This window comes from Aegilops tauschii, chromosome 1, assembly GCF_002575655.3.
Source record: "Aegilops tauschii subsp. strangulata cultivar AL8/78 chromosome 1, Aet v6.0, whole genome shotgun sequence".
Taxonomy (NCBI): domain Eukaryota; kingdom Viridiplantae; phylum Streptophyta; class Magnoliopsida; order Poales; family Poaceae; genus Aegilops; species Aegilops tauschii.
In genome coordinates, this window is record NC_053035.3 from 404,968,921 (window position 1) to 405,040,581 (window position 71,661).

General features: G+C 48.3%; 3 protein-coding genes across 4 annotated transcripts; all 3 read left to right on the top strand.

Moving 5' to 3' along the window:
- The first annotated feature begins 37,041 nt into the window (after nucleotides 1-37,041).
- On the top strand, nucleotides 37,042-40,892 carry LOC120968233 (uncharacterized). Of its 2 annotated transcripts, XR_006669005.2 has the most exons (4): nucleotides 37,042-38,300; nucleotides 39,349-39,416; nucleotides 40,392-40,581; nucleotides 40,672-40,892. XR_006669005.2 is itself a non-coding variant. In XM_045232333.2 (3 exons), the coding sequence occupies exons 1-2, from the start codon at nucleotides 37,547-37,549 to the stop codon at nucleotides 39,411-39,413; spliced, it is 819 nt and encodes a 272-aa protein (XP_045088268.1). In that variant the 5' UTR covers nucleotides 37,042-37,546; the 3' UTR covers nucleotides 39,414-39,416; nucleotides 40,392-40,892. The 2 variants fall into 2 exon arrangements, 1 of the variants encoding a protein (XP_045088268.1); XM_045232333.2 differs by having other exon boundaries at nucleotides 40,392-40,892.
- A 705-nt stretch (nucleotides 40,893-41,597) lies between these two features.
- Nucleotides 41,598-45,405, top strand: LOC120968236 (uncharacterized). Its single transcript, XM_040394819.2, has 3 exons — nucleotides 41,598-42,848; nucleotides 43,768-43,843; nucleotides 45,325-45,405. The coding sequence occupies exons 1-2, from the start codon at nucleotides 41,660-41,662 to the stop codon at nucleotides 43,839-43,841; spliced, it is 1,263 nt and encodes a 420-aa protein (XP_040250753.1). The 5' UTR covers nucleotides 41,598-41,659; the 3' UTR covers nucleotides 43,842-43,843; nucleotides 45,325-45,405.
- A 945-nt stretch (nucleotides 45,406-46,350) lies between these two features.
- Nucleotides 46,351-52,882, top strand: LOC120972740 (uncharacterized). Its single transcript, XM_040398242.1, has 3 exons — nucleotides 46,351-47,620; nucleotides 48,802-48,877; nucleotides 52,509-52,882. The coding sequence occupies exons 1-2, from the start codon at nucleotides 46,351-46,353 to the stop codon at nucleotides 48,873-48,875; spliced, it is 1,344 nt and encodes a 447-aa protein (XP_040254176.1). The 3' UTR covers nucleotides 48,876-48,877; nucleotides 52,509-52,882.
- The last annotated feature ends 18,779 nt before the right edge of the window (nucleotides 52,883-71,661 follow it).

The following is a 71,661-nucleotide window of genomic DNA, read 5'->3' on the forward strand; positions in this document are numbered from 1 at the left end:
TTGGATGACAAAAAATAAATGTGGCTTGATGACGTTTTATATTTAATTTGATACGGCTCTAGCAGAACATTCAATCGATCAAACCATACATTTTGTTCAGTCTGACTCCGACTTTAAATTATACGACGATCGATATAAAATAAACGGAAATGATAAACGTTTGGATTTTAAGCATGGCAATCAGAACGTTTTTCATGGCAAATTTAGATTATGCGGCGGCGGTGGGGGCGTCTCGCGGTGGGAAGCGGCTCCTCTGCCGTGCTCTGTGTGTCGTCAGGCCACTGACCGACGGCGACGGCGGCGTCTTGCGCCGTTGTTGGCGTACTCCTGAACGTTGGCCTGGCTTCAAGGAAGGCCAAAATGTTCTGGACTTCGGAGCGAGTCAACTGGCGGGAGGAGGCGACTGGCGTTGGTGCAAGGAAGCGGTCGACGGCGGCCATCCATGCCGCTGAGGGGGGCACTGGCACCCGCGCGGGGACAGGCGCTGTCAATGACGCGGCGAAGACATTCGTGTGCACGGGCACCGGCACGGGCGCGCACGTCAGTGCACGCGCAGGCGCATGCGCTGGCAGGTGCACGGGCACCGGCACGGGCGTGCGCGTCAGTGCACGCGCAGGCGCATGCGCTGGCAGGTGCACGGGCGCGTGAAAGTCGGCTGGGACCTCGTGGAACCCCGTGGGATCAAGCTCGGCGACAATGTGCGGCTCCCAGCCCATCAATGCCACGGGGATGGGCGCTGGCGCAGTCGGGGCGACGGGAGCCGGAACAGGAGCGGGGACAGGCGCGGCGTCTTCCCGCAAGGCCAGTTCAAGCTCGTCCAAAAGCGCCTTATGTTCTTGAGACTCCGGCTGGGTGTCTTCCTCAGGAAACTGGAACACTAAGGGCAGACCATCGTGATGCGGAATGGCGTACGTTTAGGTCAGGCTAGTTGGAGGTAGACGACAAGAGAATCGGAGAGGAAGAGAGAGGATTGTAGCGATACTGGGTAGTGCGGGGTTGATTTTAAACTGCGGCGCCGGCGACATTAAAAGTGGGAGCAGTTGGGACGACGGTGGGCGGCGGAGCCTGGTCAAAGGGCTTGCCTCCCGGTGAGCCTGCAGAGCGGTCTGCTCGCACGCCTCCCTGACAGCCGGCGCAGCGGTCTGCTCGCACGCCTCCCGTCGACTCACACGCTTGCTCGGACGGCACCTGCCGATGAGAAGCGGGGACTCGTGGCGGCACGTAAACGCCCACGGTTTCAATAGTGAAAGCGTTCGCCTTAACGTGACAGGTCTTTGTTCCAAAATACCTTGGCTCTTCATTTGTGCAACTTGTCATAAGCAGCTTGTCTCAAATTGAAGAAAAAACTTACGAAGTAATATTTGTGCCATATCATGTGACCATGCTTAGTTTCAAGAATTTATGCTCACTTTTGGATTTTCTAAAATTTAAGATCCAGGATTCGAAACAATATGATAACCTGCATCATGCAACAAATTTTCAAGCCGTACATCTGTCCTGTTGTATTTCTTAAGAAAGGATTTGGTCAAACATTTTGCTTAGTTAGACTTCAGACAAGTTATATATGCAGAGTAAAAGGATAATCCCTCCGTACCAGTACATTGCCTGATATATTAACTCAAGTACTAGGCACGAACAAACGGGCTCAATTCTGTGCTCATCCTGGTGTAGTAGTAGTAGTGCTAGGCAATGCAGTTGACGGGTGACCTTGACGAGCGGCGACCGAGGGAATTGAACCGTGCTCGGCACGGTAGGTAACGTTGTCTAGTTACTAAAGCATCCCTCCGTAGTTCATCGGTAGTCATTATGGACCGGGGACATGAGGGGAATTTCCTAGGGCTAGAATTCTGGCCGCCAGATATTTCGACTTGAAACGCTGAGGCTCGACTGGTTGGGGTTGCCTAATGTGCGTACCACGCACGCCACCGAAGGACACGAGCCCGGTTTTTTTAGGATCAACACGAGCCAAGGTCTGGCTGGTACGCCGTTGGGTCCTACCATTCGAGAATACGAAAGGAACCTTTTAAATTGCCGAACGAATCTATGTGTATTACAATACCCGTATTTTCCTTGCAAATACTAATCTCAACGTGGTAATTGATTTATGACGAGTTGTTGAATTAGAGTGAGTTTGTGATATAGTGATCTCAACGTGGATTTCACATTTCATGGTATCCCTAGTAAGTTTTCCAATGCAAATTCAAATTTAAAAGATGAACAATATGGAGGTGAGAAAACTTTGTATGTATCAAGCATATGACCACACACACACACACACACAGAGACACACACGCACGAACACAACAACAATCCAATAAGTATAGTGCATCTATTTTTCCAAACCATGCATGTATGACACGAATTCAAAAATACTCCTTCTATTCCTAAATATTAGTCTTTTAGAGAGTTCAACAAGTGACTACATACGAAGCAAAATGAGTGAATCTAGACTCTAAAATATGTCTATATACATCCGTATGTGTCAGTCCATTTGAAGCCTCTAAAAAGACTAATATTTAGGAACGAAGGGAGTAAAATGTAAGACATCCATGGTCCTCAGTTCAATATTTAAAATGAACATGAAACTGAAACATGAATATTAAGTCTAGTACTACAGTACATGCAAATTTTGTGTTTAGGCGGAGCTATGATTGTCGGGGGTCAACCCCTCGACCTTAGATAAAATTGTGGAGCTCTGTTTAGGGTTGTTTAGATTATATTTGTCCCCACCCTCCCAACCACCGATTGGTTGTGCACCCCCACCCCTCCTCCTCAGGAGAATATCATGTGCCCCCATACCTTAGATGCTATATGCCGATACGAGTTGCTTGGAGCTTGTAGATCTGAGATATAGCAGCTCACATATGTGTCTTAATATTTTTGCAGGAAACCTTGATGAGTTTGAGAATTGCACACAATTTGTACAAAAACTACTTAGATGCCCTTTGATCCCATATCCAACGACCTCGAAGCTCGTATCACCGTAGCATCTAAGATGAAGGAGGACATCATATTCTCCTGTATGTAAGAATATCATGTGCTACCACACCTTAGATGCTTTGGTGATACAAGCTCTTCGGAGGCGTTGGATTTGTGACCCAACACCTCCTCGGTGGTTCGAATGGTTTTTTGCAGAAAAGCCCCAAAAGAGTTCGGCCACTGCTTACAAGCACAAAGACTGCTCAGATGCCATTGGATCTTAGATCAAACGACCTCCAAGCTCGTATCACCGTAGCATCCAAGCTGCGATAGCACCTTATGTTTTCTCGCACGGGAGAGTATGAGGTGCTCCCGCACCGTAGATTCTATGGTGATACGAGTTCACTGAGATCTAACGGCCCACAGTAGGAGGTTTGAATGTTTTTGCAATATACGGCTGATAGAGTTTGGGAAATGCGCAGAAAGTACAAGTACTACGCATGTGCCATCTGATCACTGATCGTACGACCTAGATGCTCATATCACCGTAGCGGGTAATTAAGCTACGGGGAGCACCTAATATGAGCACCGGGGAGCTGTTGGATCGAAGATGCAGCGGCACACACGAGGCCTGAATGTTTTATTTGCAAAAAAACCTTTGGAGAGTTTGGAAATTGCGCATAATTACAAAGACTACTCCCAAGCCATTGGATCTCACTTCCAACGGTGTAAAAACTCGTATCACCATAGTATCTAAGCTGCGGGGTGGATGTGATATTCTATGCCGCTGTCATTTTTGTTCGTAAACTTGCAAAATACATGTAACTCATGCCGTTACTTGTCTAACCGCGCAAAGTGTTTGTTCAAAAAAACCATCCTACACTAAAATATCGGAACAACACACGGGGGTCCCACTTGTCATTAATCAAATTTGGACCTAAAACTAACAAATCTGAAAGACGAGATTCGAACTAGCAACCTGGACTACAAAGCGTAAGTCGATAGCCTGAAAAAACGAATGGTTGTTGGCTTTGTCCCATAACTTGATTTTATACAGTACTTGCGTTGAGTAGAGTAGAGGGAGTGCCTCGTCAACACGTGCATGACCATTGTCTCACTTACTGGTGGGTCCCAGGTCTGCGATCTCAATCTCTCTTCTCTCCATCGTCTAACCTTTGCACGGGCACACACAAAGAGCGGCGTTAGCTTGCCGTGGTGTTATTACAACTAAAAAAAGCTTGGAAAATAGAAGAATCGCCTAGAACAAGAGACGTTGTGGCTGGTCGAGACGGAGCTAACCACATCTATCCTCCATGCCACATTTGCATGATGAAGTTGTGTGGCTAGTGGGGTGTTTTCGACCGACTGGCTGGGTCCCGAGGTCGAACCATAGGTACTACGTCTGATACAGTATATTTTTACACGCACATTTTTCCTCCGTGCCGAGACATGGCACACCCTACCGCGCAGTTTCGGGGTCCTCCTGGGTGGTGCACGCATATATTCTTCCTGACGTGGGACGCCCTACCGCGCGTTTTCTGGGTCCTCCTTGGTCATAGCGCCGAAGCAAGTAAATGAGTCGTCAAATCACGAAAGACCACCTTTCCTGCCGAGTACATTAGTGAAGCACGGTAGCTAGCTAGTTGGGCTAGTTCGACCGATTAGCTAGGCCGCCGCCACATTTGTTTTTTCACCCCTTTTTTTACCTACTTGCCGGCAGGTAAATTTAAATATCCACCGCGGCGTTGCTCTGGTGTTTGGGTGCGGCAGGATTTTTAATTTTTTGATTGACGGGAGCAGGCGCGGCAGCAATTAGTCACGATGACTCCGCATGTAAAAACCCACTGCTCCCTGATGTGAGAAGTCGTCGACTGGTGTTTTACCGTCGTGAAAACCAAAAGATTCCCCGCTCCCTCCGCCTCCCCGTAGATTGCATTGCCTTTCAGCTGTTTCTCCCCCTTTGCTTCCTCTCCCCATTGCTTCTACCTGGTGCCATGGTGGCGCAGCAGATCACGGAGTCCGAGGTGAGGTGCCTGACACGGGAGCTCCATGCCAAGGATGCGGAGCTCAGGGCCAAGGACGTGGAGCTCCATGAGCTCAAGGAGGAGAGGAGTGCCATGCTCCTCCGTTATGTGCGGGAGTTCACGGAGCTTCAAAAGCGGCAGGCGTCCCCCACAAAGATGCTTGAGGTGTCGGCGGCATTGCTGTAGAAAGCGGGAGATACGATAGGCCGTCAGGGGAGCCAGCTGGAGCGCGAGTGGGCCGATCGTGACGAGGTCCAAGATCGCCTTAGCCACTTGGTGAACCAAGTTGCCACGCACGTGTTGCGGCTGCGTGATGCCTACCGTCGTGCCAGCGCGACGATGCCGGCCGTCAGGCTAAACCCGTTCGACCACCTGGTTGACTTCAACGAGCTGCGGCTTCCTGACCTGGTCTCTTTCTTCACCTATATCTCCGAGGAGCTGAGTCGTCTCCGCGCGATGGTGGGGGCTGAGCTGGACAAGGAGGGGTTGCGGGTTGCCGTCGCCGTTGCCGGGCGAATCCTTTCAGGGCTCCGTCACCGGAATCCATTCGTGCCATTGGACGCCGTCTTTGACGAGCTGGCTCCCGTCGACCGGGAGCGGGTGGTTGCACCCTGCATCACCAACGTCGTGCACCTCGAGAAGCAGAGGGACTTCGGTGGTGTTTAGGCGCCCTCTGCATGGGCATGTCCATGTCTCGGCGCAACATGACCGTTGGATCAAACTTAGACGGTGCAGATCAGTCACTGTAGCACAAAGCGTGTGGGTGTGTTTGGTTGCATTCTCATCTCAATATAATTGTTTCCTCTTCGTGTATTTTTGTCAACCTACTAGTGTGGACTCATGCACCCTTCATGCACTCTGCCAAACACCCAAAAGTGGGTCGAGAAGGGAACTTTTGCTCCCATCCCGTGCACCCTTCATACACCCTGCCTAACACTATTCGTGCTTCATATGGTTCATGTTTCGTGGAGTACTGTAGCACCGTACTCTCCATGCGCTATGGACCTAGTTCTATTAACATTGATCTCACCGTTCATTCTCGACTGTACAGTCGAAAAAGCGGTACTATGTTACATATAGGAGTAGTTGACATGCGCACAACATCATTTGTTATTGTCATATCTTACTACACTAGCAACAAGATTGTGTAGTACTGACGTATGAACCACTGCACATTCCTAGTAGTAGGAGCACTGTGTATGTTCAAGTGGCTGCCGTGTTTCGCACTCCTCCGTCGTAAGAGTGGAAACGCTTGCTGTAATAAAAAATTTCTTCAGAAAAACAGTGGACACGCTCTACCGTGCGGATCCTCCTCCAGCCATGCACTAAATTACTCACTTTCGCCGACGTGTGGGACAACCAGCACCTGGGTCCACCAGCCATGCACTAAATTACTCCGTAGTAGAGTGACGGTAGACTATCCCGATCGAACCGCCGCAGTAATGCCCAATGAGCCGTCAAATCACAAAACCCCCTCCTTTCCAGCAGTAAGTTGGACGGACGAAGCAACCATCATTTCACTCTTCTCTCTCAGCTTCCTCTCTTGAAGAAAACCCCCACTCGCTTCGCTTCTCCCTCATCTCGTTCCTCCTTTCACTCTTCTCTCTCAGCTTCCTCTCTTGGATGGATGCCGGAGCACCGGCCGATGTGATGTCTATGGCTCTGGCCAAAACCGTCGAGGCTCATGGTACGAAGAAGCGCAAGCACCCCGCCGAGACTACCGCAGACAAGCTCAAAGCCATCGCCCTGTCCAAGCCCCCCTCTCCGGGACCCCTCATTAAGCAAGTCCAGGTAATGTCTCTTGTTGACGATCTTTTTCTCGATCTTGGTTGTGTTTTTTCATCTAACACGCAGTACTAGTACTGGTAGTACAACTTTTTGGGTGATCTTGCATGTGATTTTAGTGTGCCAAATGACGGTTCTAAATTCCTCTTTTGACCAAAACATGCGAGAGGTTGACACTGATTTCTTATAGATTACTTTCAACTACTCCCTCTGTCCCAAATTTCTTGTCTTAGATTTGTCTAGATACGGATGCATCTAATACTAAAATGTGACTTGATACATCCGTATCTAGAAAAATCTAAGACAAGAATTTTGGGACGGAGGGAGTACTTTATGAGCATCAATGCTACCTTTTAAGAGGGTATATTTGCCTCAGTAACTTGTGTTATGGATATTGCATGTAATCCCTCTGCTCTCATGCCTTTGAAGACATGTTCTGGTGTCTTTGTTCACTCATTTCTGTGCGTATATGTAGTCATATATGGAGTATAATATCAAAAATCATCTTATATTTGTGAACGGAGGTAGTAATAAAATATGGTTTCTGTTTGAATTAGAACCAGGTCCGCGGTGGAGATGAAGTTCTCAAAGTCATGCCGTGTGAACTGGAAGACCTGATGATGAGTTCTACTGCTGAACTATCCAGCTGTTGTGTCCTTGTCGCCATGTGTCCTGAACTAGTGTTTTCATGTAGCATTGTTGTCAGGCGTGTTCTCGAGGCTGTACTTGACCACAACAATTTCCTGGTTGTGCCTTCGATTACGAAGGGTGTGGTTCTTGTAAAGCTTCCCAACAAATCTGATGCGGCTTGTCTTCATCATCATGTTTATGAGTGGAAAGACCACTCTGTTAGGTTCTCCAAGGTTGACAAGATGGTGATGGTGCATGTAGAAATCTCACACGAAGTCCATGGCCTAGTTAGTTATGCGGGGTTCATCCCGTAGGTCGGTGGCAAGAAATAGTCTGCAGAGTTTAGTTAGTGCAACTTTGCTTGTCTGTAGTAAGTACTATTGTTCAGTACTTGATTTGTGTTTGTGAACCCTGTATTGTTTATTAGTACTGCCGCTTTTGGTGTGTGAACGGTCTATGTTAATGTCTATGTTAATGTCTGTCCACTCAATTCAGTCTGTATAGTTTGAAGTATCCAGATCATATTTTTTGTGAGGACGGTTTATCAATTATGGTTACACTCCAATATCTGTATGCATTGCAGGGTTTATCGCACCCACCAGGATTTTCGGTCCCATGGATGTTCGGTCCATACGATTTGTCACGACCTTTGGACTGTCCTGCTTGTGGGAGTAGGCGGGGCCCCTGCATGCCACGCTTAGTTGGATGATCAATCTTCTGTTTAGTACTTCAACATAGTGATTTCCTGGTAAGTATTCACTCGTGTCACATCAAGTAAATCTTATTGATTTACTGTCTAAATCTTATTGATTTAATGTCATGTTTTCTTTCTTTTCCTGCAATTTTATGATGCAGGTTTTGCCATGTGACATTCATCACAGAATAAACCGTTTGGTTTGCTCTACGATGGCTATTTTTGCAGGTTTCACTTCTTATCTCGTGTCAGTAACGAAGGCACTGTCCATCACTTATATTACTGGAAAAGTTTGGATCAGTCTGTTGTCTGAGTACAAGCTGAATCCCTATGATGAACTGCAGTTTGGTTTAACAAAAACGCCACAATTAGTCCTTCTCGCGTTTAAAAGAAATGAAGAAAAAAACTGGATCACGGTCACGGATCCTAGTCAAGTTAGAAAGCTGATCATAGCAGACCAAACACGATCGCCGCTGTCTCGCACAGATCGAGCACCGGCAGTTGCTCTAGCACTGACAGCGGCAACAGCTCAGTCTGATCCAGCTGAGGATTGGGCACCGACCGCGTCAGCGGATCAGTCTGATCTACCGGAGGATCGGGCATCGACACCGGCACCTGCTCCGACACCAGCACCAGCTCTACAAGGAGCACCATCTCTGGCAGCAGCAGCGGCTTCGGCACCTGCACCAACACTTGCACTTGCATCTGCTCCGGCCCGTGCAGTTGCACCGGCAACAGACTGGGCTGCAGTTCGCACTTCATATACCAAAGTCCTTACAAAAACCGACATGTCCACCTTCTTGGTAAGCATTGGCCGCCCAAGTGCTTCATTCTTTTTTCTTTCCATGTTGTTTCGCATGATTCATTGTGTTGATCTAACTGTTTTGGTATGTCTTCTTGTTTGCAAACAAAGAATTCCTAGAGCAACGAGGGAGTCGTTCAACAATCTGGGCGACCGTGGCCAAGTTTCTCTTACCATGCGCAGCCTTGGTGTGAATGAACCTACTCAATATACCGTAAGTACAAAGGATGGTCGCATGATGATTGATGCTAAAGGATGGTCAAGGTTCAAATCTAAATCATATCTTGCGGTAGGGGATGATGTCAAAATCGAACTTTCTCGGCAAGGAGAGCTGGTCCAAATCAACTTTGAAATTCTTCAGTAGCAGCACGCAACTGCCGAACTGATCTATCCTCCGAGAGATTTTGATGTACTCCCTCCGTTCCTAAATATAAGTCTTTCTAGAGATTTCACTAAGAGACTACATACGGATGTATATAGACATATTTTGGAATGTAGATTCACTCATTTTGCTCCGTATGTAGTCCCTTATTGGAATCTCTTAAAAGACTTATATTTTGGAACGGAGGGAGTAATAATCTAGCATGGTGAAACAAGTGTCCTGTGTGTATAAGTAGTACGACAGTATTATTTATCACATGGTATATCGTTGATAGAATTGCAACTCTGATTGCTGGTTAGGAACTGTCGTTCGATTTCATTCCAACAGCTGTCGTGCTTTATTCAATTTTGTGTATTCGCCTTGCGACAACATCTAAAACCAGCGCCGTACCGATCGCTTGCAATATGAAAAGCGCTGAGGTAGAACACATGGGCCCCCAAACATGCAGGGTCGGCCTGCGGCCCAAAGTCCAGAACCGTGAGCCTATCTGAGTATTATATTCTCAGTTGAACCCCCATAAAAAAAGCTGAACCACCATAATGCCCGTGCGTTACAGAGGGAGTATATTTCTCAGCAAGGTGAGCCTGTGATATAAAAGATTTGTATATTTCTTTACAAAGGGAGTATCTCTCTGTCGTAAAATATATTTATGTGTAACTAGTTACTCCTGTCTTTCAACTTCCTTTCGCTGATATGTGGGGCAACCGGCAATGGGGTCCACGTGCCATATGCACAAATTAGAGTGCACAACTTCACGGTAGACACACCCCGGTCGTAGCGCCGCAGTAATGCCCAATGAGCCATCAAATCACAACCCCCCCTTTCCAGCTTTATCAGTAAGCTGGACGGACGAAGCGGCAATATTTCACTGGGCCTGAATCCCCTTCTCCCTCGTCTGCTTGTTCAGAGAAAACCCCCTCTCGTCGATTGCATAGGGTTTTCTCATGGAGAACCAGGTACGAACTCTTCATCCATCCCCGATAAATCCAAGTCCCTTGGTCGCAGGTAATCCTAGGACGGCAGCCGCCGCCGTTGATGCATTTTTCTTCCTACTGAATCTAGTGTGTTTCATTTGCAGTGCCCAAAGTGCGAGTACCCTACAGGTTTCTGCACCCTCGGCGAGATGCCACACTTGTTCCTTCTCATCCTAACACAGCATTTTGAAACGCGCACAGTATGTTCCTAGAATCCTCTTTTCTATCCGGGAGGGTGGGGGTTTTTTGAACATGTTGTGTTCTCATATTATTTTTCCTGCAGTGTATTATTTGCTCTGCCAGAACACGTGTACTCAAGATGCTCGGCCTTGCCGTAACTGAATACACTAGTTTAATGGTCACAGTGAAGACAAGCCATGGATATAAGTTCCGAGTTGGGTTCATGAACCAAGAAGATCGCTGCTTTTTTTATGGCCGAACTTGGATAAACTTTCTCAAGTGTTACGGCCTGAAAGTTGGCGCACGAATGTTGATGGAAATAGCAGAACCTGGTCTCATCTTCACTGCGATCTTCCACCCCGACGTCGTTCCAATTGTTCATCCATGTTAGTTTTGTATCTCATTCTTGCTTGTTGCCTCGATTACTTCTTAATCCACCTATTCTGTCTAACTAATCACAATTTAACTTTAGAAGTAGCAACGAATCTCTCACGAAGATGCTACTTCTAACTAATATTTTTTTATAATTGGTGGCACGTGTAGGTTTTTTCAGAGTTAAGCAGTCTGCTCGTTTGTTACTCTGTAATAACTCGGCTGTTACTAATGGCACTGAAGTTGACTGGATCGACATCCACAAGTTCCTACACTTTATTGATCGTCTTGAGGTCCTTGTGGGGCGTTTCAATGGTGGAAGGCCACGTGGGATATGTGTGCCACTGCTGCACTCGTTGAACAGGTCCAACTGTGTCGAGAAACTTATGGTACGAGCTGTTTTCTGTTATATATGTTGTTCATAAACTATTGCTTATACACAGTTTTACAGCTGTGATCTTCTTGAAACAGGAACTGCCGAGTTCTATTGTTCCTATACAGATGCCTGACCATGGTCGGTTCAGACTTGCGCTTGGTCACAACATGATGTTTATGTCGACCTACTCAATTCCCCTTGGAGGTGAAAAGATACTTATTCATGGGTGGTCTCAAATAATGAAGGCCCGTCCATCTTGGAGAATAGGACAGAAGATTATGTTCATGCTTTTCCATGGCTCTAAAGCGAATATCCTGTTTATTGACCACGTTGCGAAATGAAGCCGCTTTCAGAAGGTTGTGGATGCGCGGGGTGGCGCCTGGGCCTTGTCCTGGGGCTTGGCGGCCTCACCCTTGGTTAACTGTAGGCCAAGTAGCACTGTTCGAGGCGTGCTTTGTACGGTTGAACCTTTATAAGTACTCATACTACTTTCAGCTTTGGTTGTTAAGTGCCCCTACTGGTTTCAGTTAAGGTTGTTAAGTACTCCTGCTGCTTTTACAGTCTGTCGTGTTTCTTCAGTCCTGTCTTCCTCCAGCCGCCAAAACCAAACCAGCGCCGGCGGGGCCGCCTGCTTCCGCCTCCCACGGCTGGCTGCGCCTCAGCGCACGCATCGCCGCCCCACCGTCTCCTAAATCGTTAATGCCGACGTCCTCCGCGCGCTTTGGTGCGCTCGCCGCGGCGCCGCCCTCTCGCGTTGTCAACATGGTCAACAAACAACAGGAATCGGCAGAAGTACGTGGAGAGGATGACAGTAGGGGCCCACCACGTCAGCGTATGGAAAAATAAAATGCTTCCTCCTAGTGTTTTCCTGACATCTGGGACCCACGACATTGTGAGCGTATATAGTCAATAGACAAGAGAAAAACAAAAGATCGGCTGACACCTCGGACGTAGCTACTCGAGCAGTATTTTTTTGTTTGTTATTGTTGAGACGGAGCAGGGTTTGAACTGGGCTGTGGCCCATCTAGCCCAGGCTTATATTTTATGTTCACCATGTGACCAGCCCAGCTATTTTTTCTTTGTGAAAATGAGCCCAGTTTATTTTTTCTGAAGAATACCCAATCCAGGCCTACTTATTTTTCTACGCCCTGATGGGCTGCAACTCTTTCAAGACGCCTGCAAATCTTGAAAGTAATATGAAATGGGTTGTAAATATAAAAACAGATGACAAATTGGCAATTACTTTATAATTTCTGAACTTTTTCACATTTTCAGATTCCAATTTCACTGGGCATTAACCTAATTTAAATATATCTTCAAAGTACTTTAAATCTGGCTCGACATTTCGGTATTAAAAATAGTTTGGAACCCAAAGAAATATGTGAAATTGGCCCTGGCCAACCAAAAAAAGACTACAATAAATTGCATAAGAAGTTGCCATGAGCTATATATAAATTATTAAAAAAAGAGGGAGTGGTCTGACTTGTGGGCCTGTTTAGTTGACGCGTATGCAAGATTTTTTTTGTTATTATATACGTCAACAAACGATTCTAGCAGACGTAACCATTGGATGTCAATCCAACGGCCGTCGTGTTTCTTCAATCTCTGATCTTCTTGCTCCAGCCGCCAAAGCAGCGCCGGCGGGACCGCCTACTCCCGCCTCCCGTGGCCGGCTGTGCTGCCGCGCAGGCCTCAGCGCCCCCTACTACTCCCACCGCTGGCCAGGGCATCCCTCTACTCACCCACACCCCTTGTTATTCTGCGGTGATGGCAGCCTCACACCGCAGCCGAACCGGTGAACCCACGTACTCCTCTCCGCGCGGGCTTCCACTGTCGCGTCTTCCCCGGCTCTGCGTCGTCCCCTTCCTAGCCTCGCCGTCGTCCACTGCCGTGGTGCTCTCTGCGCGGCGTGGTCAACGTGGTCAAGGAACGACTTCCATCGGAAGAGTACTGTACGTGGAGAGGCTGACAGCTGGGTCCACGGCCACAGCCCAGTTTTTTGTGATTTGCCAAGTAAGTCGCTTTGTCAGGCCTGTTGGGCTGCAAATCTTTCAAGACAAGGAGAGCTTTCATTCGGCTGGCCGAGAAAATGGCCCATCACTAATGAGAAATGGGTTGTACATTTTTAAAACACATCAAACCGGCAATTAGTTTCAAATATCTTTTCTTTCATTTCAAGATTTTAAATTACATTAATTTTTATGCGTGGAGAATTTTTTGGATTTTATATTGATATACATTTATTTTTAAAATCAGTTGGAATGTGAGTCGAAATTTCGGGATTAAAAACAGTTCGGACCGCACCGAAATATGCAAATATTCGTATAATTTTTTAACCGTGGCCACAATATGGGCTGTAATGCTAACAAAAAGAATATGGGCTCCAAAAAAACCTTAAGAATTAGGAAATGAGTTGTAAATTATTAGAAATAATGGCAGATGGGTTGTATGCTGTTTTCCACAGATTTGAGGCTTTCCTAAAAAAAGGTTGACACACAAGCACTGACTATTGGATGTCCATCCAACGGCCGTCGTGCTTCTTCAATCTCTGCTCTTCCTGCTCCAGCCGCTCAAACAAGCGCCGGTGGGACTGCCTGCTCCCTCCTCCCCGCGGTCGGCTGTGCTGCCGCGCAGGCCTCACTGCCCCATCGTACTCCCATCGCTGGCCTAGCCATCCCTCTACTCACCCACACCTGCTGTTATTCTCCGGCGATGGCAGACGAACCAGTAAACCCTCGTACAGTCGTACTCGCCTCCCCGTGGGAAACAACTGCCGAGTCTTCCCTGCCTCCGTGTCGTCCCCTTCCTAGGCCTCGCCGTCGTCCATCGCCGTGGTGCTCTCGGCGCGGCGTGGTCAATGTGGTCAATGACCGACTTCCATCGGAAGAGTACTGTGCGTGGAGACGCTGACTGCTGGGTCCACGGCCGCAGCAAGGAAGTGCCTCCTTATTACGCGCAAAATAATTATTCCTCCACCTGACAGCGGGGACCCACCGGACGGGCCACCGTATTTCACGAAAAAAATGTTTCCCCCCTGACTGCTGGGACCCACCAGCTACACCTTCGCATGCAAGGAAGTGCGTCCGGGCAAAAAAAACAAAAAGATTCGCCCCCTGACTGCTGGGACCCACCAGCTACATCTTCGCACGCAAGGAAGTGCCTGACAGTCGGGACCCACCTGGTCGAAGCGTATGTAGCGTTGTCATTCTGGTCACGAACGTGTACGTACATATATATTGGTGGATGTAGAGGCGCGCACGTGTCGTAGTAGAGGCGCGCACGTAGCATGTACACGTACGTACAGCGGCCAGGGTGCAAGAAAGAAAATACGGCCACGTATGTGTACATACGGGCGGGGTCTCGAACGCCTACTCGTGCATACGTACGGCGAGGGCTCGTTGACATGGCTGGGTCGGAACGGAGAAACATCGTCGTCGTCGTGTTCATGGGGAGGCAACGGAATGCGTCGTGTTCATGGGAAGGCAACGGAATGCGTCGTGTTCATCGGGAGGCAACGGAACGCGTGGGAGCCAACCGGCTGGGTCGGAACGGAATGCGTGGTCGTGTTCATCGGGAGGGCTTGGACGGAACAGGCGATGGAAACGAGGCCTGGCGTACCACAGAACGGAGGAAACAGCCTTGTGTTCGACCGGCCACGTTCGAAACGGGATCTTGTTCATCGGGAGGGGTCTGGCATACCGCAAAACGGAATAAACGGGCCTCCTACGGTCGAAACGGGGGTCCTGTTGATCGGGAGGGGTGTGGCGTACCGCAAAACGGACGAAACGGACCTCCTACGGTCGAAACGGGGGTCCTGTTGATCGGGAGGGGTGTGGCGTACCGCAAAACGGACGAAACAGACCTCCTACGGTCGAAACGGGGGTCCTGTTCATCGGCAGGGGTGTGGCGTACTGCAAAACGGGACTCCACGAGATACTGTTCATCTCCACCGTCGACCTCCTCCAGCCTCCACGGGCTCCTGTTCATCCAGCCTCCACCGCGCGCTACTCCACCCGCTACTGTTCAACCACCCCTCCACGGGCACCCCTCCACCGTCTACTGTTCATCCAACCCTCCACACCACGGGGTCCTGCTCAACCACCCCTCCACGGGCACCCCTCCACCGTCTACTATTCATCCAGCCCTCCACACCACGGGGTCATGTTCATCCAGAGGCAACGCCACCGCTCACTGTTCATCCCAGAGGCAGCATCGATCGGCTTCAGTTAGGAGCAGTAGCGAAGGAATCGCTCGATCGGGTTCAGTTAACAGCCATCGATCGATCGCTCAGGTTCAGTAACGCGTAGCCTGCAGTGCAATCGCTCGGGTTCAGTTAGAGCCCAACGCCTCGCTTGGGTTCAGTTAGAGCCAATGCCTCGCGCACACACACGCGTACGTGTACGAGAGAAACGTGCATCGCTCGGCCCCCGACCTCCCACCGTAAACGGGAACTCCCCAAAATTTTCCTCGCCCTCGCTTCTACCACGGTTTTTCCGTCATGGACGGCCCAAAGAATGTCATGCAGCTACGTCTCGGGCCCGCCCAGGACGAAAAGCCCATTTTCTTTCATGATTTTTTGTCATAAAAGTAGGAGCCCACCACATCTATGATGATACCGGGTTTTGTCACAATTATCGTCATAGAAGTGTCATATGTACTACAAAAAAAAATTCGTTCGGCCCAAAATGTCACGGATGTGTCTTTTTTTGTAGTGTTGGTCTATACGCACTAACCAACTACGTGGGAAAGATATGGGCACTCGACGTCGTGGTATCAGCCGAAGCCTTCGTGACGTCAGCGACTGACTGGCGCGCGCCAGATTGGACCGCGTAACGTAACTTCCTTTGTAATGGAGGTTGCTAGGTCTGCTTCCGACCGCCCTCACAACGTGCATGTGTGCAATGGGCAATGGGCCCAGACCCCTGCGCCATACGATTTAGACCGGCGTGCTGACCTCTCTGTTGTGCCTAGGTAGGGCTGCGACGTGTTGATCTTCCGAGGCCGGGCATGACCAAGGAAAGTGTGTCCGGCCAAATGGGATCGAGCGTGTTGGGTTATGTGGTGCACCCCTGCAGGGAAGTTTATCTATTCGAATAGCCGTCTCCCTCGGTAAAAGGATGACCCGGAGTTGTACCTTGACCTTATGACAACTAGAACCGGATACTTAATAAAACACACCCTTCCAAGTGCCAGATACAACCCGGTGATCGCTCTCTCACAGGTACACGAGGAGAGGATCGTCGGGTAGGATTATGCTATGCGATGATACTTGGTGAACTTACCAATCTACTCTCCTCTACATGATGCAAGATGGAGGCTGCCAGAAGCGTAGTCTTCGATAGGACTAGCTATCCCCCTCTTATTCTGGCATTCTGCAGTTCAGTCCATCTATATTGCCTCTTTACACACATACCCATGCATATGTAGTGTAGATCCTTGCTTGCGAGTACTTTGCATGAGTACTCACGGTTGCTTTTCTCCCTCTTTTCCCCCTTTCCCTTCTACCTGGTTGTCGCAACCAGATGCTGAAGCCCAGGAGCGAGACGCCACCGTCGACGATGACTCCTACTACACCGCGGGTGCCTACTACTACGTGCAGGCCGCCGACGACGACCAGGAGTAGTTTAGGAGGATCCCAGGCAGGAGGCATGCGCCTCTTTCGATCTGTATCCCAGTTTGTGCTAGCCTTCTTAAGGCAAACTTGTTTACTTATGTCTGTACTCAGATATTGTTGCTTCCGCTGACTCGTCTATGATCGAGCACTTGTATTCGAGCCCTCGAGGCCCCTGGCTTGTATTATGATGCTGGTATGACTTATTTATGTTTTTAGAGTTGTGTTGTGATATCTTCCCGTGAGTCCCTGATCTTGATCGTACATGTTTGATTAAATCGGGGGCGTCACAAGTTGGTATCAGAGCCGACTGCCTGTAGGAATCCCCCTTCCACACTCCTTGGCCGAAGTCGAGTCTAGTCATTGAAAAACTTTTACTAACATGGCTGTGCGGCTTACGGGCCCACGTCGCCATTGGGTGGTATTAGGATCTTTTACTCTTCGTCTATACTCTGGGACTCTGATCTCCCTTCTATTCGGGTTAAATGAATTTGCTAACTCTAACATTAGGATCTCGTGATCACTTCCACCCGGAGAGCCCCGTGTTACCGATGACCGCCTGCTGCATCAGAAGATTCCGAAGATACTCTCTGATGTTCTCTCGAGACTTTGTGTCTGTCGCTTTTGCAATTCCCTTCCAACGATAAACCCCTATGGATGACCACATACATTTTTCATTCATACAATCATCCCCCGATGATCATCTTATTACCAGATACCCCGAAATACTCTCTATTGTTCCGAGAATACTTGGTGCCTACCGACTTGCAGTTCTTTGTCACGTGAATGCCCCTACGGATAAATCCTCGCACTTGTCGAGTGCCCGCTCATCCCCAGTTGTTCATGTATTTTACAAAAGTCTTCAAAATACCATTCGATCTTCCGAAAATCCTCAGGGGCCTTTTGCTCTTGATTTCTTGCTTACTTGCATTATGGTTAATCCCATAAGTCTAGTAATCTTATTGACATCCTTTTGTCATTATCATTTTGAGTCTGTTGATTCAATATGTTGCGGTTGCTTGCAATCCTCAACCGAATCATAGAATTCACCCTTCCGGCTCAGACATCATTTTAAACATGAGTTGGATCTCGACCAATCAAATTGCCATCGATTGCACCCCTAGGCCTACTCAACTTATCCATCCTTAATTAGAGCGTTTGCTCCTGATCCCTTCATTTGGAAATCATAATTCCTTTGCAATTGAGCTTTAAACTAGTCAGTTGTTTCTATAATCCAATGTCTTGGCATTGTTTTCTTCCTCTGTTGTGTGCCGATACTCACATCAGCTCTATTATGGAACGTCAGATCCTTTGTTGAATTATCCTCTGACAGTGTCCTTTTTATACAAAAACCTTGAGAAGTTCTTTCCCTGATATATAATGCGGTTGGTAAATCCTATTCTATGATTTGGCCAACCATGCTCTATTTTTGAGCTGGTGATATTTACTCTTGAAGCTTGTGGTATATGTTTCTAAGATGCCCCGATGGGTTGAACCTATACCTTCCCTAAAATCGCATGAACCTGAAAGTTTACACAAGTCGTATCATTCTGGAGTTTTACCAGATAATTTTGTGCTCTACAACTTCTTCGAAGACGAGAAGTAAATGAAAGGTTAGGCATTGAAGAAGTGGGAGTCGACCCTGAACCTTTGTGTTCATGCCCATGGACCCAATGTGGAACTTATCATGGAAGCTTCTTGCAAAAGTATTGAATCATTTGAATAATTCTTCTGGAGTCATTATATTGGATCCCTTGCAGCTATGGTTCCGACCATGCTAACTTTATTTAATATATTCCTGAAAGGAAACCATTCTAGTGCCTCATCTATTTTGACAAGGTTAAAGTATCTGCTATCGTTACTCAACAATCCAGTTCAGTTTCTATCCTGATCTACTTTCGAGTATTACCCCCTCGTATCTCGAGGATACCAACCCATTGCACTTCATCTTATGAATTTCTGATGAAGTAATACCTTTCACTGTCATAGTCACTCCACGAGTTCTAGGTTGTCGTCAACCGAGAACACCAAATAGTGAATCGAGTCTGCACTGCGATTCGACAACTCTTAGTAATCGTCATTGCTTACGAGTTTTGTACTCGATCATTTCATTCCCAACTGGTTGACTACATCATCATCGTCAGGCTGACTGCTTGACCATTCTACCTATGTCCTTCATCCCCGGGACACAATCCCGACAGTGCTCTAAGCTTACATCGAACTTTCCGCATCATATTGTTTGTCTTGAGAGACAACTCTGTATTATGAGATGGCATCTTATCTATGGTTATAGTAACCTTTCGCTTCATCATTCCTTTGACTTGATGTCATCGCCGATCGATTACATCTTCAGGTAATCTCTCGACAAATGTGTCGTGATCATCATCAACATTCTGAGCTCTTCCAGAATATCAATCAAATTCATGATGAGAATTACCATCCTTGCCCCTCGATGATTGTATTATCATCGACAACATTCTTGCCTTCCCACAACACAAACTTGTTCATGTTATGAATGCAACTTGCTATCCAGCTTGTATGATATTCCACCTTGAAGTATTAATGTCCTTTATGACAAGGATGTTGTGAGGATTGCTCCACCTCTTAAGAATTCTTGGTATATTGATGCTTCTCACCATCACCATTCTTTCTTGGTCCTCGTGTTGATTCCAACCGGTGTACCAATAAGTGAACGGTGTTGTTTGGATTCTGCCCTTCTAGCAACCCTATTGCTTTGAAGTTAATGGTCGGCCGTTCATTCTTAGACTATTCATTATTGAATCACCATTCTGACATTGGTCGTGCAAGCCAACCCATATTTCGGGCGCACCTTTCAACCATGTTTAAATTGTGTATGTTTTCCTTGAGCATACATCATTATATCACTTGATCCGACAAATGTTATCTCCTTGTTCACATAATTGTGGAAATCCATCCTTTGGAAATCTCGATGATTTGTCGCTGAGTCCATCAGCCACCTCCTCATCCTCTCCTTGGGTTACTGATGAACTCTTGTTTCGGAACTCACTTCCATAGTTCATTTCCCGAGAATCTTATGACAACTTCTCGTCAATTCGTGTCGCACCTTTTTATCTCAGGATCCTGAGTCTGAGGTATCCTGACACCAATCAGATCTGAATCTCGGTCAGATATGATGGTTGGAACATATTTCCAAGAGTTATAACATTGGTCTTTATATGACCCGGTAAGATGATGTCATGCCTAGCACACCTGGCCGGAGGACCTATTGTTATAGTTTCCTTTTGGCAAGGTTAGCCATTCTTCCATGAGGAAATTGTAAGACTTATTCTATAAGTTGTTCCTGATGGATCCTTTTTGTTTCCAAAGTCTGATATTCACCTGTTGACCATGTCAATGCTATCTCGAAGCATGTCTATGGTACTCTGATTTTCAACAGGAACATTTGAAGCCCAATGTTAAATGTTTCCTGCTCAATTATCCAAACACCGTTGTATGGGTAATGTCATGAAAATTCTCTCCCGTACCTAAAGAGTTTTCTACATTATATCCTGTCATGGATATCATGCTCTACTTGTCCTTGGGAAGGATATACCCTTGAAATATGTGTTTAAACACATTTTCCTTTCCATTGTTCTGTTTAATCTGATAATCGTATTTTCCTTTCCATTGGTTGGTTTAACGTGTCTTATGATCTATATGATCTAAGCAGTAATATTCTCCTGCTTATGTAAACACCTCGGTGTACAATTCTGTCAGCAAGACCCTGTTACTATTGTTGATGACATTTCGGTAGCCACCGATGGACGAGAACCTTGCCTATTGGCCCGCCTCGTTCAACGAGCAGGAAAATGGTTCTCTTTGTCCCTCGCCCTTGGTATCGATGTTGTTGCCGACATAACTGACAGGCTACCCTCTGACACGCCTTACTATCGTGACCGTGCAAGATGTCGGTCCCCTTCCTACTTTCAACCACATGGTGGGCCCATAACCCACAGTTCCACAAGATCGAAACCTGACTCTCCTATACACCCCCTGTTCCCAAAGTTATTCCTCGCGCATGGCCTTGTATGTAATTCACGGGCCACCGTCCCAAGTGATCTATTCTTGTAACAGACGCAATACTCAATCTCGTTGCTCTGGACCCCTTTCGCATGTTGTTTCAGACATCGAACGATTGCCTATCCGTTTGAAACTTCTCATGGTACCTTCTTACTTTGCTCTCGATAACTTCTTAAGTTCCAATTCGAGAGATACTTATGCTTCTCCCCCTGAGTTAACCGTCCGATGATCAATTTTGTTAGAATCCGGCCTTATAGAGTTTTCCCCCCTCTTATCCTATCGTAAGTCCGGTGAAGATCCTGAAGGAAGGACGATAATTTCATCATGATGCATTGAGGCATAGGAGTGAAGACATCAATTCTATGGATCGACCTCTTCAAGGAGAGCAACCAAAGACGAGAAGATCCGTTAGACTTTCGTAACCAGAACTTCCCCCCATACACCCCTCTTAAATCTCGGGACGAGATTTCTTGTAGTGGAGGAGAATTGTGACGCCCGGGTAATAAGGCTACAGAAACCCCCTCGTAATGATGCCACATCACCTCGGTTACTATTGTTAAACTCGCGTCGATTAGGAACCGATTCAAATTCAAATTCAAAATCAAGGCAAACAACAAAAGTTTTCAAATGTTAAAACTAAAATGTCCGGGTTGTGACAAATGTTGCATAGGTAGTTATGGTGAAGAACCCATATTTAAATAAAATGTTTAAATGCACTCTAGTAAATAAAACAGTGGCTAAAACAAATATTTAAATGATTTTACAATATTAAACAAATACAGACTAACTTATTTGCCTATCAAACTAAAGGTGATAGTAGCCTAAATTACAATAGGATTTTTAGGCGCAATTCTTGTATTTTAAAACTAGTTTTGTTTTGAAATGAATTAAAACAGAAAAGAAAATAAGTAAAGAAAATAAAACACAAAAAACAGAAAACAAAAGAACAAAAAGATAAAAAGAGAACCCCCCCCCCCGGGCCAGTCGGCCCAGCTGCTAGCCAGGCCGGCCCCAAACCGACCAGCCCACCCCCACTCCTCCATAACCCCCCCCCCCCCCCACGACACCAAAACCCTAATCCAACCACCCCACACTCCTCTCCCACGTCTCTCTCCCAGATCCAGATCGGGATCGGGGGAACGAACCCCACATCGCCCCCGACGCTAGCGCCACCTCGCCGGACGCCATCGACGGACTACCTCCTCGTCGTCCTCTCCGTCGCCTACTCGTCCCCCTCGTCGCTCGCGTCGTCCCCGTCGTCCTCCCCACGTCCCGTTGCCCCGAACCCTATGAACCCGTCGTGAGCACCGCACCTCCCTCCCTCTTCCCCTCTACCCTCGCGCGTCACTAGCCGCGTCGCGGCCCCGCTCGCCCCCCCCCACTCTCACGCGCCCCACACTCGTCGCCGAGGCCATCGCACGCGTGCGCCCCGTGCACACCCGTCCCGCTCAAGCCATCCAGCGCCTCCCCGCACTCACCCGTGCCGGCCGCCCCTGACGCCCCCGCCCATCGCTATGCGGTGCCCGCAACAACTACCGCTGCTGCTGCCTTCCCCCTGTAGCCGCACACCACCGCGCCCACCCATGCGCGTGCCGCCCCCCTGCTGCTTCGTGCCGCGGTCGCGGCTCGCCTCGCCCGCATCCGCCTGCCCGCGCTCGCCCAGCTGGCCGCGCCCGGCTGCGCCTGCTGTCTGCCCTGCCGCGGCTACCGCTCCGCTCCGGCTGTGCGCCCCGCCTCCACTGCTGCTTGCCGCCGCACTCCGCCTCGCAGCCCCCCCCCCCCGTGATGTCCGCGACCCGCGCGCCCGGCTCCTCCTTCGCCGCCCTAACCCCACCGTTGCATCGCTCCGCCGCGTCCACGGCCACCTCGCGTTGGGCCACCGCCTCCCCTACTCCGGCCACCTCGGCCATGGCCTCGCCCCTCTCCTGGCGTCGCCGCTGGCCGTTGGCCGCGCATGCCCCGCGACCTCCACCGGCCGCCCGTGCGCCTGCTGGCCTCGCCGGGTCCATCCGCCGGCGCCGGCGTGCGTCGTGCGCGCCCCGCTGCTCCTTCGCCGCTCGGCGCCCGCTGCCGCATCGACGCCCGTCCAGGCTGGGCGCCAGCGCCCGCGCGCCCGCTTAGGCCCCAAGGGCCACAGACAGCTGGGCCCGTTCCCCCTGTACCTATGACAAAGGGGCCCCAGCCCGAGAACGTTTTAATAAAAAAACAAAAATTAAATAAATAAATAAAATTAAATATTAATTAATCAATTAATTAACTAAATAATTAACTTAATTAATTCTGTTTAAATTAACTAATTAAGATTAATTAACCTAATAACTAATTAACCTAACTAACTACTGTTAATTAGCTAACAGTCCTTGATAGGTGGGACCCACCTTTCAGGTTGACTAGGTCAACGATCAACGTTTACTGCTGATGTCATGCTGACGTCATGCTAATGCAGTAATGCTAATTTCGAATTAATTTAGTAATAATAATTTAGAAAATGATTTAAAACTTTAAAAATTAATAGAAAATAAACCGTAGCTCAGATGAAATGTTTTCTACATGAAAGTTGCTCATAACGACGAGACAGATCCGGATACGCAGCCAGTTCGTCCGCCACACACCCCTAGCATATCGAACACGCAACTTTCCCCCTCCGGTACATCTGTCCGAAAACGCGAAACACCGGGGATACTTTCCCGGATGTTTCCCCCCTTCGCCGGTATCACCTCTTACCGCGTTAGGGCACACCTAACACCGATGTTTGCTTTGTCATGCATCGTTATGCATCTGTTTGCATTGTACTCATTGTTTCTTCCCCCTCTTCTCTCCGATAGACTACGAGACCGACGCCGCTGCTGGTGCCCCATCTGACTACGCTGTTGACGACCCCTCCTTCTTGCCAGAGCAACCAGGCAAGCCCCCCCCCCCTTGATCACCAGATATCGCCTATTCTTCTCTATACTGCTTGCATTAGAATAGTGTAGCATGTTACTGCTTTCTGTTAATCCTATTCTGCTGCATAGCCTGTCTTTGCCACTACTGTTGTTACCTTTACCTGCAATCCTAAATACTTAGTATAGGATGCTAGTATTCCATCAGTGGCCCTACATTCTTGTCTGTCTGCCATGCTATACTATCGGGCCGTGATCACTAGGGAGGTGATCACGGGTATATATTATATATTATATACATGATACATGTGGTGACTAAAGTCGGGTCGGCTCGTGGAGCACCCGTGAGTGATTCACGGATTGGGGGTTGAAAGGACCTTTGTCCCGACGGCCCTCTGGGTGGATCTTTGTGGCGGAGCGACAGGGCAGGTTGAGACCGCCTAGGTGAGAGGTGGGCCTAGCCCTGGTCGGTGTCCACGATTACATCAATTAACACGCTTAACGAGATCTTGGTATTTGATCTGAGTCCGGCCATTTGGTCTATATGCACTAACCAACTACGTGGGAAAGATATGGGCACTCGACGTCGTGGTATCAGCCGAAGCCATCGTGACGTCAGCGACTGAGTGGCGCGCGCCAGATTGGACCGCGTAACGTAACTTCCTTTGTAATGGAGGTTGCTAGGTCTGCTTCCGGCCGCCCTCGCAACGTGCAGGTGTGCAATGGGCGATGGGCCCTGACCCCTGCGCCATAGGATTTAGACCGGCGTGCTGACCTCTCTGTTGTGCCTAGGTAGGGCTGCGACGTGTTGATCTTCCGAGGCCGGGCATGACCCAGGAAATTGTGTCCGGCCAAATGGGATCGAGCGTGTTGGGTTATGTGGTGCACCCCTGCAGGGAAGTTTATCTATTCGAATAGCCGTGTCCCTCGGTAAAAGGATGACCCGGAGTTGTACCTTGACCTTATGACAACTAGAACCGGATACTTAATAAAACACACCCTTCCAAGTGCCAGATACAACCCGGTGATCGCTCTCTCACTGGTACACGAGGAGAGGATCGTCAGGTAGGATTATGCTATGCGATGATACTTGGTGAACTTACCAATCTACTCTCTTCTACATGCTGCAAGATGGAGGCTGCCAGAAGCATAGTCTTCGACAGGACTAGCTATCCCCCTCTTATTCTGGCATTCTGCAGTTCAGTCCACCGATATTGCCTCTTTACACACATACCCATGCATATGTAGTGTAGATCCTTGCTTGCGAGTACTTTGGATGAGTACTCACGGTTGCTTTTCTCCCTCTTTTCCCCCTTTCCCTTCTACCTGGTTGTCGCAACCAGATGCTAAAGCCCAGGAGCCAGACGCCACCGTCGATGACGACTCCTACTACACCACGGGTGCCTACTACTACGTGCAGGCCGCCGCCGACGACCAGGAGTAGTTTAGGAGGATCCCAGGCAGGAGGCCTGCGCCTCTTTCGATCTGTATCCCAGTTTGTGCTAGCCTTCTTAAGGCAAACTTGTTTACTTATGTCTGTACTCAGATATTATTGCTTCTGCTGACTCGTCTATGATCGAGCACTTGTATTCGAGCCCTCGAGGCCCCTGGCTTGTATTATGATGCTTGTATGACTTATTTATGTTTTTAGAGTTGTGTTGTGATATCTTCCCATGAGTCCCTGATATTGATCGTACACGTTTGCGTGCATGATTAGTGTACGATTAAATCGGGGGCGTCACAGGGGCATCCCCAAGCTTACTTGTTTGCTCATTCTTGGATAATAGCTTGGGATGCTGGGGCATCCCCAAGCTTAGGCTCTTCTGTCATTCTTTCATCCATCGTAAGATAACCCAAAACTTGAAAACTTCAATCACACAAAACTCAACAAAACCTTCGTGAGATCCGTTAGTGTAAGAAAAATAAATCACTACTATAATTGTTGTATCGAACCAATTTTTTTGTATTGTATCTACTGTATTACAACTTTTCTATGGCAAAAACTCATCAAAGAAAACCATAGAGCCATCAAAATAAGCACACAACACAAAGAAAACAGAATCTGTCAAAACAGAACAGTGTGTAGAAATCTGATTTGTTCGAACACTTCTGGAACTCCAAAAATTCTGAAAAACTAGGACGACCTAGATAATTTGTATATTAATCTTCTGCAAAACAAAATAGGTCAAAAGCTCTTTCTGGTAAAAAATGAGAATTTTTTTGTGAGCACAAAGTTTCTGTCTTTTTCAGCAAGATCAAACAACTATCACCCAAGAAGATCCTATTGGTTCTACTTGGCACAAACACTAATTAAAACACAAAAAACACAATCATAACAGTAGCATAATTGTGCAAACACTCAAGACCAGAAAGCAAAAAGAAAAAATAAAATTTATTCATTGGGTTGCCTCCCAACAAGCGCTATAGTTTTACGCCCTTAGCTAGGCATAAAGCAAGGATCTAAGTTTTGTCATCTTTGGTTCGAGATCCATAAGATGCCCTCATGATTGATTCATAAGGTGGCTTAATTCTTGTTCTAGGAAAGTGTTCCATACCCTTCCTCAAGGGAAATTGGAATTTAATATTGCCTTCTTTCATATCAATCACGGCACCAATAGTGCGTAAAAACGGTCTACCAAGAATAATTGGACAAGACGGATTGCAATTAATATCAAGAACAATAAAATTTATGGGCACATAATTCCTATTTGCAAGAATAAGAACATCATTAATTCTTCCCATAGGCTTTTTAATAGTAGAATCCGCCAAGTGTAAATTTAAAGAGCATTCTTCAAGATTAGTAAGATCAAGCACATCACATAAAGATTTCGGAATTGTAGAAACACTAGAACCCAAGTCACACAAAGCAAAACACTCATAACTTTTAATCTTGACTTTGATAGTAGGTTCCCATTCATCATGCGATTTTCTAGGAATTGATACTTCTAATTCCAATTTTTCTTCAAAAGCTTTCATCATAGCATCAACAATATGTTTAGTAAAACCTTTATTTTGTTCATAAGCATGGGTGAATTTAGCATGGATTGCAACAAATAAATACAATCAATCAAAGAGCAAATATCGTAATTAAAGTCTTTATAATCCAAAAGAGTGGGTGCATCACTAGTTAAAGTTTTGACCTCTCCAAACCCACTTTCATCAATTTTCTCAACAAGATTTTCACCCTACGAAATATTGGGACACCTTCTACCTAAAGTTGAATCTTCTCCAGTCCCTTTTTCATCAATCTTATCTTTACTAAACAAAGAATCAATAGAAGAAACACCAATCATTATAAGATCTTCATCACTTTTATCCTCTAACGAGATTGGTTTAGCGGCCATTTGATTTACTAAGGTAGGTTGTGCATCGGATATTTTTCCTAGCAAACTTTCAGCAAAAGCATACTTAGATTGGAGATTGCAAACTTCTCTACTAATATCATCAAGTTGTTTTGTAATAGCATCTAGCACAACGGAGTGTTCCTTAAGTTCTTCGGTAAAATACTTATTGTGCTCAAATTGTGTAGTCATATATTCCTTAGTACTTATCTCAATTTCAAGCAAAATATTTGGGTAAGGAACATCATAATATTTTCTTTGAGGCATCATGACTACGCAAACAAGAACGCACACAAAAACACATCTGGCAAGAAAACGGCGAACGGAAAAGCGAGGCGAATAAAACGGCAAATTTTTGTGAAGTGGGGGAGAGGAAACGAGAGGCAAATGGCAAATAATGTAAATTGCAAGGAGATGAGATTTGTGATTAGGAACCTGGTTATGTTGAAGATCCTCCCTGGCAACGGCGCCAGAAATTCCTTTTGATTGCTCTCTGACTATAGCGCCAGAAAAGCTCCTGTCTGCTAGGACTATGTCGGTATTTCCCCAAAGGGGAAGGGATGATGTAGCACAGCGAAGGTAGGTATTTCCCTCAGTGAAGAAACCAAGGTTATCGAACCAGTAGGAGAACCAAGCAACACAACGTAAACAGCACCTGCACACAAATAACAACACCTCGCAACCCGACGTGTTAAAGGGGTTGTCAATCCATTTCAGGTAACGATGCCAGAAATTGGTAATAGATTGAAATAATAGATCGCAAATTAAATAAAGTGCAGCAAAGAATTTTTGTATTTTTGGTTTAATAGATCTGAATAAAAATGCAAAGGAAAAGTAGATCGCAAGTAAATATATGAGAAAGAAGACCCGGGGGCCGTAGGTTTCACTAGTGACATTTCTCGAGAAAGATAGCAAACGGTGGGTAAACAAATTACTATTGGGCAATTGATAGAACCTCAAATAATTATGACGATATCCAGGCAATGATCATTACATAGGCATCACATCCAAGATTAGTAGACCGACTCCTGCCTGCATCTACTACTATTACTCCACACATCGACCGCTATCCAGCATGCATCTAGTGTATTAAGTTCATGGAAAAACAGAGTAATGCAATAAGAACGATGACATGATGTAGACAAGATCCGTTTATCTATTGCATAGATATAGATCCCATCTTTTTATCCTTAGTAGCAACGATACATACGTGTTGTTTCCCTTTTTGTCACTGGGATCAAGCACCGTAAGATCAAACCCACTACCGGGCACCTCTTCCCGTTGCAAGATAAATAGATCAAGTTGGCCAAACAAAACCCAAATATCGGAGAAGAAATACGATGCTGTAAGATATCATGCATATAAGAGATCAAAGAAACTCAAATAACTTTCATGGATATAAAAAGATATGACTGATCATAAACTCAAAGTTCATCAGATCCCAACAAACACACCGCAAAAAGAGTTACATCATATGGATCTCCAAGATACCATTGTATTGAGAATTCAGCGAGAGAGAGAGAGAGAAAGCCATCTAGCTACTAACTACGGACCCGAAGGTCTACAAAGAACTACTCACGCATCATTGGAGAGGCACCAATGGAGGTGGTGAACCCCATCCGAGATGGTGTCTAGATTGGATCTGGTGGTTCTGGACTCTGTGGTGGCTGGATGAATATTTCGTCGATTCCCCTTGGGTTTCTGGAATATTGGGGTATTTATAGAGCAAAGAGGCGGTCCAGGGGGCACCCGAGGTGGGCACAACCCACCAGGGCGGGCCTGGGCCTCCTGGCACGCCCTGGTGGGTTGTCCCCTCCTCGGGACCCCCCCCCCCCAGGTGCAACCAGGGCCCGTTCTGTTCCTTCTGGCCCATAAAGATTCTCCGTGGAGTTTCGTGGCATTTGGACTTCGTCTGATATTGATTTCCCGCGATGTAAAAAACATGGAAAAAACAGCAACTAACACTTGGCACTATGTCAATAGGTTAGTACCAAAAAATGATATAAAATGACTATAAAATGATTATAAAACATCCAAGATTGATAATATAACAACATGGAACAATCAAAATTTATAGATACGTTGGAGACGTATCAACCACCTTAGCTTTAATAGGAGGTAAATTTTTAACATCCTCAGCTTTAATACCTTTTTCCTTCATGGATTTCTTTGCCTCTTGCATATCTTCCGGACTGAGATATAATATTCCCCTCCTCTTCGGAGTGGGTTTAGGCGGTGGTTCGGGAATAGTCCAATCATCATAATTTTTCAATATGTTATTCAATAATTCTTCAGCTTGTCCAACAGTCCGTTCCCTGAAAACACAACCAGCACAACTATCTAGGAAGTCCCTAGAAGCATCGGTTAGTCCATTATAGAAGATATAAATTTCATTTTTCTTAAGAGGATGATCAGGCAAAGCTTCCCCCAAGCTTGTGGGAGGCTCTCTTCTTTAGTTTGCACAAAGTTAAATATTTCATGTAAGGCAGCTTGTTTCTTATGAGCAGGAAAATATTTTTCAGAGAAGTAATAAATCATATCCTGGGGACTACGCACGCAACAAGGAGCAAGACTATTGTACCAAGCTTTAGCAACACCCTTTAATGAGAAAGGAAATAATTTGAGAATAAAGTAATAGCGAGTTTTCTCACCATGAGTAAAAAGGGTGGCTATGTCATTCAACTTAGTGAGATGTGCCACAATAGTTTCAGTTTCATAACCATGGAAAGGATCAAATTCAACCAAAGTAATTAAGTCTGGGTCGACAGAGAATTCATAATCCTTATCATCAATAAAGATAGGTGAAGTAGCAAACTTAAGGTCACATTTCATTATAGCATTCAGAGATTTTTCTTTATACTTGTGTAATAATTTCTCTAGATCATCTCTATCATTACAAGCAAGAATATCTCTAGTTGTTTCTTCACTCATAACATAACGTTCCGGTAACTTAGGAAATTCATATCTAGGAGGGCTAGTTCTAGTAGGTGTTTCAGGAGTTTCAGTTTCAAGCTCGTCATCAGATTCAACAACATCATGTTGTATAAATCTAGCAATTTGTTTATCAAGAAATTCACCAAGTGGCACATCATCATTATCAAGCAAGGTACTAGCATCATCATAAGCAGCATTCATAGTAGAAGTAGCATCATCAATAACTTGCGACATATCATAATCGATAGCATGTGGTGGTGTTGCAAGTTTACTCAAAACAGAAGGTGAATCTAAAGCAGAACTTGATGGCAATTCCTTACCTCCCCTCGTCTTTGAGGGAAATATCTTAGTCTTTGGATCCTTCAGATTCTTCATAGTGATAATATGATAATAATAATCCCAAGTGACTCAACAAATATAGCTATGCTCCCCGGCAACGGCGCCAGAAAAAGGTCTTGATAACCCACAAGTATAGGGGATCGCAACAATTTTCGAGGGTAAAGTATTTAACCCAAATTTATAGGTTCGACACAAGGGGAGCCAAAGAATATTTGAAAGTATTAGCAGCTGAGTTGTCAATTCAACCACAATTAGAGATTAATTATCTGCAGCAAGTAATCAGTAGCAAAGTAGTTTGATAGTTTTGATAATAGTGACAGCAGCAATAGTAACAGTAAAGTGATAGCAGCAATTTTGTAGCAAGTGTAACAGTGATGATAGTAGTAGTAACTTAGCAGAAACAATATAGGATAAACTCGTAGGCATTGGATCGGTGACTTGTTGGATGACATTCATCATGTGACAGTTATAACCTAGGGCGATACGGCACTAGCTCCAGTTCATCGATATAATGTAGGCATGTATTCCGTAAATAGTCATACGTGCTTTATTAAAAGAACTTGCATGACATCTTTTGTCCTACCCTCCCGTGGCAGCGGGGTCCATATTAGAAACTAAGGGATATTAAGGCCTCCTTTTAATAGAGAGCCGGAACAAAGCATTAACACATAGTGAATACATGAACTCCTCAAACTACGGTAATCACCGGAAGAAGTCCCGGTTATTGTCACTCCGGGGTTACCGGATCATAACATGTAGTAGTAGGTGACTATAACTTGCAAGATCGGATCTAACACATGGATATAATGATGAATTCATAAATGGTCCAGATATGAGTTCATGGCACCCAGGCCCAAAGTGACAAGCATTAAGCATAGCAAAGTCATAGCAACATCAATCTAAGAACATAGTGGATACTAGGGATCAAGCCCTAACAAAACTAACTCGATTACATGAGGAATCTCATCCAACTCCTCACCGACCAACAATCCTACGAAGGAATTACTCACTCCCGGTGGGTACCATCATGGAATTGGCGATGGAGATGGGTTGGTGATGGCGAAGAACGAAGATCCCCCTCTCCGGAGCCCCAAACGGACTCCAAATCTTCCCTCCCGAGGAAGAACAGGGCTTGGCGGCGGCTCCGTCTCGTGGATCGCGATAATTCTTTCTCCTTGATTTTTTTCTTCGAAAATAGGAATTTATAGCATTGGTTTCAGGGTCAGCGGGGCCACCAGGTTGGTACAACCCACCTGGGCGCGCTAGGAGAGGGGGCTACGCCCTGGTGGGTTGTGCCCACCCAGGGGCCCCTCTCCGGTAGGTCTTGGCTCCAGAAATTCTTATTTCTAATATAAAAATTCCTCGTGAAGTTTCTTTCCATTCTGAGAACTTTTATTTCTGCACAAAAACAACACCATGGTAGTTCTGCTGAAAACAGTGTCACTCCGGGGTCAGTTTCATTCAAATCATGCAAATTAGAGTCCAAAACAAGAGGAAAAGCGTGAGAAAAAGTAGATACGTTGGAGACGTATCAACTTGCAGGCCAGGCATAGGGGAAACGCCCGAATCGGCAGTAGCTTGCGAGCCTGGCTCGGGCGAGGCAGGGGAGGGTGACACGCTTCTCTCCTCGTGCGACCAGGGAGATGGCACGAGCTCGCCCGCGTCGCCGAAAAATTGGCGGGAGGATTTAGGTTCACCTCCCGCCGAGTCCACCCCTATTTAGCCCCCTCCCTCACCGCCCAACTCCCGCCACCATTCTCCCTCCGTTCGAGCTTTCCCGCCGACGCGCATCGGCGCCGACGAGCAGGTAAGCGGCGCATCTTCATCGGCCGGCGGTCCACGGCGTCGGGGCTCCTTCACCGGCCGGCGTTGATCTTCTACGACCGTCCCCCTCGTCCTCGAGCTGTAGCCATGGCCTTTGTGAGTTCAATCCCCCTTTCTCTCTATTCCTTCTAGCTAGATTTGAGCTATAGCTAGGGTTTGATCTAGATGCATGGTTGATTAGTGGTCTGATTTGTGAGCTCATATGGTTGATTGCTATGCTGCGGTTGCAATTTGTGGTAGGGCTAGATGTTCAAGCATGTGGTAGGCTAGATTAGTAGTAGAATTTGAAGTATGATTGTGATGAAGCATGTGCTTAGTATGATAGTGATGAAGCATGTGCTTGCTATGATACTAATGAACCATGTACATGTATGCTCCTGCTTTCATGGATTGTCCGGTATGTTGTGTGCTATGCTTATTGTCAATGCCTGCTACGATTATAGGACATGACCACGCAACACAAGATCTTAGTTAGGCCCTTGTCCTGTCCGACAGCCAGTTTGCTCCATCGTTTGTCGAGGACTCGCAGCCTATGTCCGAGATGGCACCTGATTCAGAAGTGTTCGCGTCTGATTCCCTCTATGTGCCAGTAGTGCTCGTTGAGCCAACTCCTGCTGTTGCTGTTGCTGCCGCTGCACTCAAGGTAGCAACAACAAAGGCAAAGAAGGATGGTAGGTCGAACAACATGAAGTGGCAGCCGTTCATGTCCACGTTCGTGCTGAACAAGATGTGTGAGCTCATCTCTAGTGGAGTTAGGACTGACAAGGTCTTCAAGGAGGTGCACTTGAACACCGTTGCGAAGCATGTGTTTGAGTTCTGTGGGCAGGAGGTGTCTGCCACCCAGGTGTACAGCCACCTAAGGAAGTGGACAGGTCGATGGATCCAAGTGTCCAAGCTGAGAGACCTTAGCGGCGCCTCATGGGATGAGAACACTTGCTCCATAGTTCTGGAGGCAGAGCACTACGCCGGCCATGTCGCGGTTAGCTCACAGCCCTCTTCCTTTTCATACTGTCCACCATTGCCAACTCCTAATCGCAACTAACAACACTCGTGTTTCATTCTTAGGACCACCCAAGGGACGCTGAGTTCCTCAACACACAGATGTAGCACATCTTCTCCTTTGGGCTGGCAACTAGGAAGCATGCCATGGGCTCGGGGGAGCCTCTTGGTTCTCCCATGCCAGACTTCCCTGGGACCCCGGACGTCAAGGTCCTTGATGGCCCTGACAAGCCCTTCGTGAAGCCCTTCGACAAGCCATTTGACCCCGTCCATGATAGGAAGAGGAAGAGAGGAGGCCTGATGGAGGAGGAGATCAATGTCTTTTGCAGAATGACTGAGGCGATGAAGGAGGTGGCAACAGCCATCAGGGAGTGCAAGCCCCTCGACGTTCACCCTGACCTGTATGGCGCTGTCATGACCAAGGGTGGCTTCAGCGACGAGGCTCTCATGGCAGCTCTCAGCCACCTGCTTGACAACAAGGCCCAGGGTGTTGGGTTCGTTGCCATGGCAGACGCTCACATGGTGCTGTGGCTCAGGAGCTGGTTGGGCAAGCACTACTACTAGAGTAGTGCTGCTTGTGAGCGTGCATGATCCCCGATGGCGATGGCGGTGGCGACGACGATGACGATGACGACGTACATTTTGTGTAGCTAGGGCTGAAAAACTATTTGATGGTCTGTATATTTTGGTGAGGTGGTATATACTAACCCCTCATGCTGATGGTGAACTTGCGGTGGTAGGACGACACCCTCTTTTGGGTATGGTGGTAGGTTAACACCAAGGTAGTGCTGGGCAGAACTTGCTATGCTGTATGATCATGCATGCTTTACTTCTTCTCTTATTCTCCATTGTTGTTTGTGTGCTACTTTGCTTGCTACTTGTGTGCTCCATAGATTTGCTACTTCAACTCTTGCTCTTGTGCATTGCTAGGGCAAGTGGTATGCCGTGTTCATCGGTAAGGCTCCAGGGGTTTACAGTTCATGGGAAGAAGCCAGTGCACAAGTGGCATCGTATAGCAACAACAACCATAGATGGTTCAAGACTAGGCAGGCAGCAGAACAAGCTTACTCCGACTGGGTGCGAAAGCACGGACGCAGCAGTGTTGATAGTGGCAAGGTTGGAGGTGTCAAGGTGGATCGTCAGTTTGGGCTGAAGCTGAAGAACTTCATCATCTTCGCCCGGTTCATCGCCATTGCTATGTTGTGGCGTTGGTGTGCTAGGTGTGATCATTGTGGATAAGCTCACCAACTGGGGTACAAGGTAAGCACAACATGTACATCGTATGCAACCAAACGCCATGTTCATGTGCCGCTTGAGCCAATGCAGGCAACCAAACAAAGTGCACTTGCGTATTACCTAATGCAGGGACACTAGATGCAGACAACCAAATAACTTGCAGATGGTGTATTAGGGCCTGTTTTTGCTCAACCAAGCTGGATTGAGAAGTGTATGCGATGCAGGAACTGTTCACAAGTTGAACCAAACACGCCCGTTGTGTCCCATGCATGTGTGGTTGCTCATGTAGAAACGTACATGCCATCAGCCCTCCTGTACACGGTGATGCAGCGTGTTCGCGGCGGCTGCTCGCATACTCCTGTGCTGGTCTGTCCCATGCTACGTGACGTGCAGGATCTTTTCAAGATTGAAGATCTTCGAGTACAGCACGCCTTCACCGATTGAACAACGGGCTGCAGCTGCGTCGTCCCTTCGGACCACAGCGTCGCCGTCTTATGGTTTTCCTCTAGCAGTATTGACCTACGTGCTACCGCCGCGTCGCCCCTTCGGGCCGTAGTGTCGTGGCCCGCGGTTAACCGCCGCCTCAAGGCCGTCTGCTTCAGGCTGTCCCCGTGGCTGCACCGACCCTCGCGCTGCCGCTGCGTCGCCCCGTCGGACCGTAGTGAGAGTGACACGCGGCCTTTGCCGTCACCCCGTGGTTCCCCCCACGGCTACACCGACCCGCACGCATGTTGGTCTCCACTCAAGCCATTCTATATCACTGACACACAATTGTACCTCACTCATTCATACTCTTTAATATAATTTCAAAGCTTCGGCCTATTTTATTTTTTGAATAATAATTTCAATTTACGATCCGTTTACATTTTTGAGTTCCCTCCGTCCGAAAAAACTTTCCCCAAGCTTGTTCCTCATATGGATGTATCTAGCACTAACTTGATGCTAGATACATCCATTTGAGGAACAAGCTTTTTCGGACGGAGGGAGTAGTAGATATACTTTATAGGGTTGACTCTAAAATTACCCCACCCGGTCCAACATTGCAGTTAACTAGGGCCTTCCCCACAAAAGTGCCACCATTGGTGGAAGGGATATTCCCACTCCTAACCAGTTTTCTCATCGTCACTTCATTTCGTCCGCAAGCTATCCCCACACCGCTGCCTCCACAAGACCTCGCAACATGCACCATGGACGTCGTCGGCCATCTCGTGCCCACCCTCTTTGCACAATGGCAGGCCACACCCCAAGCCGCTTGCACCAGCATCACCGGCAAGGAAGCGTGGTGCTTCCATCCGGTGTGTCATTGCACCGGGTCGCCATCGCTATTGAGTCTGACCTTCATCCCCCCCCCCCCCCCCCGGCGCCATTCTCCCCCTACCCGTCGTGTGAACTCTGTCCATGACGCTAAATGTGTCGCAAAAGATTAAGACTGCGGCGGCGACACCGGTTGGGTCCTGCCTCCCCCACATCCCTTCAGAGATCCTCCTCCGCCACCATGGGTGGCGTCAACATCAACATGGCTAGTGGTGACACATAGGCTGTGCAGTCAATTGACTACACATGTCTTTTTCTTGTTGCAAAATACAGTATAAACCATGCATTTTTTTAATAATTCATATAAACCCATATATTTTGACTATACACCTTTGAATTGACTACACAAGATTGAAGTTTTGGCACTGCCATTGTTCATTAAAGACGTCTCTCATGTGTTTATCACAAATCCCACAAATGTGTTTTTTTTCAATTTTGTTTGTTCAATCGTAGCTGTAACTTCGGTCATTCATTATTCTCCTACAAAGCTAGCGGCCAAACAATGGCGGGTGAGGATTCTTTCATGAGCATGATGAGCGATTCCATGGGCATAAGACAACATCAACTTTGATTCTCCATGCGCTTTTTATGATGTTAGATCACAAAGATAAGCTATTTGGTATGAAGATGAACCACTTTTATGATTTTATATGTAAGTTGTTTAATTTTACATATTTTTTTGAGTTTGATTTGGAAATTTCAAATTCATGGATATGAAATGTTTCTAAAATGTGTGCATTAGAAACACAACAGTTTGAATTAGTATGACGTGAAATGTGGCGTTAAAATGTACCAGTACATCTGCATGGAGATAAAGAGAAGTAAAAGAGAATGAAATTCACAAGCTGTAACATGCATATGTTACTAGTCTATGTTACTAACTCCATAGTGGGTAGTAACATATGTGTTGTGTCATGCATCACTTTATTTATTAGGTTGTAGACTCATCTTTTTTTTTGATATGTGTGATGTTACAGTAACTAGCTATATTACCACATGTCTCTCTTTCTTCATTAATTACATGCCACATCATCTATTTTGCCTAGATAAATGTGATGTTATCATCAGCTAGTCTAATATTTTCTTCTGAATCTGAAAAAAAAATCCAGCAACAAACCACGAGCATTTTGGCGGGAAAACGGCAGCCGATGGGAAACAGCTGCTCAAACGCGCCCCTCCTTGGCTTCTCGATGAAGCCTCGCTAGCCCAAAATGCGAAAGCTGGTCCGTGGACTAGAGCACAATGGACCGTATCACTGACGCGTGGCCCCGTGAGCTTTCTCCCGGCCGTGCAGCCGGTGGAAGAACCACACGCCACTTTCCTCCTGCACCACCCGGAAAGTGGTCGGCGTGCACCCAGTCCATGTGAGCCGGGACCTGGAATCTTCTCCTCTCTCCACCCCAAGGGAGAAAATTCCCCACTTCAGTCTGCGCACCCAGCGTCGCCCGATGCCTCTCCGCCGCCGCCTCCTAGGCCTGTCCGCCGGCCTCCGCCGCTCGCTCGCCACAGCCGCCACGCATCCCCCGTGGGCCATGATCAACCGCACGGCGGAGTTCGTCGGAGCGGCGAGCGCGGACGTGCGCCTCGCCTCGCCACCGCTCGTCTCCGAGCTATGCGTCCCGGAGCGCCTCGTCAAGACCAGGGGCAGCCCCGGCCCCGGCAGCGACGTCGTTCAGTCGCTCGCCGGCGGCGTCTCCGCCGCGAGCGGCGACGGCCTCCTCCTCCTCTCCTGCCTAGACCTGCGCTTCGTCGCCCCCGGCGCCGCTCGGGTGCGCCAGCATCTCTACGGCCTCGACCCCACCCACGTCCCCAGCGTCACGCGCTTCGTCTGCAACCCTCCCGGACTCCGGCTCCGACCCTGAGGCCGACGTCCTGTGCGGCCCCAACATGGGCCTCCTCACCCAAGCCGATCGCGGGCACGGGCCGCCTGGCAAGTTCGCCGTCGCCGACCTGCAGGAGGGGAACCACATGCTCCGGTTTCTCTCGGAAACAGGCAAGTGGGAGAACGTCGCGCTCTCGCCGTGCCAGGTCCCATTTGCGCGGCGAATGGACATAGACCAGGAGGCGCTGGCATTCGGCGGCCGCCTGTGGTGGGTCGACTTGGCCTGGGGCGCAATCTCTGCCGACCCGTTCAGCGACCGGCCGGAGCTCTCCTTCGTCGAGCTGCCGAGGGGCAGCGTGCTGCCGGCTGGCGTGCAGGACGAAGCGTTTCGCCGAGGAAGCCCGCTGCGTGACGCTCAGGGCAGGGTGTGGTGGGAGCAGGCGCCCGTCAGTTACCGGCGCATGGGTGTCAGCCAAGGGCGGCTGCGGTACGTGGAGGTCTCTCAAGGGGAGCCGTTCTTTCTCAGCTCCTTCGTGCTCGACGACGAAGGCAGGGGCTGGACGCTGGAGCGCCGAGTGGTGCTCAACAAGCTCTGGGGGAGCACCATGGGACTACCTTTACAGGAGAGGGGGTCGACACGCATTGTCCTTGTTGACCCGCTTAATGCCAATGTCGTTTACCTCACGGTTCACAGAATTGCCGTCGTCGCCGTGGACATGGACAGGCAGGAGGTGATCGGATGTTATCCCTATAGAAGCGACCTCTGTCTGCCATGTGTCCTTCCACCGTGGCTTCGATCGAGCCGGATCCCTTCTGCAGGTATTCACTCACTCGTTTGAGTTGCTAGATTGCATATTTCTCAGGTTTAGTTTCACATTTTGATGTCAACGCATGCGATACTTTTGTCCAATAGACATATTACTTTTGTCTCTACATAACATGATCACTCGAAAATGACTGACAAGCGCGATTAGTAGCAATTGTTTGTACACTGTGTTTGTTAACAATTGGATCTCAAATAAAAGTTTTCTGGATGAAAGGTCCTTGGCTCCTGCCTTTTACAGAAATCCCAAAGAAAATTGTTATTGGTGATTTGTATGAGAAGAGCCAATGCATTGATCTAGTGGCACTTCTATCACAATTCTCTTTTTGTGTTTAGTACTTTGGGGTGGACCTGAAGTCTCAATCTCAAATCTCTTCTCGACTTGAAACTTCCAACCTTTGGTCATCTCTACATGTTATCCTGTTCTGGAAGTGTTTATCTTAAAGCATATCTACACGTAGTGTCAGTGATTTGCCTTTCGAACAGATTTTTTCCAAGTTTTGGATGCTTTCTAGTAGCTTACAAGTCCGAATAATCTTATCCTGGTCGGTGCTGCTGCATATTCTGAGTTATGAAGCTGTCCATATATTATGAGAACTGTTTCATTAAATGACATGATGTATTCTGAGTTATGAAGCTGTCCATATATTCTGAGAACTGTTTCGCTAAATGACATGATGTATTCGACCTGATTAGAGTCCTCCTTTTCGATAAAAAGAGTTATCTGCAGGCTTGTAATTTACACCACATGTTCTACATTTAATTTCTTCCTACACAATTTCATTTTAGAAGGATTTAATGATGTTATATCCATTTTAATAATGCGTCTGCACTACTCAAGTGTTAAACAAAAATATTCTTCAAATTGCCGTATTGTGGCTTATGCGTACACTCTGATCAATTCTAGTTAACCTGCTCTAAGTATCATTCTTTTCTAGTTCAATTTATTGTTTATGCACATAAATCTATACCGTTACAAATTATGTTGTCTTAGTGTTGCTATTCTTCAAATTCTTGTGCATTGATCAAATGAACCCTTTTCAGGCAAGAAGTATGTTGAGAAAAACAAGACTCTGGCAGATGTTCTAGTTCGTTCACCCAGTCACTAGAAGGTACCAGACATTTAGTGAATCCCTATTTACTTTCCTTCTGATGCTTCATCATTGATTGCTAGTTGTATCTCATCCAGCCACAACTTTAGCATTCTGCATTCACATGTATCTCTTACTCAGTTCATGCAGTTTATGGATCTGGAAAGCGATGACGTGCATATATTGCCGATTACTACTACTACTGATTTTCTCTGTTTGTCCAATGTATTTGTTATCCTTCCTATTACTGCCTGTTTGTTGTTGGTTGAGTTATAATTGGTTTTTAGTGGAATTAGTAATATTTACTTGGAATGGAGACTAGTAACGTATTATACTGCGTAGAATGTTTATTTTGTTGAAGTGTGCTACCCGAACTTGTTCTTCCATTCATATTTTTGTGGCAGTGACTTGTGCTAGCTGCCAAAAATTGTCATTTGGTGTCTCAGCATGGAAGTTTGATCCTGGTGTATTAGTGTTTCTGAACTAGCAGCCATGATCTTGTTCATCATGGTGAGCACTGTACCCTAAAGGAATTTTCGCCCTGTCATCAGGATGACTGTTGTCTTTTCTTTCCCTGAAATATGTTCCCCAACCATTTAAAGGCCGGAACTGAAGCTTGATAACTATTAACAATTGGTCGATGTGTAATTTTCTGGTGCAACCAAAAGTCGGATAGAAAATAAACATGTCGCCAGACTGACTTTCTATTGAAGTTTCGGATGCACATAGATGGACTATCGTAGCATTTTTGTTTACCCAAGATTGTTTCTCAGGGGAAAGTAAAGCTGGGATACCAGCGGAAGCTGGACACCCGCCATTCACGTTACTCATTGTTCAGGCAACAAAAGATATCTAAAAGAAGTTGTCTGAACAACAGTTCACTTAACCGTGTTAATTAGTAAATACAGTTTCCATGTAATCTTAACCCCCATGTTACTCATACAAAAGGAAAAACATGTGGTGCCTGTATCTAATATTCCTTATTTTTATCCTCAGGTTTCTTAAAACTAAGGTGCTGGTGCTCTAATCAACCAGGAGGCTCATGGTGGTAGCTTACTATGCTGGGGGGAAATCTGGAGAAGCCTGTGTTTTTGGGGTGCTGATCAACTCACTGTATCTTGGTTCGTTGGAAATGTGGTACTTTTGTCAGACTTCCGGTTCGCTCCAGTACCTGCCGTAAGCACCAGTAAGATGGTTCATTCGTCACAAAATTGGTGCTTCTGCAATGTTTACTCTGATGAGAAACCTTATTTAGGGACCTCTGCTTTTGTTATAGGTGCTGAACTGACTATTTGATGGCCCTAAGCTATGTAGTAGTATAATTTTGTGCTAATCGGTCGTGCATTGAACTCGTTAAGTGAGAAGGATGAAATGAGGTTGCTTTTTGTGCCCTGATGGCTCTTAATTCAGCAGGATGAAATGAGTATGTGAAGTGCACATCTTACCATGCGTATGTGCTGTGCTACACTTTTGCTGTATTCGGTTTTTTCTTAATAATTGTTACTTATTTTGCTACACCTTTGCAGTTTTGCTGTATTCATTTTTTGTCTTAATAATTGTTAGTTATTAAAAAAATATGATAACTTTTATCTTGAAGGGGAGGAGCAAGAAATAAGCGGCGCCATCTTTTGTTTTCAAAACTTGAATGGGTCTATCACACATTGTTTTTTTGAGGATCTAATGGGTCTGTCACACTAGGCTGGATAGCATTGGACATGGGCTCTTGGTTTAAGGGAGGCCCAGGCCTGGAACATTTCGGCGGGAAAATGGCGCCGTTGAGCTCAGCCTATGGGCAACAGCCGTTCAAACACTCGGAGCGGTCTGTATGGCCACTCCAAACACGGATGCTGGTTCGTGGACTATACGGCAAGGTTGAAATCAGCTATATGTATTTTATAAGAAGAAAAAAATGTTTATGTAAGCTGTAGCGGACAAAAAAAAGCTAGAAGGTCCAACACCAATCCCTTCGAAATTTGGCGGGAAAAAGATGACGTCATAGGCATGCCTCGGCTTCTGCGAGAAGCCTTTACAGGCGTACGGTCATTCCTAATACGGAAATCGGTACATAGACCAGCACCCAATAGACCGTTTCGCTGACCAGTGGGCCAGAGTGACATCTCCCAGTCAAGTACCCGGTGGAACGATCACATGCTGCTTCCCTCCCGCGACCCCCGGTCCATGTGAACCCTCTGCTCTCTCTCCCACGGCGCACCGAGTCCACAGTCCACACCACACCACACAAGCCAAGGAAATTCCCCACCGCGATGCCTCTCCGCCGCCGCCTCCTAGGTCTATCTGCCGCCGTCTCCGGCGGTCTCCGCCGCTCGCTCGCGACGGCCGCCGCGCACCCCCCGTGGGTCATGCTCAACCGCGAGGCGCAGGTCATCGGAGCGTGGAGCGCGGCCGCGCGCCTCGCCGAGCCGCCGCACGTCTCCGAACTGCGCCTCCCGGAGCACGTCATCGAGGCCTTCCCCGCCCCCGACAGATACGTCCTGCAATTGCGCGCCGGCGCCATCTCCGGCGCGAGCGGCGACGGCCTCCTCTTCCTCTCCGTCCTAAACGCACGCTTCACCCCTCCCGCCGCCGGCGAGCAGCCCGCCGTCCTCGAGCACGCCCACGCGCCCCGCGTCACACGCCTCGTCTGCAACCCTCTCACCCGCGAGCTATCCCGCCTCCCGGACTTCGTCTCCGACCCCAAGTACGATTTCGTGCTCGCCGCCCAGATGGCCATGGGCGTGCTCACCCAAGCAGACCGCGGGCAGGGGCCGCCTGACAGGTTCGTCGCTGCCTTGCTGAACGGGGAGCAGATGCTCCGGTTTCGTTCGGAAACAGGGGAGTGGGAGGCCGTGGCGCTCTCGCCGTGCTTTTTCCCACTTCCGCGGCCGCGGCGAGTGACGCTGGACCAGGAGACGCTGGCATTCGGCGGTCGCCTCTGGTGGGTCGACCTGTCCTGGGGCGCACTCTCCGCCGACCCTTTCAGCGACCGGCCGGAGCTCTCCTTCGTCCAGCTGCCGAGGGGCAGCGTGCTGCCTGAAGGCGCGCAGGACCAAGCGAGGAGCTTGGGTGTCAACACACCTTTCAAGTACCGGCGCATGGGTGTCAGCCAAGGGCGGCTGCGCTACGTCGAAGTCTCTCGGGAGGAACCGTTCCTTCTCAGCTCCTTCGTGCTCGACGACGAGGGCAGCGGCTGGATGCAGGAGCACCGGGTGGTGCTCAACAAGCTCTGGGCGAGCCACATGTCCCTACCCTTACAGCAGGGGGCGACGACACGCATTGTCCTCATTGACCCAGTTAATGCCAATGTCGTTTACCTCGCAGTTGACACGCTAGCCGTCGTCGCCGTGGACATGGACAGGGAGGAGGTGATTGGGAGTTATCCATACAGCGACACCGCCTGCATACCATGTGTTCTTCCACCTTGGCTCGGATCAAGCCGGATCCCTTCTGCAGGAGGTGACTCGCTTGTTTAGTTTGCTAGATTACATACTTCTCAGCGCAATATACATAATACTTTTGTCTACATAACCTGATCACTCAATAATGACCAATACACGTAATTAGTAACAATTGTTTCTTCACTGTGTTTGTTAACAATTGGATGTCAAATGTTGTTTTTATGGTCGAACGACCCTTGGGTTCGGTTTCTTATAGAAAGCCCAAAGAAGATTGTTATTGTTCGTTTGTATGAGAAATGGCAATGCATTGATCTAGACACACTTGTATTATATTCACATTTTGTATTAGAATGGTGCAGGTACTTGGGGGTGGGGTCTCAAGTTCCAATCCCAATTTTTTCCTAGATTTCCAACCCCTGGGCATATCTACATTTTATCCTGATCAGAAAGAGTTTATTTGGTTTTGAACAGAAATTTAGCTAGTTTTGGTTGCTTCATAGCTTACAAGTTCGAGTAATCTTATCTGGTCGTTGCTGGTGCAGACTCTCAGTTACGACTTGTCCATATTTCCTACGAACTGTCGTGTAAAATGAAATGCTTGGACCGGATTAGAGTCCTCCTTTTTTGAAAAAAAAAGAGTTATCTGCAGGTTTTGAATATGTAATTTACACTGCATGTTCTACATTTAATTTCTGTGCCTCTATAATTCGACTATTGAAGGATTTTATGATGTTATATCCATTTTAATCACGCGTCTACAACCAAGTGTTATCGTCAAAATAAATATATTCATCAAATTATGTTGTGACTTATGGGCACACTCTGATCGATTCTTGTTAACCTGCTCTAAGTATCAAATTTTTTCCTAGCTCAACTTTTTATATGCAATGCACATAAATCTACACTGTTATAGATTATATTGTCTTAGTATTGTTGTTTTCAAATTCTTGTGCGTTGATCAAATGAACCTTTTTCAGGCAAGAAGTTCGTTTGGAAAAACAAGACTCTGGTAGATGTCCAAGTTTATTCTGACAGCTACTACAAAAGATGAAGGTACCAATTTAGACATTCAGTGAATCTATATTTACTTTCCTTCAGTTGATGCTTCATTGCTGACTGTTAGTTGTATCTCATTCAGTCACAAGTTTGGGATGCTCCATTCTTTTTACACGCATTTCTTACTCAATTCATGCAGTTTATGGATTCGGAAAACATTGATGTGTGTTTATTGCTGATTATTACTACTTTTTTGAACTGATTTTCTCTGTTCGTCCAACGTATTGTTACCCCTAGTACCGTCATGTCGTTGGTTGAGTTATAATTGGTGTTTTAGTGGAATTGGTAATATTTGCTAGGAATGAAGACTTGTGACATATTTACTCTTAGAATGGTTATTTTGTTGAAGTGTGCTACTCCATTCATATTCTTGTGGCAGCAACTTGCGCTAGCTGCCAAAAATTGTCATTTGGTGTCTCAGCATGGAACTTTGATCCCGCTGTATGTATTAGTGTTTCTGAACTAGCAGGCATGTAACTTTGATCCCGGTGTATATGTGGTATTGTAGATATAAATAGTTTTCTCCATAAATTTGGTCAAAGTTTGACTTTTCAAAAAAAATCTATATGAACTGCATTTATGGAATGGAGGTAGTGCTATTTTGATTTTCTCTGTTCATCGAACGTTCCTTAATACTGGCTTGTCGTTGGTGTTTTAGCTGAACTAGTAATATTTTTTGAATTTTTGAACTAGTTATATTTACTGGGAACCGAGGCTAGTAACATACTCTCTTTGTTGAATGCTTATTACGTTCAAGTGTGCTACATGAACTTGTTGTTCCCTTCATATTCTTGTGGTAGCAATTGGCCTGGCTGCGAACATTTATCAGTTGGTGTGTCAGCATGGACCTTGTATCCAGGAATATTAGTGTTTCTGAACTACTACTCTAGTAGGCATGAAGGATGTAGTCTTGTTCATCATGGTGATCAATGTACATGTGCCTGAAGCATATATTGCCTTGTCATGAGGACGACCGTTATTCCTTCGCCTGAATTATTATCATCAATCAATTAGAGCCTGAAACTGAATCTTGGTAATTGCTAACAAATCGATCGTTTTGTGATTTTCTTTTGCAACCAAGACTTGGATAGAAAACAAACATGTTGCCAGACTGACAGTATTGTTACAGTTTTGGAAATGCAGATAGATGGACTACATTAGCGTTTTTTTGTTTACTCAAGATTTTTTTTTCTTGGTGGAAAGTAAAGCTGGGATACCAGCAGATGCTGGGCACACACCCATTCTTGAAAGCCGAATCACATAGCGGGCAACAAAAGATATCTAAAAGAAGTTATCCGAACAGCAGTTCATTCAGTAGTTTCCTTTGCTGTTTATCCATATCACCCATTTTCACATGTTTATTCAAATCGATTACCGTACTAATTGCAGCCTCCCAATAATTTACATTCTCACGTTAATCATACCAAAAAAAAACTTGCAGTTTGTGTGTCTCTAATGTTCCTTATTTTTCTCCTCAGGTTTCTTAAAACTAAAAGATGCTGATGCCCTAATCAAGTAGGAAGCTGATGGTGGTAGTAGCTTACTGATGCCGGGGGGAGAGGGGGGGGGGGGGGGGGGGAATCTGGAGAAGCCTGAATTTTTGGAGTGCCGATCATGATCAATTCACTGTACCTCGTTTGCACGGCGTATGTGATGTAAACGATAGCAAGACAATCCATTCCTAGCAGAGTTGAACGGACGATTAGTTCGAACGGTTCAGTGTTTGCCGCCTAAACTATGCATGATTTCGTGCCAAATGATGGTGCATTGCTCTTGTTAAGTGACATGGATGAAGTAGGGTCCGCTTGGCCTGATGGCACTTGGTCTGAATTCAGTAGGATTGTACGGTAACCTGTTTGAATTCAGTTATAACTAGTACCCTTTTTTAGATTGTACGGTAACTACTGGATTTACGACTGTTGCGCGGGAGGAGGAAGAAAATGAGCTGAATTTATCGAAGTTTGACTTTCTATCTTTTTTTTTAGAATAAGCTTGAATGGGCTGACCCGTATAGCATTGCACATGGGCTCCTGGTTTCAGGGAGGCCCAGGCCCGGAGCGTTTCGGCGGGAAAATGGCGCCGTTGAGCTCAGCCGATGGGCGGCGGCTGTTCAAACTCACACGCTCGAAACGGCCCTCCTCCTCGGCTTCCACAAAACGTCGCAGGCTGTACGGCCATACCGAATACGGAAATCAGTTCGTGGACCGCGTTGCAGTGGACCGATCTGGCTGACGCCTGGGCCCCGATAGAGCACTGCCCGTGGAACGACCGCACGGTGCCTACAGTTATTGCCATCCCCTGGTACTGTATTTGTGGTGTGAGCCAGCCGGACGCAGCTTCAGTGCCTTAAAAGGCACCTGCCTTTGGGTCACTGACATGTGGGCCAGCCACCTGTTGGGCCCACATGTCATAGACACACAGGCAGGTGCCTTAAGGCACCGAAGCATAGTCCGAGCCAGCCATTCCCCACTTCAGAGTTCAGACTTCAGACCACAACCAGCGCCATGTCTCTCCGGCGCCTCCTAGGCCTCTCCGCCGCCGCCGCCGCCGTCCCCGGACGCCCCCGCCGCTCCCTCGCCACGGCCGCCGCGCACCCTCCGTGGGCCATCGTCAAGCGCTGGGCGGCGGCGGCCGACGAGCCGGCGCCGGGCGCGCTCGTGCACCTCGACCACCCGCCGCGCCTCTCCTGCCTAGGCGTCCCGAAGCACCTCCTCACGCCCATGGCCAGCCCCGCCGCGGACAGCTACGTCAACCAGATAGTCACCGGCTCCGTCCGCGCCGCCAGCGCTGACGGCCTCCTCCTCCTCTCCTACGTCGACGAGCGCGTGGTCTTTCCCGTCCTCGCCGAACAGGGCGCCGCTCCGCTGCGCAATGAGCCGACCGAGCACGCCGTCAGCGTCACGCGTCTCGTCTGCAACCCTGTCACCGGTCAGCTCTCTCGCCTCCCGCCCGCCCTCTTCTACGAGCCTCATGTCAGAAAGCTCATGTGCGGCAAGCACACGGGCCTACTCACCCGAGCCGGTCGCGGCCACGACGGGCACGGGCCGCCCGACAGGTTCGCCGTCGCCGCGCTGCAGGGGGACCGGATGGCCCGGTTTCTCTCGGAAACAGGCAGGTGGGAATCTCTGCCGGTCTCGACGTGCCAGCTCCCGCTGGAGCGGGCGATGGTGCTGGACCGGGAGGTGGTGGCCTTCGGCGGCCGCCTGTGGTGGCTGGACACGACCTGCGGCGCCATCTCCGCCGACCCGTTCAGCGACCGGCCGGAGCTCTGCTTCGTCGAGCTGCCGAGGGGCAGCGTGCTGCCGGCCGCCGCCCCACGGGACTGTCCCGATTGCGGGGACCCCTGCGGCGGCTGCGGCACATCGAAGCACCGGCGCCTGTGCGTCAGCCAAGGGCGGCTGCGGTACCTCGAGGTCTCTCAAGAAGAGCCGTTTGTGCTCAGCTGCTTTGTGCTCGATGTTGACAAGCGCGGTGGCTGGACGCTGGAGCACCGGCTCGACCTCAGCCGCTACGAGGCTCACCGGTACGGCCACCCATGGCTGCCCTTAAAGGGGGAGAACACGCCACAAGTTGGGTTTCTTGACCCACTTGACGCCAATGTTGTCTACATGTCGGCCTGCATCACCACTCTTGAGAATACGCCACGAGTCGTCTTCGTCGTGGACATGAAGATAGACCTTCCGTTTCGGAGTTATGCGTATAGATCAGGCGAACCCTGCTTCGTACCTTGTGTTCTTCCGCCGTGGCTTGGATCGAGCCAGATCCCTTCTGCAGGTTGTGACCCGCTCCTACTCTGTTTTTTCTTCCATCTTTACATGTGCAGGTGTTGCCAAGAACTGTAGATTATCTCTGTGGAAATCTTTGGGGCAGGATTTGTTGATTCTAATGTGGGAATCGTCCAATAGAGATATTTTTGTCTCCGATAGCTAAATAACTACTCAAACCTTAGTACTAATATATACTATGTGCTTGGTAACTGTTGGTATCACAAAGAAAAGTTTGAAAGGGGATTAGTTTGATTGTGGAGTGGTGATGTGTATGAGAAATGGCCCGTTGATCTTTAACTAACCACTAGGATATCCTAGCATAAATTGCAGCCATGGATTAGTATGTATCAGTCTTATCCAAAAGCACAACTTATAATTCCACTTTTGTTTCTTTTCTGTTCTTAATTAGGTTTTAAACGGTGCTAGACTCAAACTACTTAGGGCCTCCAGTTCTCAGTCCATTCATTAAGTTAGAACTTCCAACCTGTGGTCATATTTAACCTGTTGGCCTTGGGCGTAAAGAATTTTTCTGAAAACATATTCATTGTAGTTTCAGTGATCTAGCCTCTGAACAGAAAATTTGCAACTATTTGTTTGCTTTCATGGTAATCACTATAGCTGACAAGTTCGAATAATCTTATCCTGGTTACTATTGGTGTTCATGACATTAATCAGCTCTTCAATCATGACCGGGAGGTTGGCCTTCCTTTGTCCAAAAAGCTCATCAATCATGGGAGAAATCTGATCGGCCTTGGCCAGTGACTTTGAATTAATTAAATCAATGAATGACTAATTTCTACCCCAAAACAACATTCTCCTTCTTTGGTACTTCTACAAGCTAGAATGCTCTTATCTAGAGCTAGTTTTACGATGTTTGAGACTTTCCAGTATACAATGCATGTTCTACATTTCATTACCATCTCTCAGTATTTAGAAATGGATTTAAATATGTCGAGTCCGTTTAACCACTCATGTCCACTATTCAAGCGTTACCTTGCTGAATAATTAGATCCTGTACAGTAATTATTTGTGCTATGGGCCTATGGCTTATGGGTACACTGTGCTGAATAATTCATAACCTTCCCTAACTATCAGGGCTTTTTTTAGCTCAACTCATGTATGCGATGAACAGAAATTTGTTGTGTTTTGTTCAAATTCTTGCACATTGATCTAATGAACCTTTTTCAGGCAAGAAAAGTGTTAAGAAGAACAAGAGTTTGGCAGATGTTCTGGTTCGTGCAGACAATCTGCAGAAGAGATGAAGGTACCAATTACCAGTGAATGAATCTCCTCTTCTGTTGCTTTGTTTTAGCCGATGCTTCTGATCAATTCACATGTATAGTTAGGATGCTGCATTCTTGTTACAAATATCTCTTACTCAATCCATGTAGTTTATGGATTGAGAAAACAACGGCTGCATATTTTTGCCAATTACTAATACCATTTCAGCCAGTTTTCTCTGTGCCGTCCAACATATTGTTCTACTTAATACCAGTTTATGGTTGGCTGAGCTCTAGTTGGTGTTTTAGTAGGACTAGCAATATTTTGCGGACTCAAGTCAAGATAATTAACATATTCACTCCGTAGAATGATTATTATTGAAAGCATGCTACCTGAACTTGGTAGAATTGGGGTGCAGCACGCCGATGGATTACTAACCGTACTAGAGTCGGACGCCGGAGTGCCGTGTGTGCAGTATTTTCGTTCTTTCATTCATGTTCTTGTGGCAGCAACTTGCTGTTCCCCAAAAGTACTGGTTATTGTGTCAGAATTGGCCTCCCAACCTTCCATCCAGGTGTATTAGTGGTTCTAATAGCCGGCACAAAGGAACTTCTCAATCTGGGACTAGCAATATTTTGGGGACTCAAGTCAAGAGTATCAACATATTCACTCTGTAGAATGATTATTATTGAAGGCGTGCTACCTGAACTTGTTCTTTCATTCATATACTTGTGGCAGCAACTTGCTGCTGCCAAAAAAGTACTCTGCTTCTTGTGTTTCTGAACAAGCGGGCAGCCCTGGCACAAAGGATGGCTAGCATTGCTCATCTCTGGAACACCGTACTAGAACCTGAAGGATACCTAGCCTTGTAATGATATCTGCTGTCTTTCCTTTTCATGAAATGTTATCACCAACTAATTCAGGGGTGAAACTTAAGAGTGATATCTTGAGACATTTGGTCATGGTGTAATTTCTGCTGTAATCAAGACTTGAACAGAAAATAAAAAAAATTGTTAGGAGCAAGGGTTCTGCCGGTTCTAGGGCGGAGATTGTAGGGGAAAGATGGAGGAAGACAAGGTCGAGGGCGCGGCGGCCGGCGGCTGGGCGCCGTCCTTGCGTGGTGGAGAAGAGGCGGCGGCGGTGCAAGAGGCGGCTAGGGTTAGGTCTCCCGCCTCCCTAAGGGAAGCCGAGCAAATACTGATTGCTTCTTGCTTGATTAGATTGATACATCTCCTCTCCTTATATAGAGAGGTTTACTTGACTCCTAAGCAAACGACCCTAATAATGATAAGATAATTGGGCTAAGCCCCTAATAACGATAAGATAACTTGGGCCGCAGCCCACTGGGCTAAGCCCCTAATATGCCGGTCATAACACTTCTCCCCGCCTGCACAAACAGCTCGTCCTCGAGCTATAAGGCGGGGAAGCGCTTGCTGAACTCCTCGAGGTGATCAACCAGCGTCAAACACCTCCGCGACAGCTGGGGCGGCCAGGTCGCCGAGCCCGGCGGCGACGGTGTCCTCCTCAATGTAGTCTGCAGCCTCCAGGTAGAAGAGTCGGGGCAGACGTGGCCGGGCATATAGGTCTTGTCGCAGTTGAAGCACAACCCTTGGCGGCGCCGCTCGAGTAGCTCGGCCGAGGTGAACCGGCGGAACGGGCGCGCCGCGGTCACGGCAAGGGGTGCCGCGGAAGCCTGAGCAGGCAGACCCTGCGCGGGAACATCCGGCCAGGGTGGCGGCCCAGCGGCCCCGGACGGTGATGCCTGCTGGTGAGCCTAGCCATCTGGAGGTCCTGGGGTCCCTGCAGCTCGACGTCCACGCGGATATGATCTGGCAGACCGCCGACGAAGAGTTCGGCCCGCTGGTGAGCCGTCACACCGGACGCGTGGCACGCCAAGGCCTGAAAACGGTCGGTGTAGTCCTGCACATAGAGGTGAAGGGAAGGCGGCCCAACTCCGCCATCCGGCTCCCACGTATCGGTAGTCCGAATCGAAGGAGGCAGAACTCGCGAAAACGCTCCCATGGGGGCATGCCGCCCTCGTCCTGCTCGAGGGCGTAGTACCACGTCTGTGCAGCGCCGTGGAGGTGATAATAGGCGAGCCAGGTGCGGTCCGACGCGAGCATCCGTTGCCCCTGGAAGAACTGCTCGCACTGGTTGAGCCAGTTGAGGGGGTCCTCGGCGCCGTCGTAGGTGGCGAAGGCAAGCTTGGCGAAGCGCAGCGGTGTCTGAGCATGACCGCCGTGAGTGTACGGCTCGGCGGTACGGAGCAGCGAAGAGGATGGCGTTGGTCCGGTGTGCACGGGTGGTCCGCAGGAAAGTGGTGGCCCGTCGAAGCCAGCGTGAAAACCCACGGAGCTGGAGGGCCCGTCGTACGGCAGGGAGGGCGCCGGCTGGTCCGCGGCCATGGTGTAGACTGGCGGCGGTGACGTCCCGGCCAACCAGGCCGGAAGCTAGGACGGCGATGGCGGGAACCGCACTTGCTGAATCGGCACGCCCGCCGGCGTGGTTGTAGTCAGCCCGGTGCTGGGCGGCGGAGGCGGCGGGTGCGGCGATGGCCGCGGCCGGCCATTGTGGCCAGATCGGGGCGGGGGCGGGGGCTGGCTATAGCTGCAGCGAGGGCTGCAGCGGCCCGACCAGCGTCGCGGTGGCCCCGGGGTGCGGCGGCTGCCAGGGCTGCCAGGGCGTTGGCGGCGAGGACCCGGGTGGCGTGGGTGATGCGGCGAGGGCCGGCACCGGCCACTGCAGCCATTGGGGCGCGGCGGCGGCCGGCAGCTGAAGCGGCCAGTGGTGGTGTAGAGGCCCTGTCGGCGTCGCGGGTGCCGAATACCACGGCAGGGCGGCTGGCGGCCCGTAGGGGCCGGCTAGGTATAGCCGTATCCCCTGGACGGCGGTGACGAGATCGTTGAGGACCCCGGTGATCTCCGCCAGGGAGTAGACGGCGGCCGGTGGTGCGGTGGAGGGCGTCGTCATCTAGGTGGTGGCGGCGCCGTAGGATGCGACCAGCGGCGTGGACGGGGAGGGCAGCAGCGCGGTGGAGAAGGCCAGCGGCGCGGTGGTGACGGTCGGCAGCGGAAGCGACGGGATGGGCGGCGGCGAAGACATGATCGAACTGAGCTACCTGATACCAAGGTGTTAGGAGCTAGGGTTCTGCCGGTTCTACGGCGGAGATTGTAGGGGAAAGATGGAGGAAGACGAGGTCGAGGGCGCGGCGGCCGGCGGCTGGGCGCCGTCCTTGCGTGGTGGAGAAGAGGCGGCGGCGGCGGCGCAAGAGGCGGCTAGGGTTAGGTCTCCCGGCTTCCTAAGGGAAGCCGAGCAAATACTGATTGCTTCTTGCTTGATTAGATTGATACATCTCCTCTGCTTATATAGAGAGGTTTACTTGACTCCTAAGCAAACGACCCTAATAATGATAAGATAATTGGGCTAAGCCCTTAATAACGATAAGATAACTTGGGCCACAGCCTATTGGGCTAAGCCCCTAATATGCCGGTCATAGCAAAAATGGTATCCTGATGATAACTCAGGTGTTTTATTTCAGTTTTGGGAACAGATATTGATGGACTATGGTAGCTGTTATGTTTACTCAAGAATTTCCTTTGACTGTGTTTCCATTTCGCTCAATCTCTTCACCTGTTTACTCAAAAATGTCCCTAATTTCTCCTCTTCCTTTTCAGGTTTCTTTAAACTAACAGCAGCTGTTGCTATAATAAATTAGGAAGCTGATGTGTGTGGTATCTTACTGGGCTGTCATTTTGGGAACTGGATAAGTCAGGGTCTGCTAAGAGTTTGCCGAACTCTTCGTATCTCGTCTTGGTGGTGATCTGGGAGTTCTTTCAGACTTTGGGTTCGTGGTAGAACATTCCAGTAGAACTGCAAAATTAGTTCAGCATGCAACGACTATCATAAAACATCATCATGTTTGTGTATGCTTTGTTTAGTAGCAAGACATTGCATCTGTAGGAAAAGATTGATGCTTCTACATGTTAACTCTCATATATTTATGGATCTATGCTTATCTCACCACCGCTGCATTGAGGATTTGTTTGAATGGATGAGTATTTGCTGCCATATCTTATACTCCCTCCGTCCCAAAATAAGTGTGTACTAAGGTAAGACACTTATTTTGGGATGGAGGGAGTACTTATATGTTTTCATGCCAATTGATGGTATATCATTCTTGTCAAGCGAGGATGATAATCAGTTTGCTATCTGTGACTCCATGAGCGAATCCCGTAGGACATGTAAGTGCACATTTTCACCACCAAAGGATCTTGAGCTTTAAGTGTAACTGGCACACGCGGGTGCACCCACTGAAGAACATGAATAACCGGCACAACATCTCCATCAAGCCAGTGTCATGGCAGTCAAAACAAGATACTGCCTGCAATATCTATACAGTAGAGGCATTCTTGATGCTTTCATGATGATTACATCCTAATATGTTCATCTGTCGCTCATATATAGTACATCTGCCTTTTTGGGGCAACCTTTGCCACTCCATGGTCGAACTCACCATGAATTAGACAACCACGAATCAGCCAATTCTTGAAGATTGCATAATAGCACATTATTCATTTGTTCATTTTTCTTTGCAGGAGAGCTTACAACCTTTCAAACCAATACAACAACAATAGAATTCACACCTGACCTATAAATCAAGATGCACACAACCAACTTATTATAAACCAAAGAGCACCTTGACAAACCTGTAACTTAACAAATAAGAGGAAAACAAAATAACAGGAAACAACGTAAACTTAAACCTTGAACATAGATGATGCCCCGCACGTTGTTGCGGGAATATTGTGCAGCATATTTCTATGTGATTCGGTGTGTAAAACATGAATATTTGAAGTAATAATAATAAAATAAAACTAAAAATACATATAATTTATTATGTTTGATTACTATGAAGTTGTAAAAAAACATTAAATATAAATAACATAATAGGGTGAAAATTCTCATGTAGGTTTGCATGTTGAGATTGGTCTTTTTCACATGCATATTTCATGATAAAGTGGCATGCTTGGATGTTGAGAGACATATGGTAATGTGGGTGGGCCTTTTCTCATGCATGTTGTGCGATGATGTGGCATGCTTGCATGTTGAGAGAAATAGTTAGCAGGGGCTAGCTATTTAGATATAGAAGATAGGTTGCTCCATGCTCAGCCAATAAAAAATGGCACCTAAAGCATTCTGGAAGACTTCAACATCAGCAGGCAAGTTGATTCTCATTAGTAGATTATCGTGTCGCCCTTGCATGGCCGGGAGCCATCCGCATGCGGGCTCTGGATACGTAGGCCTCAGCCAAAGGTCCTGGGAGCTCAACAACCAGGACCCTAGGAACTCAGGGGACCACAACAAGAATCCAGCTAGAAGGACAAGATGTGGTTCGGTGTGACCTAGTAGAGCGAAACTGAGTATGAACCGGTCTAGGCCCTATAACCCTAACTTGACCATGTATATAAGGAAAGTTAGGGGCCTTCCAGACAGCCAGGACATATTCTAGAGAAACAATAGAGCTAGGTCCTCCTACTTACCTAATCTAAAAGAAGATCCTCCTACCTACCTCTTTCTTTTCTCTGCCGTCATGCCGACAAACTTGTAATCCAAGAAACATAACTCTCAGACGATCTCTCTGATTGACAGTGAGCCCACAAGCAATACAAACACCAAATCCCGCCTTATCTCCCGGATCTCTCTCTCTCTCTCTCTCTCTCTCTCTCTCTCTCTCTCTCTCTCTCTTAGGAATTCAACAAGTCCCGTCTTATACCCGACAGGCAGATCACATGATAGTCGGGGACTACTAACGAGGATATGACACCGGAGTACCTCTACTCCAGTGGCAGACGACCACTCCCTCTACCAAGGTGTCGAGTCATACCCTCGGACCTAGGCATCCTGCCAGGGAGCGAACCATCTTGGGAGAGGAGGCCAGGAGCCATCCACACGTACACAGGGGCCGGATAAATAGGCTCAACCGACCAAGACACTAGGAACTAAGGGGACCACAACAAGAACTCAGCTAGAAGGACAAGATGTGGTCGGTGCGACCTAGTAGAGCGACACCGAATGAGGACCGATCCGAGTCAAGCAACCCTAACTTGACCATGTGTATAAGGCAAGTTAGGGGCCTCCCAGAAAGGCGGGACTAATTCTAGAGAAATCCCAGAGCTAGGTCCTAATGCCTACCTCTTTCTTCTCTCCGCCACCAAGCTAAGAGACTTGTAATCCAAGAAACATAACTCTCTGACGATCTCTCTGATCGCGGGTGAGCCCACAAGCAATTCAAGCACCAACGCAAGACTGCAAGAGTAGGGTCTTACCTTCTTTCTGAAGGCCCGAACCTGAATAAATCCATGTCCCGTGGTTTGCCATCCTGACATGCCCCCCGCCCCCTCCTTCGAACAAATTGGCCATCCGTCGACGACATTGCCGGTAACGAAACACCGACAACAACCAAGAAGAGACCAGATCCAATGTGAACACGGGAGAGCAATGAACAGATGCGGCATCCAGTGCAAAGAAGGTTGTGCGTGGGAAGATCCAATTCGAGATGGAGAAGAAGGTCTGGTGACGGAATTCTTGAAATTCAAAATAGTACTAGTAAGATGCCCGTGCTACGCAACGGAATCATAAAAGACCACATGGAACATTATTTACTTAAAAATTATAGTAAGAGTAAGTACATTGCTACAAAACAATAAATAATGTACCGAGCCAAACGATTTCTTCTCCATATTCACCTTGCAGGAGGACTTCTTGTACTTTATTATTCCTCACTCTATCCCATAATGCGATAATAGAAAATCCTTCCGCCCACGCAATTTGCAATTGCAATGACACTCCAAATCAGTCTGTCTTCTTCAGCTCTTCGCTATTGCAACCATTAGTAATTTTACCACCATATCAAATGTTGCATCATGCTACAGAATGCTTGTCTATTTTTGAACTTTAACAATCAATAGTTTGAATAAACACTTAGAAAAAAATAACTCAATTTGTCACACTCCACGACCCATGACCTGAGTAGTAACCACAATCCACAGCCAATGACCATCGAAATAAGCTTTATGTAGCAAGAGTTCTAGGTGCAATAAGTCGAATAAATCATATTTCTTACCAGCTTGCTAGTAAAGCATGTGCAAACCTAATTTTGAACTGTATAATTAGTAAACATTTGCACTAACTGGCACTTCCATACACAAACAAATGCAATCAGATTGGCCTTAGAAGTCTGCTATGGAAGAAGCACAAACAAATACTTGTATCATGGAACACAAATATGTTGTCTTTTAAGGCATAATAAACTGCTAATTGCACATCATCTACTGTTTTCGTAATTGCTGCTCGTGTATACACCTAGGAGGTGTTCGGTGCAAGGAACTTAACGCAAACGCAAACACAATCGAGTTATACAGTTACTATAAAGGGAATGGAGAAAAAACAGAATTTGTTTGGTTACTCTAATGAACTGTAATAACGTAATCGGCCGTATGACCAGGCCCACCGTCCATCCCCATCGGCGACATCAGCGCGTTTGACGCCGCCGACCAGAGCTCCCAGGCCAGCACGTCAACCAACTCGTCTCCAAGCTCCTCGCCATCCCCTCGCTCGGCCTCGGCGTCCAAGCCCCTACCCTCGAGCGCCGTCTCTGCCTCGCCACCGCAGACGAGAATTCTGACCTCAAGCAGCGGGATGATGTGCTGCTGAAGCCCGCAGCTGGAGTTGGCGGTGGGCGTGGTGGCGCGCACAGGCGTCAGCACGTTCTCGTTCATCCTCACCGTTGTGCCCGGTCTACAGGTCCTCACCCACGTCGGCCACTGGGTCACTGCACGCAACGAGCCAGGCCCCAGGCATGCAACACACTCATGATCGTCATGACCTGACACTATACCAGCGTGCTACAGTCTCCATTAGCTACAGCCTGCATTTTTGGTCAGAACCATGTCCAACATTGAAATAAAACAACAATCTCATGAGTCTAAGAATAGTATACCGAATCCAGAAGAAATAAAAATCATTTCATAATTAGTAGACAAATTCCAATGAAAACAAGTAAATTTCACAATTGCAGATCCTCTCCCACTCCTCACTTTTGTTCACAAAAGAAATTCAGAATATACAGCACCAATCCAAGAATTTGAGTCTAAAAGAATTGGTTCGTCCAACATCATTGGCCAAGTTGCCAGCTTGCTGCTGAGATATTGACTTTCTCAAAATGAAGGAATCCTCCAGAAGTAATTAAAACAGCGTGATCTTTCAACTTTAGAAGGCCAAGGCTGAAACCAACGTCCCTCTGAAAACCGACTTTTATTTCTATGAAAAGAAACACAATAAAAAAACAACCTATTTCCTCTCAAAATCTGTTAAATGCATCACTTGTGTGTGAAAACCCCATATAATTAGTGAGTGATAAAACACATGCACTCCTGTGAATAAAACAAAACTAACTTACTCCAGCCTATAGATTGGCCTACTCTATTTTACTGGACAATCATATACCCTATATTATTATTTTTGCGGGGAATGATAAATCTAGTACGATATTAAACAGTGCCATACAAAAGTGTGTAAAACAATTAGCTGAACATGGGTCACCGGTATTAATACAGTAGGGCGTGCCTCAGTTTCTTCTCACGTTCATATGCAGGACATAGGAGTACATGCTGTATTGTTGCTACATTTCCCAAAACAGAAGCAAGTGAAAGCTAGCTACAGACATACTCTTCTTAGGATTTTATTTAGATAATGGTGCAGAGCAGGCGTACCAATAAAAAATGAAATCCTTCTAATGCCTAGCAGAGCAGCGTAACAGTCAAAAAGAAAATCCTTCTAATGCCTGGGATCAAAATAAACCGAAGAATAAAAACAAGGTTATCATACCATGCCCTATTAATCTGCACCTTTGAAAATCATTCACCTACTTTTTCCCAAGGAGATCCAGAATCCAGGGAATCAAGCAGCATATATGTGACACGATACTTTCTCCTCAACGCCGAAATGCCATTGATGTTGGCTAGAGGAGGAGAGGATGACGGCGCGCTGAAGAAGGCATCTAAATGGCCCAACATCCTTCATCTGTGCACAGCGTGAGGAATCTCGGTGGAAAATCAAAGAATAAGCTTATATTAAATCACATCCATGTCCCGTGGTTTGCCATCCTGACATGCCCCCCGCCCCCTCCTTCGAACAAATTGGCCATCCCTCGACGACATTGCCGGTAACGAAACACCGACAACAACCAAGAAGAGACCAGATCCAATGTGAACACGGGAGAGCAATGAACAGATGCGGCATCCAGTGCAAAGAAGGTTGTGCGTGGGAAGATCCAATTCGAGATGGAGAAGAAGGTCTGGTGACGGAATTCTTGAAATTCAAAATAGTATATAATTATAGTGTAATGAAACCGTCGATCGGCATGTCACATATTTATACGGCGTGTGTAGCATGTGGCAATCGCTAATTCTGATGAAGGGCACGTCCAACTAGGGTGCTTAGGGTGAGCGCTAGGATTGGATTCCCGGTCAATTAGCAATTACTCGTAGTATGTTAAATCCTGGTGTCATGCGAGGCGTTGACGCAAGATGATGCATCAAGCGCTTGCCCCTTTTTCTGCCCATTCTCAGTTGTTTAATTTACTCGGCAAGAATTAGCGCCTGCCGTTGCAAGCGAAGGCGCTTAGGTGTTTTTTCTAGTATTTTATTACTATCTATATTTTTTTAGTGGTAGGTGCCTATCTCTATTTTTAATCACTAGTAAAAAACAGGGCTTTGGTCACAGGACAAGATTCACATTAGTCCCGGTTTAGTCATGAACCGGGACTAATGTGAGCATGGGTCCCGGTTCGTGCGGCTGAGACATTAGTCCCGGTTCACCTGGGCCCTTTAGTCCTGGTTGGTGCCACAAACCGGGACTAAAGGGTGCGATGCCCATTAATACCAGTTGGTGGAAAATGATGGAAATGTCAAAAAAATAAAATAAAATAAGTTTCCCATGTGATATGTGGTCTAGTTGTTGGGAAAATTTACAAATATGAATTTCGACTTTATTTGCAAAATATGTCTGGAATTTGTAAAATGGGCATAACTTTTGCATACGAACTCGGATTAAAAAGTTTTTTATATGAAAAATCATCTACTCGAAAAGTTACATCCGATTTTAACGAACCCCGTTAAACATTTTTTCAAAATCCTTAGAAACCTAACAGAAAAAAGTTATGGGGCTTTTAAGATCTAGAGGCAAAAAAGTTCCAAAAATTTCAAACTTACTAGTGGTCACTAGTAACAGAAAAAAATTAGTTTCGATTTTTTTTGGAAAAATGTGGTCAAATCTGGTCAAATCTGGTCAAACTGTGGTCAAACAATGGTCAAACTAATTATTCTAGAATATTGGTGTTACTAAATAATTATTTCAGTTTTTTTGAATTTTGGTCAAATCTGGTCAAACTGTGGTCAAACAATGGTCAAACTAATTATTCTAGAATATTAGTGTTACTAAATATTTTTTTTAAACAATAGTTTCAAACTCAAACAGTGAAATGTGTCACTTCATGCTCAAGCTAAATTCCTGAGGGTTAATAGGATTGACATCTTACTATTGTCAGGAAAACAACAAGTGTAGATTTGGAAACGATGGAGAATAGAACCCGGAAGTTAAGCGTGCTCAGGCTGGAGTAGTAAGAGGATGGGTGACCGTCCGGGAAGTTAGATGATTTGGAATGATGAGGGGTGATTAGAGATTAGAGGATAAATTGAGCAGTGATGAGGGGTGGTGATTAGAGATTAGAGGTTAAAATAATTCAGAAATTTGAAAATCAAAAAAAAAATCAAAAACAATAAGGTGGAGCGCCACGTGGCCACGGCCTTTAGTCCTGGTTCGTGTAAGAACCGGGACTAAAGGGGGGAGGCATTAGTAACGACCCTTTAGTCCCGGTTCAAAAACCGGGACTAAAGGCCCTTACTAGCCGGGCCAAAAGCCCCTTTTTCTACTAGTGAATGGACAAGTTGGTGAATCGTCTCCGCGGTTGATTTTCGCTGGTTTTTTTCGTCTCTCCTCCCACCACCCCCTCCCACCCTGGTCCGCGGTTTATTTTCACTGGGTTTTTTTCGTCTCTCCTCCCACCACCCCTCCCACCCTGGTCCATCGGTTTATTTTTCTCTCCACTCTTTATTACAACCAGAACTTTCCTAACGTATAACAAATCACGGATCAAACTTCCTTAAATTATGCAAATCAATCGATTCCTTTTATTGGTTCAATTTGTCTTAGGAAACAAATAACAGATTTTCAGGAAACAAATAATACATTTTAATCTAACTTACTTAAATTATGCAAATCAATCGATTCCTTTTATTGATTCAATTTGTCTTAGGAAACAAATAACAGATTTTCAGGAAACAAATAATACATTTTAATCTAACTTTCCTAACTTATCTAAATCAATCGATTTCTCTTATTAGTGAAATTTGTTTTAGGAAACAAATAACACACACGTCACAACTTGCCTCCCAATAAATAGTTTCTTAACATTTGCAAACTTTCCTAATCAGATACGTCACAAACGGGCAGGTACTGATATCACGTTACCAAACAATAAAACCCCATTTGCATAGACATCAGTTCAAAAATCCTAACTTTCTAAATTTTTACCTTTCCTTGATAACAACCAATATTTCCTATGGTTTTCCACCTATTGAAGGAAATCACCCCTCCATTGATATTAGCATTTTTTTGAACTGAGATCTTCAGGTTATGATTTTTTTTCTGATTCTTTCCAATTGTGACCTCTCCTTCCACTCCGGCTCCTTCTCGCATAAACACCTCCACCACAGCCAGGTGACACCGCCCCAGACCTCCTGCCTCTCCACACCTTCTCTGCCTCCTCCTTCTCGTACTCCATTAACAATCCCTCCGCTACATTTGTCCACGGCGGTGTCGAGGGCATGGCGCAGCAGCATACCAGCGGTAGAGCAGCACATAGCAGCAGGAAGCAACACGCAGCAGGCGTGGCGAGCAGCCGATGGTGGAGGGCAGAGATGCGGCCGGCGTGGCTGAGGGGGCGGCCGGCAGAAGATGGCCACGACTGGAGGCGGCGCGAGGCAGGGGCGCGACAGCGGGACGAGCGAAGGGATAGGCGGCAGCAGACGGGGCGAGCGCAGCCAGCGAGAGTGTGGTGCGCGGCCAGGGTGTGTGTCGCGCAGGGCACAGTGGTGCGGTGGCTGCGGCGAGCGCGACGGCAGCGGCGGGCGCGACCGACGCGGTGTAGCACGGGCGTGGGCATGGAGAGGGAGTGGCCCCGCGGACGCGGAAGAAGAGCGGCAGGCTCGGGCATGGGCGTGCATAGGAGCGGGCATGTGCCACGGGGTCAATCCGAGGAGCTCGGTGGCTACCCCTGCAATGGCCATGGCGGACGGCGGTTCTCGGCCATGGCGAAATACCTAACGAGAGCAAACGAGAGGGGAAACAGGGGAAAGGCAAGAGGAGATCATGGCGGTGTCAATGGCACCCTAGGGGAAGACATGGGAGCTCGGGGCGGCGCGGATCGAACGGCAATGTCGCGATGGCCCAAGGTTAAGGAAGACGGCTGCGACGTCGATGCGGGGGTGCTGGACTTGATCTCGTTGGCGCAGACGAAGTAGCGAAGGCGTTCGGAGCTCCTCGACAAGCTCCTAGCCCGCAGGGAGGGCAGTGGCCATGTGGACGGGGTCGGTCATGGTGGCCGTGGCATCTGACTTCGTCCAGATCGACGGGATCGAGCGAGCGAGGAGGAGAAGTGGATTTGGGAGGGGGCGTCGAGGAGGAGTGAGGCCATGGGGGCAGGGAAGGAAGGGCGTCACCCTTATCCATTCCCCTTCGATGCCAGCGAGGTGGTCGGGCAGGAGCCCGGCTCTGTAGCGACGCGGCTCAGGGAACAGGAGAAGACGACCGCGCGGGGACTGGACCGCTGAGCCGGTTTGGTGGCAAGGCCCGGGGGCAGGGCGAATCCCCTTTTACATCGTCCTTTTGGTTTTTCAATGTATTCTAATCTGTTTCTCCTTTTTAACACCATTTTTTATTTATTCTTATCAACTAAATGATCTCTACTCCTAATGTCTCAGTTGGTAGTTTCCGTTCCGGGCTTATTTTCGTCCCACCTCCCGAGTGAGGGAGAGGGGGAGAGAGAGTGAGGAAGAGGAAGGGAGAGGGGGTGTGTGTGTGAGAATTTAATGGTAAAAAAGTCGTCAATGTCACTTAATATGTATGAGAATATTAAATGTAATATTAACATAATTGATATTGAACTTTTAAAGTTAATGTGGCCCCGTTACAACGCACGGGCGTTCTTCTAGTATAATTAGGAGGCTGGTATTGGAGATGGTCTAATAAGGGACCCTTCTTTTTCATTCCATTTCCTATGAGAAATACAAAGGGCAATTCTTCTAGAGGCCATCATGCGGCCGCGAAAAACTTAGAAGATGTCAGTGACAACAAAGATAAAAATCAGAGAAACGCAACTCGTGTTTTTTTTAGAAAAACCACAACTTGTGATTAATTGTAGACTTGTAGTGGTGGTGCAGATTTTCACCGTGTGAGGAAATTCTTCCAGATGTCGTCTTGCGGCGACAAAGTTTCGAAGTAAGGCAAGATAAAAACTGTCGAAACTCATGATTAGATTTTTTAGGTAACCACGTGTACCATTAAGCACAAATAAGGAGAATGCAAAGCATGCACGCGGAACCGACCAGAAGGGTCGAGAGGAAACACGTGTCCGCAAAACTTTGCCGAAACCCACTCCAAGAAAATAAAAGTACAAAGAACTCGTGATTAGTTGTACGGGGATTCACTTGCGTGTGTGCGCTGTTTAGCGCCCAGAGAAGGATGACACTGACACACCGCTCCTAGTGAAGATATCTGATGGATCACTTGCACGGTACGTACGTACACGACACACGCCCGGTTCCTATCCCTTGTGCATACATCAAACATGTCGATTTTCTTGTGGAAAACAATGCTGTAACTAGAATCTCGGGACAATCCTAAAGCATATGAGTATCAAGGTACACGTACAAATGACTTAGACCAACCAGATATGACCGCTGATCTGCGCAATGCCGCTTCTTACTCCATATATGCATGTATAGTAAAATCAAATGTATGGGCCGCAGATTTGCTAGCATTTCACAGCCAAAAAGACACCGCGGATCACGCGAGTTACCACGCGCACACTCATCAGGCGGCAACCATGGACTGCTGCTGCTCCTCCCGCGTCTTTGAATTTGCCTTCATTGCTTTGTGGACCATCGGCGGCGCGGCTATCATCGTCTGCGCGGTCGTGCGTCCACCACTGGCCTACACGGGAGCCGGCGGCACCACGTTCGGGTACATCCTCCTCTCCATCATCCTCGTCACCTGGATAGCCTTCGGCGCCAATTTGTGCCGCCTCGGTTTCTGCCCGCTCATGTCGTGGTCGGAGCTGGCCAACCCTCTCAGCGCGCTCCAGTGGTGCCGCCGCGGGGTCAGCCGGCTTCTCTGCCTATCGTGCCGGTGGGGACGCGCCGCACGCGGCAAGCTATGGCGCTGGAGCGGCGGCGTTTCCGCTGATCTGCCGCAGTTCGTGGTGCAAAGAGGAAGTGTTCCCGAGCCGCCGGCGCGCGAGCTCACCGCGGACGACATTCCGGCGTGCGAGCAGGAGGAGGCCGCAGAGCGGCCGGGCGCCGCCTCGGGGTGTGCGGTGTGCCTCGGCGAGATGGAGAATGGAGACATGGTTAAGCGGCTGCCGGCGTGCTTGCACATGTTCCATCAGCACTGCATCGACGTCTGGCTGCGCGGCCACTCGACGTGCCCGGTCTGCCGGTTTGACGTTTTTGCCCCGTTGCCGTCTCAGTTTGCATGGCATCTTCCTTGTTCGTGTAAATGTCGTTCCCATTGCCGCAACTTCTTTTTTCCGGGTGAACAAGACCACCACTTCTTTCTATACAGTAGATTGAGAGTGATTGATAAAAGGGAATCGTTTGTATCCGGACTGCCGGCGGAACCGTTTCGCCGGACTCGCTCTGCGCGTTGATCTCTTCAGATCTAAGGATAGATGTTGTGCCACGTGTCTGGCCTCAATCCAATTAGTTGCTCCCTCTTCCTCGCGCAGCGCACGTACAGGAGGGCATCAGCGCCGGCAGGCACCACGCGCCGGCCAGGCGACCAGCGGGCTCCTTCGACCGCCGCCGCCAGAGAAGAGCGCCTTGTCGTCCGCGTGTGGCCGCCCCTCGCCGGATGTCGTTCGCGTGCGGCCGCCCCTCGCCGGATCTCGTTCGCATGCGGCCGCCCCTCGCCGGATCTCGTCCGCCTGCGGCCGCCCCTCGCCGGACTACTACCCCTCTGCCTCTTCCCAGAATCCGCCCCTCTGCCTCTCCCTGGAATCCGCCCCGGCCGCCCCTCGCCAGACCTTGCAGCGCTCGAGCCTCCCCAGCCATGGCAGACTACACCCCACGGTGATTTTTTGTTAGAACCGGTTGTAGCAAATTCAATCGCCGGTGGTAGCAAAAATCTACTACTGTTGCAGCAAAACGGCGTCATCGTCATCGCGAGCAAACACTAGACATCGCGCTTTTTTGTTACATGCTACAACCTGTATCACATTTTGCTACAACCGGCACACCACTCAGCTACAACCGGCGCCGAGTTTTGCTACATCGGATATACAGAAAGTTGCAAGCGTTCACTGCCATCGAGGAAAGCTACAACCGTCTACAGAAAATGCTACAACCTTCGATGAAAAAAGCTTCAACCGAACGAGAGATGAATTTTTCACCCAGGCGCTGCTCAAAACAAAAAAAGTTTCAATCGTTTACAGAAAAGCTTCCACCGTAGAAGGGAAAAGCTACAACCGTGTCAATTTTTTTGCTACTACCGTCTGTGTGTTTTGCTACATCCATTCATGTGGCCATGGTACTTTTTTGCGACTGAGGTGTGACCGGCGACGACGAGGACGAACATTTTTTGTTGCAACAACCTCGTTTTTTGCTACCATTGGCGATGTGTTTTGCTACATCCGATTAACATGTTTGCTACAATGGCGACGCCGATGGATTTGTTTTGCTGCAACCGTTGTCTTCATTTGCTACGACTGACACAGGAAAATGCTACCACGGGGCATCTTTGTTTTTTGCTGGAACCAATCATCGGTGAGGCCGAGCTGCATCCATGGCACTCCGACGAGCAGCGGGGGCAGCGAGCGGTCGGGGCGAGCTGAGTCCCGGAGCGCGGGGCGGCCCCGACGGGCGGCCGGGGCGGCGAGCGGACTTGGACGAGTTGAGTCGCGGAGCTGTATCCATGGCGCTCCGACGGGCGGCCGAGGCGGCGAGCGGTCAGCTCCAACCGGCGGGCGGGGCGGCGAGCGGGCGGGGCGAGCTGAGTGCCGGAGCGTGGGGCGGCCGGCGAAGACGGGCGGCGAGACGGGGTTACTTTCCCCGTCCGCGCTCGCGAGAGGAAGACGACGCCCTGGTTGGATAAGGATCCAATGGATCAGAACGGGCCGATCTGACGGCTAGGGTTGGACCGGCCGAAGCGTCCGGCCGGTGCGCCGGCGCCTAGCATCGCCCTTGATAAAAAACTATAACTTTAGGGGTCCCGTCTCACAGAACTACCAATTTTAAAAAACTGAGGGAAAACTACCAAAATTTTCTAATTTTATAACTAAAAACTACCATTCTTGGAAAATGGCCAGTTTAGACGATTTAAACATGTTTATGACATGTGGGACCCACCTGTCAGAGCTGACGTGGCTGCAAAGTCAACTTCGTTTATTTTGACTATTAACTTGACCGTTATTACAAGTGGGGCCCTCATGTCAGTCTAACAAATATGCCTTTTTTTTTTTCTAAATCCTCAATCTCAGTTAAAAAAAAGTCCAACTGCTACCCCTGACCCCGCACCGCACCGTTGCTCCATCCCGTACCTCTGCTCCTGAACCCACACCGTCGTTCGATCCGGCCAGCGAGGCAGCCGCGGGATCCGGCGAGTACCCGGCCCTCCATCTCCCGGCGAGGCACCCGCCGGCGCCGCGGGATCCGGCGAGCACCCGGCCCTCCATCTCCTGGCGAGGAAGCCGCCGGCGCCGCGGGATCCGGTGAGTAGGTGCTGCCGCCGGTACCGCTACCGCGGCCGCCCGAGATTCTGACCAACGCTGCCGCCGTCCCTGGCCTCCTCCTCGAACTCCTCGGACAGGTCTCTGGCGGGGGGAGGGCCGAGGCCGTCCACGGCGTCGGCCCAGATGGCGTCGTCTGCCTCAGCGGGCCGCGCCCAGGCGGTGAAGTCGGAGCCGAAGACCTCCCATGCAATCCTCGTACGTGTTCTCGAACAGGCACCGGTCATACTCCCTCACTCCCCCCCGAAAGGCGTCGTCGTTGGGGAACCGTAGCGACCACATGGACCCGGTCGCGGTGAAGTCCGGCCGGCGCTACCCCAGGAGCACCTTGCAGCTCCTGCCCCACGAGCACACACCACACTGGAGTAAAGTCAATCCTGTGTAGAGCACGACCGTAAGCACCGGCAATGGAGGGTGGCGGAGGTGGCTCGCAGGTGTGCACGAGGTGTTTGAGGAAATGCCAGAGAGAGGAGGAAGAAGAAGGAGGTTGCTGCTGACGTGCGGGCCCCACCTGTAATAATGGTCAAAATGAACGGAGTTGACTTCGCCGCCATGTCAGCCCTGACGGGTGGTCCTGCTGGTCATAAATGTGTTTAAAGCGTCTAAACTTGCCATTTTCTCAAAGTGGTAATTTTTAGTCACAAAATTAGAAAATTTTGATAGTTTCCTGTCAGTTTTTTAAAAATAATAGTTTTGTAGGACGGTAACCCCTGAAGTGGTAGTTTTTTGTCAATCACTCGTAGGTTGATGCTTCAATGATGATTACATCCCAATCTGTTCATCTGTCGCTCATATATAGTACTTACTCATCACAACACTTATTTTGAAACATAGAAAGTACTTTTGGCTTTATGGGGGCAACCTTTCGCACTGCATGGTTAAACTCACCGTGAATTACCCGCAAAAAAGAAAAAAAACTCACCATGAATCAGACCAATCTTTCCCACTGCATGGTCGAACTCACCATGAATTAAACAACCGTGAATCTGTGAATTCTTGAAGCTTGCATAATAGCACACTGTTCATCTGTTCAATTTTTTTTTCAAGAGAGCTTTGTCAATTCTTTATAACCATTCAAACCAATACAACAATTAAATTCGCACCAGACCTATAAATCAAAGATGCACACAACCAACTTATTATAAAGCAAAGAGCACCGTGACACCTGTAGCTCAACAAGTAAGAGGAAAACAAATTATTTCAAACATTATCAAGTGGTCAACGTGAAATATCTTAAAACCCTTGAGCATAGTAGCATTCGTCATGTTCAAGGAATAGCCTGCTCCATTGCCCAGCCAATAAAAAAGAGCATCTAAAGCATTAGCTCTGGAAGACTTCAACATGAATAGGCAAGTTGATTCTCATTGGTAGATTATTGTGTGCCCGTGCATGGCAGTTTGCAGCTAGCATTGTCTAAATATAGCCTCAAATATAGCTTTCTAGAAATAAATTTATATTTGTTATGCACAAAACTTGCAGTCGATTTTTAGACAAAAGGCAACCTTCTCATGCTTTAACTTTTTTTTTTAAAATGGAGGAGGACCCCGGCCTCTGCATCTGGACGATGCATGCAGCCACTTTATTAATTATTCACACAAGACCTTACAAAGTCATACAACAGTAAGCCTGAAGCCACCGTCTAGGCAACAAAAGTGTCGCTACTCCTATCCAAGTGATGAAGGGATGTTGATAGTCTGGGCCTAGTACCAAACAGACCTTGCAGCCAAACCTAACATCTAAGACCTGAGATCCCATCCAGGACACCTGCCGGGTATGAGTCACCTACCAGTCCGGCGCACTCCTCAACCAGGACGCCTGTCGGGTCTGAGGCCGCCGCAGCCACCTGCCACCAATCCATCTTCAGAGCTGTACTGCTGCATCTACCTTGCCCGGTCTAGCTGCCGTCGACGCCACCACAACGCCAGACCGCGTCACCCTCCTACACGAGTCCATCTCCGCGCATCGGACGCATAGTCACCACAGCGCCATGCCGCCGAGACCCGCCGCCATCAATGAGTGAGATGTCGCACCGCTCCACCAAAGAATCCGTCCTCTGGTCCTGCATCCAGCCGCTGCTAAAAAAAGATGCCCCCATGAGGGAAAACGACGGCCCAAAAGCACCGCCATCATCTGATCCGGAAACTCCGGATCAAGGTTTTCACCCAGAGCAGCGCAAGCAAGTCGACAGAAGCTGCAGAGGCCGGGGAAGTGAAATTCTCCCCCAATTTTAAAGAGCTAAGCGTATTCCAACTCCCCCCGTGACCTCCTCCCCCGTGCGGCAGCGCCGCGCCGCACCGGGGCCTCCCCGCCGGGCCTCCCTCTCCTCCCGCCGCCGCCGTCGAGGGCATTGCAGGCTAAGCCTGCGGGCCGCAGCGGCGGCAATCTTCCTCGGCCGGTGATCGGATCTGGGTGGCGGCGACCCACTCCGGCCGATCCAAGGGCGATGGCGCAGGCCGGTGGCAACCAGGGTTGTCGTGCTGGAGGCGGCGATGAAGAGATCACATCGGCGGCTAGGGTGTCCGATCTGGATCCCATTCGGATCTGGATGGTGGTTCCTCGAGCCGTCGTGCGCATCCTTTGTTCCAGCGCGGCAAGCGGCCTCTGGACTAGGCACGCGACACGAGGACGTCAGGGGCTCCGGCCCTTGGCGTGGAGGTGGTGGCCATCTTCTTTGCCGGAGGTGGTCGGCTAGATGGTTGTGGATTCTCGCATCCAGTCCCGGCGTACAGTGGGGAGACGGGGCTGCCGGTGAAAACCATGCTATGACTCGGGTCATGGCGGGCGATGGCGGCGTTTTTCGCGTCGTTATCTTGTTGAAGACATCGCCTCTGCAGCTTCTGTCGACTTGCTCTGGGTGAAAACCTTGATCCGGAGTTTCCGGATCAGACGATGGCGGTGCTTTTGGGGCGTCGTTTTTCCTCATGGGGCATCGTTTTTTTTGAGCAGCGGCTGGATGCAGGACCAAAGGACGGATTCTTTGGTGGAGCGGCGCGACATCTCACTCATTGATGGCGGCGGGTCTCGGCGGCATGGCGCTGTGGTGACTCTGCGTCCGATGCGCGGAGATGGACTCGCGCAGGAGGGTGACGCAGTCTGGCGTTGTGGTGGCGTCGACGGCAGCTAGACCGGGCAAGGTAGATGCATCAGTATAGCTCTGAAGATGGATTGGTGGCAGGTGGCTGCGGCGGCCTCAGACCCGGCAGGCGTCCTGGTTGAGGAGTGCGCCGGACTGGTAGGTGACCCATACCCGGCAGGCGTCCTGGATGGGACCTCAGGTCTTAGATGTTAGGTTTGGCTGCGAGGTCTGTTTGGTACTAGGCCCAGACTATCAGCATCCCTTCATCACTTGGATAGGAGTAGCGACACTTTTGTTGCCTAGACGGTGGCTTCAGTCTTACTGTTGTATGACTTTGTAAGGTCTTGTGTGAATAATTAATAAAGTGGCTGCATGCATTGTCCAGATGCAGAGGCCGGGGGTCCTCCTCCATTTCTAAAAAAAATCAACCAAGCCAAATACACTCAAGACATGCTAAAGAGATTCAAGCTAAGTGATGTCAAGCCGGCTTCCACTCCAATGCCCACCAAGTGCCAACTTGATATTGATCCCAATGGTAAAGCGGTGGATCAAAAGGTATATCGCTCCATGATTGGCTCCTTGCTTTACCTTTGTGCATCTAGACCGGATATCATGTTGAGTGTGGGAATTTGTGCACGGTTTCAAGCCGCACCTAAGGAAAGCCACTTTGTGGCGGTCAAGCGAATCTTTCAATATTTGGCTCATACCCCAAACTTTGGCTTATGGTACCCAAGAGGAGCAAACTTCAAGCTTGTAGGTTATTCGGACTCGGATTGGACGGGAGACAAAGTGGATAGGAAGTCCACTTCTGGAGGGTGCCAATTCCTTGGTTGCTCTTTGGTAAGTTGGTCTTCTAAGAAGCAAAGTTGTGTGTCTCTCTCGTCCACCGAAGCGGAGTATGTGGCGGCCGGTAGTTGTTGTGCACAACTTCTTTGGATGAGGCAAACTTTAAAGGATTATGGTGTCATTTGTGACAAAGTGCCTCTTTGGTGTGACAATGAAAGTGCCATCAAGATTTCTCTCAACCCGGTTCAACACTTCAAGACGAAGCATATTGAGATTCGGTATCACTTCATCCAGGATCACATTAGGCGAGGGGAGATCGAGCTCAACTATGTCAACACTCATGATAACCTTGCCGATATTTTCACGAAGCCCTTGGATGAAGCAAGATTTCGCGAGTTAAGGCATGAGCTAAATATCATTGATTCGAGCAATGTGACCTGAACCCTTTCACACCCCACTATACTCAACTTGTTGTCTTGTTTAGGTGTAGGCATGTACATAGGGGGAGTGTTGTTCTCTCAATGAACTCTTCCTCCCCCATTATGCATAAATTGATCAAGTCTTTCACATTAGCCATTTTTGATGGTACTTGTGCTTCAACGACGAGTTTTGGTCATGGGCCCAAGGTTAAAATCTTCGCGGCGCCATACCTCTTGACTCAAACATAGGTGGCCTCGGCCACCGCCCTCTCTTGAAGAGGTGTGTGTGTTTCCTGTCCTCTTGCTGGTGTTCTCGTTGCCGAGTCTTAGTTTTCTCTTCTTGCCGTTTGTTTTCCTTTCTTTTTGAGCCGAGCCATTTGGTGTCTAGTCGTTGAGTCTTGCTGGGCGGTACTGCCGCTGGTGGTGCGCGGTACTACCGCTTATGTTGACAAGCGGTACTACCGCCTACCCGAGCGGTACTACTGTTGAGGGGCGGGACCAGGGGGTTATGTTGGGGCAGGGGGAGGTTTCGTCTCCCCCATACCCATTCACACCGCCCCCTCGTTCCTCTTCGTCTCTCCAGCATCGACTCGCTGCGGGAGGGCTCCGGCGGGCCACCGTCTCCGGGCCGTCCCTCTCCATTTCCTTTGGTGGAGTCGATCCCCACCCGTCCTCTTGCCATGGATGCCGGTATTGCCCACGTTCCTCCTCTCTTTTTGTCTAGATTTCAGATCTAGTGTCTTAGGGGCAATAGTGGTTGCATCTCTCGATTTTTGGATAAATCTAGGCTTGAGTAGGTTGGAGAAAGCGACTAGACTGTTTGGATTGATTTTTGGTAGGAGTATTTTTGAATTTGGCAGTCCGATAGCACTGGATTTGACCACGGCAGTAGGGAACCGCCGTTTCCCCGTCTTGAGCGGTACTACCACTCCCAGTGGAGCAGTACTACCGCTAGGGTGGTACCGCCGCTTATGGATCACGGTACTACCGCTGTTTGCCCAATTCCATCCTATTCCTGCCATTTTTTGATCTCTTTTGCTGTGTTTGGTGGCTTATGCTCGTTCTTTCTGGTTGTTTCGTGTGTCCGTGTGTTTGGTTCCAGGTGATGGTCCTTCTGAGCAGCATGCACGCCGTGTCAACCCCGGGCGTGCAACTTCCAAGCGCTACCGCACCTCTGAGACAACGGCGGCCTCATCAAGTGTTCCGCCTCCTCCTCAAATGAAGAAGATGAGTGCGTCCAAGCCCAAGCCAAGGACCAAGTCTGTGACAGAGATGTCTGCCAAGGAATTCTGGGAGAAGCATCGGCGCAACCCTTATGAGGTCGATCATGTAACGCCCACGATGCGGCTATATCTCCCACGTGTCGAGGCACGACTTAGAGGCATAACCGCATAGTGGTTTTGTCGCAAGAAGGGTCATCTTCA

Coding starts and splice junctions, on each gene's coding strand:
- LOC120968233 (XM_045232333.2), top strand. CDS start 37,547: ATGGGCCTCCTCACCCAAGCCGATCGCGGGCACGGGCCGCCTGGCAAG. Junction 38,301..39,348: donor GAGCCGGATCCCTTCTGCAG/GTATTCACTCAC, acceptor AACCCTTTTCAG/GCAAGAAGTATGTTGAGAAA.
- LOC120968236 (XM_040394819.2), top strand. CDS start 41,660: ATGCCTCTCCGCCGCCGCCTCCTAGGTCTATCTGCCGCCGTCTCCGGC. Junction 42,849..43,767: donor CCGGATCCCTTCTGCAGGAG/GTGACTCGCTTG, acceptor AACCTTTTTCAG/GCAAGAAGTTCGTTTGGAAA.
- LOC120972740 (XM_040398242.1), top strand. CDS start 46,351: ATGTCTCTCCGGCGCCTCCTAGGCCTCTCCGCCGCCGCCGCCGCCGTC. Junction 47,621..48,801: donor GAGCCAGATCCCTTCTGCAG/GTTGTGACCCGC, acceptor AACCTTTTTCAG/GCAAGAAAAGTGTTAAGAAG.